Source organism: Pelophylax lessonae (genome assembly GCF_965119305.1).
Source record: "Pelophylax lessonae genome assembly, chromosome: 4".
Classification (NCBI taxonomy): Eukaryota; Metazoa; Chordata; class Amphibia; order Anura; family Ranidae; genus Pelophylax; species Pelophylax lessonae.
The window spans coordinates 667,454,055-667,526,143 of NC_138771.1; the positions used below are offsets into that span (position 1 = coordinate 667,454,055).

Sequence of the window (72,089 nt, forward strand, 5' to 3'; positions counted from 1 at the left end):
TGTGTATGCAGGGCTCGTGAGCCTCTCTCCCATTCTCTGCTTTGAACAGTTCCTCCCTCTCTGCTCTCCTCCTCATAAGGTAAGGGGGGGACAATTGTATTGTAAAGACAGTCGGGGGGGGGGGGAGGGGGTCTGCATTGTAGAGGGGTTTTATTGGAAGGGGGGGAGGGGTTGCCTGCACTGTAAAGGGGTTTTATTGGGGGGGGGGGTGTCTGCATTGTAGAGGGATTTTATTGGGGGTGTGTGTCTGTATTGTGGAGGGGTTTTATTGGGGGGGGGGGGGTCTGCATTGCATAGGGGTTTTATTGGGGGGGGGGGGGGTCTGCATTGTAGAGGGGTTTTATTGGGGGTGTGTGTCTGCATTGTAGAGGGGTTTTATTGGGGGGGGGTGTGTCTGCATTGTAGAGGGGTTTTATTGGGGGGGGGGTCTGCATTGTAGAGGGGTTTTATTGGGGGGGGGGTCTGCATTGTAAAGGGGTTTTATTGGAGGGGTTTGTATTGTAAAGGGTTCTATTGGGGGGGTTTGTATTGTAAAGGGGTACTATTGGGGGGTTTGTATTGTAAAGGGGTTCTATTGGGGGGTCTACATTGTAAAGGGGTACTATTGGGGGTGTTTTTATGTAAAGGGGTTCTATTGGGGGTTTGCATTGTAGAGGGGTTCTATTGGGGGGGGGGGGTTGTATTGTAAAGGGGTTCTATTGGCAGTGGCTTTGTATTGTTAAGGGGTTCTATTGGGGGGCTGTATAATTTAAAGGGTTCTATTGAGGGGGGGGCGAGGGCTATGTCATGTAAAGGGTTCTATTGGGGGGGTGCGGAAACTGTGTAATGTAAAAGGTTCTATGGGGGGGTGGGGGCTGTGTAATGTAAGGGGTTCTTTTGGGGGGCAGGGGCTGTATAATGGAAAAGGTTCTATGGGGGGCGGGAGCTGTGTAACATAAAGGTTTCCATGAGGGGGGTGTGGGCTGTGTAATGTAAAGGGTTCCAATGGGGGGGCTGTGTAATGTAAAGGGGTCCAGGGGTATGGGGGCTGTGTACTGCAAAGGGTTCCTATGGGGGGGCTGTGTAATGTAAAGGGGTCCAGGGGTACGGGGGCTGTGTAATGTAAAGGGTTCCAATGGGGGGGCTGTGTAATGTAAAGGGGTCCAGGGGTACGGGGGCTGTGTAATGTAAAGGGTTCCAATGGGGGGGCTGTGTAATGTAAAGGGGTCCAGGGGTACGGGGGCTGTGTAATGTAAAGGGTTCCAATGGGGGGGCTGTGTAATGTAAAGGGGTACGGGGGCTGTGTAATGTAAAGGGTTCCAATGGGGGGGCTGTGTAATGTAAAGGGGTCCAGGGGTACGGGGGCTGTGTAATGTAAAGGGGGTCTTCCTACATTTTACTCGCAGTTATTACTGCAGTCCTATAGATTTTTTTTCTGCATTTTCTGAAAGCGCACCAAAAGTCTTGCATGCTGCATCTTTGGCGCGCTTTCAGAAAACAGGAAAATAATTTTTTGGGGGGGGGAGTGACACCATGGTTTACTGCACCAGATGACACCAACCCTAGTGACACCACTGGCAGTAGCACACAGTAAGTATGCCACTGCCAGTTACATGTATTTCTGTCTGGCGCCTCAAGTCAATCGGCGCCGTTTTTGCAGAGGAGGAGGGGCCTGGTCGCCGGATCAATGTGCGGTTCGTCGCCTGCACGCCGGTGGGGGGGGGGGGTGCCAGATATAGGATCCGCCCCGGGTGCCAAATGCTCTAGGTACGCCCCTGCCTAACACATTACCCAGTCCATACCAGTACAGATATAAAGCATAATATTTTCCCCATTGAGATCTGATGTGTTTTCAAAGTGTCCTTTTAATTATTTTGAGCAGTGTATTTGTTCTGATAGGATGTACTAACTCTGCTTTGTTCTAGGTGAAGACTGTGTAACTTCAGCTGCAGTACTAGCCTGTGACTGTAAATATTTGTGTGCCTAAATAGCTATAGGGATTTATTTAGGATAAGCAGTAAATATTAGTATAAGATTTCTGGATGAGAAAAGTATATATTTGCTATGCCACCCCACTGCTTCATTTAATTTTGGTGGTGGGGGGGGGGGGGGGATGCAGTTGTTAGTGATTTGTAGGTTTATAGAGTTATTTGCTCGTACTTTGAATATTGGTAGGGCTCTACCAGGTAGGTTATATATACTGCTCAAAAAAATTAAAGGAACACCTTTTATTCAGAGTACAGCATCAAGTCAATAAAATTTATGGGATATTAATCTGGCCAGTTAAGTAGCAGAGGGGGTTGTTAATCAGTTTCAGCTGCTTTGGTGTTAATGAAATTAACAACAGGGGCACTAGATGGACAACAATGGGGCAACCTCCAAAACAGAATGGTTTTACAGGTGGAGGCCACTGACATTTTTTTCCCTACTCATTTTTCTGACTGGTTTTTCACTAGTTTTGCATTTGGCTAGGGTCAGTGTCACTACTGGTAGCATGAGGCCATACCTGGACTCTATAGAGGTTGCACAGGCAGTCCAACTCCTCCAGGATGGCACATCAATACTTGCCATTGCCAGAAGGTTTTCTGTGTCTTCCAGCACAGTTTCAAGAGCATGGAGGAGATTCCAGGAGACAGGCAGTTACTCTAGCAGAGCTGGACAAGGCCATAGAAGATCCTTAATCCATCAGCAGGACCGGTATCTGCTCCTTTGTGCAAAGAGGAACAGGATGAGCACTGCAAGAGCCCTGCAAAATGACCTCCAGTAGGCCACTGATGTGAATGTCTCTGACCAAAAAATCCGAAACAGACTTTATGAGGGTGGCCAGAGGGCCCAACATCCTCCTTGAACACGAGAATTGGCAGCTTTTCACAGATGAAAGCAGGTGTACTTTGAGCACATGTGTGAGATGTGAAAAGGTCTGAAAAAGCTATTGAGAATGTTATGCTGACTGTAACATCATTCAGCATGACAGGTTTGGTGGTGGGTGAGTGATGGTCTGGAGAGGCATATCCATGGAGGGATGCACAGACCTCTACAGGCTAGACAATGGCATCCTGAATGCCATTAGGTACAGGGGCAGACTGGCAAGTTTTGGCCCAGAGGGAAAGTACAAAGCAGAGGCCTGTGTTGCAGCGACTCGGCCCTCTCCCACTCTTCCTCTTCCCGTCCTCCTCCTGACCCCCCCCCCCTATTCCAGGCTGAAGACCTGCTCCAGGTACTCTCTACTCACCGGCTGAATCCGGGTTCCCAACCTGGCCAGCAGGGGGCAGTTGGGGGGAACTGGGACAGCTCAGTTGGGGCTGGCCAGGGGAGGAGAGTCTCCAGTGGGGCATAGAACCGGCCTCTGCTCAGACAGTTTAAACCATCTAAAGGCCTGCGCTCTGTCCTTGTCTTCAACCTGCACTCAGTAGGTCATTGATGGGGACTTTTTTCTTCTCTTCACCAGGAATCCTTTAGGCATGTCTGTGGCAGAAACGGTGCAGCCTTTTTACAGGACATCAGAGCGGCCCAGGGGGCGATTGCCCCACTGCCCCCTGGCCCAGTCCTCCCCTGATTAGGTATCAGGATGAAATCTTTGAACTCACTGTCAGTGGTGCACGACAATGCCCGGCCTCATGTGGTGAGAGTATGCAGCCAGTTACCGGAGGGTGAAGAAGTTGATACCAGTAAATAGCCCCCACGCTCGTCTGACTTAAATCCAATAGAACACCTCTGGGACATTATGTTTTGGTCCATCTGACACCACCAGGTTGCATCTCAGTCTGTTCAGGAGCTCAGTAATATCCTGGGAAACAACAACAAAAAGAAAAGGGGCGCAACAACCTAATGCATTGAGTTGAGCAGCAACTTTTTGGCTCGGAGGAAGGGGGCCTGCCCCTGAAACGCGTCAGCCTAGCCACAGCAGTGTCATGCGGTACACTGCATGCCATTCGGCATTGCGCAGTACCTTGGCTACCTTGGAGATTTTATGTACGTATATCATGTTGATGTGTGTATATTCACACCTGCTTTGTGAGTACAATGTATACTTTTTAATATTTTAATAAATGTTTTTAGTGGTAATGCACTAGGTCGGTGCACCCCTTTTCTTTTTGTTGTTGTTTCCGGATACCCTTGATCCTGAGGGGGCAGCAAGACCCTAAGCTTTATCTACTCAAGTCTGAAGTATCCCTCTTCCCTCTGTCATATTTCACTCGAGCGCAGGAGAATTGTTCTACAACTCAGTAATATCCTGGTCCAGATCTGGGAGGAAATACCCCAGGACACCATCCATCGTATCATTAGGAGCATGCCCCCGACGTTGTCAGACATGCATACAAGCAAGTGGGGGCCATACAAACTACTGAGGACCATTCTGAGTTGCTGCAAATAAATTTCAACAAAATGGACTAGCCTGCTGCATCATTTTTTCACTTTGATTTTTGGGGTGTCTTTGAATTCAGCCCTTTGTAGGGCGATAATTTTCATTTCCATCAAATGCTGTGACTTCCTTTCCTCCCTACCACATTATCCAGCCCATACCAGTATAGATCCTAACACATTACACAGTCCATACCAGTATAGATCCTAACCATTACCCAGTCCATATCAGTATAGATCCTAACATATTACCCAGTCCATACCGGTATAGATCCTAACACATTACCCAGTCCATACCAGTATAGATCCTAACCATTACCCAGTCCATATCAGTATAGATCCTAACACATTACCCAGTCCATACCGGTATAGATCCTAACACATTACCCAGCCCATACCGGTATAGATCCTAACACATTACACAGTCCATACCAGTATATATCCTAACACATTACCTAGCCCATACCAGTATAGATCCTAACACATTACACAGTCCATATCAGTATAGATCCTAACACATTACCCAGTCCATACCAGTATAGATCCTAATACATTACCCAGTCCATACCAGTATAGATCCTCACACATTACCCAGCCCATACCAGTGTAGATCCTAACACATTACCTAGTCCATACCAGTATATATCCTAACACATTACCTAGCCCATACCAGTATAGATCCTAACACATTACACAGTCCATATCAGTATAGATCCTAACACATTACCTAGCCCATACCAGTATATATCCTAACACATTACCTAGCCCATATCAGTATAGATCCTAACACATTACCCAGTCCATACCAGTATAGATCCTATTACATTACCCAGCCCATACCAGTATACATATCCAGCATGATATTTTTCCCAATTGAGATCTGATGTGTATTTAAAGTGTTCCTTTAATTTTTTTTTTTCTTTTTTGAGCAGTGTATATTGTGTATATATTTCGTACTAACAGAATTTTTTTACTGCTAATTTATATTGTAAATACATTCTTTGTTGTTAATTGTTAACCTCCCTTTTCCACTCCAACTTTGTTGGATATACTGTGTTATTTTTCTAAGTAGTTTTTGTTTGGAGCTTTAAGCTCAGGCCAATGAGGACATGGCCACTTTTAGTTGGGGGTGAATGTAGCCAGACAAGACAACCTCTCCACACTGTGCACATGTATCTCTCGCCGGGAACCTTTCTGTCTTGGCTCTGTGTGCTACCCAGACACTTTTCCGTGAGCCTCGCGTGACGTTTATGGCACTTGTAGACAGATAAGACAACCTCTCCACACTGCGCACACGTATCCCTCGCGGGAACCTTTCTGTCTCGGCTCTGTGTGCCACCTGGACACTATTCTGTGAGCCTCACGAAAAGTGTCCAGGCAGTGCACAGAGCCCAGACAAAAAGGTTCCCCGCGAGGGATACGTGTGCGCAGCGTGGAGAGGTTGTCTTGTCTGTCTACAAGTGCCATAAACCTCTACATGAACTGCTTCAGAGAAGGATTCTGGGAATTTTTGTGCTTCACAGAAATAGAGAGAGGACCCTTAGGAGTATCCTAGAGTACTTGCTTCCATCATAGAGAGCAGTGGACTGGGAATGAACACAGAGTACCCCTAGAGGCAAGCTGAATATGCAGCATTACCATCGGGGAGTTATTACTTCATTCTTATTTAAAGCAACCTTCAGAGGCCAGAGAGCACAGCGGTGTCACTAGGAAGAAGGGAAAGATACACTATTATATGAATATGCACAATCAAATGGTGAAGAGATACACCTTGAATACATAATGAGGACTTTGTACATCTGAGCTGTTATACTCATTGAATTCTTTTACTTATACATACCATGGTATCTATTAATACAGGGCTCAAAATTTCAAGTCATGAGCTACTAGCCAGGCCTTAAGAGTTACTCGCCACTTGTTGCCCAACCCAAACCCTACCCTGCTCCGCCCCTAAACACGCCCTCATAAAATATCTCATAAAATTACTCTGTTAAATGCTTTAGCATGTCCCCTTTCATTGCAGAGCGATCACAGCATGTCCCCTTTCATTGCAGAGCGCCCACAGCATGTCCCCTTTCATTGCAGAGCACCCAGAGCATGTCCCCTTTCATTGCAGAGCGCCCAGAGCATGTCCCCTTTCATTGCAGAGCGCCCAGAGCATGTCCCCTTTCATTGCAGAGCGCCCAGAGCATGTCCCCTTTCATTGCAGAGCGCCCAGAGCATGTCCCCTTTCATTGCAGAGCGCCCAGAGCATGTCCCCTTTCATTGCAGAGCGCCCAGAGCATGTCCCCTTTCATTGCAGAGCGATCACAGCATGTCCCCTTAAATTGCAGAGTGCCCACAGCATGTCCCCTTTCATTGCAGAGCGATAACAGCATGTCCCCATTTACTGTAGAGCGCCCACAGCATATCCCTCTTCATTGCAGAGCGCCCACAGCATGTCCCCTTTCATTGCAGAGCGATCACAGCATGTCCCCTTTCATTGCAGAGCGCCCACAGCATGTCCCCTTTCATTGCAGAGCACCCAGAGCATGTCCCCTTTCATTGCAGAGCGCCCACAGCATGTCCCCTTTCATTGCAGAGCGATCACAGCATGTCCCCTTAAATTGCAGAGCGCCCACAGCATGTCCCCTTAAATTGCAGAGCGCCCACAGCATGTCCCCTTAAATTGCAGAGCGCCCACAGCATGTCCCCTCTCATTGCAGTGCGCCCACAGCATGTCCCCTTTCATTGCAGAGCGCCCACAGCATGTCCCCTTAAATTGCAGAGCGCCCACAGCATGTCCCCTCTCATTGCAGAGCGCACACAGCATGTCCCCTCTCATTGCAGAGCGATCACAGCGTGCCCCCTTACATTGCAGAGCGATCACAGGGTGCCCCCTTACATTGCAGAGCGATCACAGCGTGCCCCCTTACATTGCAGAGCGATCACAGGGTGCCCCCTTACATTGCAGAGCGATCACAGGGTGCCCCCTTACATTGCAGAGCGATCACAGAGTGCCCCCTTACATTGCAGAGCGATCACAGTGTGCCCCCTTGAATTGTAGAGCAATTAGTGTGCCCCCTTGAATTGTAGAGCAATTAGTGTGCCCCCTTACATTGTAGAGCGATTTTCTGTTGTGTGAACCAGCCCAGTTTGCAGAGAGCAGCGTGTACTTACCTGCAGCGGGCGGCTCCTCATCAATCCTGCGCGTCCTCTGTGTCTCCCGAGTCCTCCTGCTCCTCAGCCAGTTACAATCGTTCACCTTTTGGCCAATCAGGAAACACCTGCCTCCTGATTGGCCAGAAGGAGGATCAGGAGGAGGATCCCTGTGACAATAGCGAATACTCATTCGCTATTGTCACAGAATGGGTGGGCTCTGGGCGCAATGCTCTGCTCCTAGAGCCCATCCTTTTCAAAAGTAATAGCAAGCTGCTCTATATGTTAATGGCGGCGGGGGCGGGCACAGCTCGCCATCCTCAATCGCAAGCTGCTTTTAATGTTAATGGCGGCGGCAGCGGCGGGCACAGCTCGCCAGCCTCAAAATTCCACTCGCAAATTGCGAGTGGGCTAGTGGAATTTTTGAGGGCTGTATTAATATTTGTATGTACATGTAGCACGACCCCCTCGAGGGCTGCTGGTTAGTGCAATCTCCTCTGCACTCACCTGACCCTGAGAAGTATCCAACCCACTAGGCACTATAGGTTCAGACATTTTAAAGAGGAGTTCCAAAGATATACTGACACAGTAGGATACAAGTTTAACTGTTTACTGAGATAAGAATAAATCAAATAACTTAAAAGACATGAATAGGATTCTGTAACGTCCGATGCTGCAGTGTTACTCCATTAAACCCCCAAATGTATGAAGAAGCTCAAGAGACCAACACTGCAAGCACAAATGCATAAGCAACAAGTATTGTATCTAATGAGTGAGAGTGACTGAGAGAACTATCAGCGCTAACTATAAAGACTACTACTGAATGTATTAACTGTAAATCTGGCTACACTCTCCTTGTATCAGAACTGACAGTACCTCATGTGTATTTGGTAAACATCTATCATTATGCCAATGAATTCCTTTTAAGGATTATGAATAGTGCAGTCCCTACACTAACAAGGCCTTGCAGAATCTTTGCCGGCAGTTGGAGCTCTTTATCACTTTTAATATGATATTTGTAATCCAATATGGTGGTGTATGAGTAATCCTATCTGCTGTCAGTATATAAGGGATGCGGGATTATACTTGCGGTTAATGGATGTCACCAGGCACTCTTTCACAGCAGCAGCGTCCACATGTGACTATCTGATCCCCCAGGTAGATTATCTCCTCAAGATGCAGCATCACTGGGAATGTCCGGCTCTCGCTGTTCCGGTCAGTCAATTCGGCTCTACCCGTACTCCACTCAGGTCAACTGGATTCGTCACCTCCATGTGCCTCCAAGCCTACGCACCGCTGAGGATGGGCTCCGCTCTCTCTAGGCCGCACACTCAGGCCTCCGCCACTGACTGTCCTCTCGCACCACTCAGACTGATCCGTCCTTCACGAGTCCCGGAAGCAAGAGAGCTGCACACTGCCCGGCAGATAGGTATATCAGCCCTCCCATGATCCTTTGCTCTCCCATGGCTCCCTGGGAGTATAGTTCCTCCTACCATCCACACAATAACCTGCTCCCTATCCTTGACTATATCTCCCACAATCCATTCTCCATCCATTTCCGGGGAAAGCCAATTCTCTCGTGCAAAACCTTAGAAGAGCACTGTAACTGCTTTAAAACGGTAACGCAGTTATATATATTCATGGTGTACATACGTATATAATAGTCCCAGCTTGGCTACATACAGATAATAGGTAGACATTGGCTCTATTTGTTGATTTGCACATTGCACGTTTTGTATTTGCGATTCTATGTGCCTTTTATTTTATCTAAGTCGCATGATTTTAAATTTGTGGATTTGAACAGATATTTATTCACTTACATTTTATTTTCACCCTTTTTGCTTGATCATTATATAAAATACACACAGGATATTGCACAATCTAATTGGCAGTGCAGCACTGCACTATTTGACTTTTGTGATTGATCCTGCTTGTCCTGACCACGCTTGACTGCTACCTGCCCTGACCTTGGCTTGTCTCTGGATTCTGCTGTGTCTCCTGCTCGTCTGCCTGCTCCAATGTTGCTGACATCTGCTTGTACCTTGACCATTCTTCTGCCTGTTGTTCATGCTTAAAACCAACCGTCTGTCGCTGACCTGGCTCACCTGTCCATGCATTCAGTTATCCGTCTGTTTAGCTCTGCATGCTACTTATCTTGTCCCTGCTGGTCCTTCACCTGCCACGTGCAGCCAGCCTTTTCTGCGCCTGTGACCAGTCATCTGCCCGCCTGCTGTCTGCCAAGTGCGGGGTCTGAAGCCTCTGCTGCCACCTGCTGTTTGGGCCATCTGACCTATCTCTGGCAAAGCACCTGCTACTTATCTATACAGTCGGCTAGACACCTTACAAGCAATTGCACCTTGCCATGTTCTTGCAGCCACTGTCTCATCACCAGTGGCCCATGAGTTGGGGCTGTAAGAGAGCCCTCCCTCTATACATTAGGCTCTGCTATAAGGTACAATACATGACAGTTTCACTGTAACTAGTGTGGCTGCAATTTCTGGGTTAGGCTGAATGTAGTTCTAGCTCACTGTAATCAGTGCAGCTGCATGTGATTAGTTAGGTCTGTTCAGTGTTTCACCTGCTGCAGTTTTGATTGCTTCCTCTGCTTTCAAGAAAACTGTGGATCTCTCTATATTATGGGTGTGGAGTAAGGCAAATGAGCTGCATGAATATTTATACAGCCCTGGCCAATCCCAGGGAGGGTGGCCCTAAAGGCTGCTGTGAGTCTTTATAAATACTGTGAAACACAGAGCTTCCAGGTCTTGTCCTGGAGAGAAGAAGTCCAGCCTGGAGGGCTTGCTGCCCTCTGGGCAGCTCTACCATGTGTTTGCTGTTTGTGAGGCATCAACTGGACTAGCTGAGGGGGCCTGGATGCTGAAGTTGCAGAAAGCTGACTGAGGGGCTGTCATCTGTAGATCTAGTCTGGAATCACTGGAGAATTCAGTCGCATGGATGTTGCAAAGAGGCAACCAACTTCCAAGGACTTTTGTGAGTACAGACAATGAGAGACATCTTATAGATTTTTGGGCTGCTGCCACCCCTCTTGTGCTACAGAGTCAGCTGTGTGTTTGTCTAAAGGGGACATCGGCTGGTGTCCTGAAGACCTTTGTCCAATCGAATTCTATATGAAGGGACTCTGCTCTGATTGCTCAAAGAAAGAAGCTTTTGTGCTTTTACCTGCTTCTACTACAAGCCCAGATCACAGTTCTCTATGTAGCACCGTCCCCTTGAGGGCTGCTGGTTAACGGATGTTCCTCTGCACTCACCTGACCCTGAGAATTATCCAACCCACTAGACACTTTAGGTTCCAACATTTCAACTGTGATCTTCAAAGACACACTGACACCATGAAAATACGAATTCTGTGTCAGTACAGTCAATCGATGCTTCTCCAGCAAGAACAATTGTTGAACTCCATCTGCTTCTTCTGCAGAGCACACTCTATAGCCAATTCCATCCTCCCAGTCCCTTGTCCCAGTCCTTATAGATCACTCTAGCCCCTCCATTTGGACTGTTCAATAAGGTCTTAGGATCTCCTGAAATGAATGCTGCTTTCATTAATGCACGCAGAGGGTCTTCCTTCTGATCCTTCCTCATATCTGCTTTTGTTAATTGAGGAAGCTCCAGACTTCGTACTTGAGTTCACAGTAACAACGGGGCACTCCCGCCGGGGAGACTCCCACAGCTTCAGCTCCAATAGCTCCTTTATGCCGATATTCCACTCCTTGACACACAGCTTGAACCCCCTCTGAGGTCAGGTGCACCCAGTCACTCTCTTCTACATTTAAGGGATGAGGCCTTCTGGACAGGTTGCAGGCCTTCTTTGTCACTTTTTATAACAATTAATTTAGAGGTTTTGCTATCTGGCCAAAATTCTTCACAAATTTTCGGTAATATGAGCAGAATCCCAGAAAAGAGCGTAATTCAGTGTAGCCCTGCTCCCAGGGGAGTGGCTTAATGCAGGAATATCCTCTTCACTTCGATTGCCCTGAGCCTGCTCCAACCGAACTGACACTATTGGTTCGGTCATGTTAAATGATCAAGACCACAAGGGATTGCAATAAAAGATCAAATTTAATGCTCTTTGATTTGAAGTTATAGAATGTACAAACAGAGTCAACTATAATGCAAGAATGTTAATAGGATTCAGCACTCAGGATCTGGAATACAAGCCACACATATATAATGCATATACATACATATATATGGTAGAGGATTGTATTCTGTAAAAATATAAACACTGGGTTTTTAAATAGATGGAGAGTGACCACAACTGAAGGTTAATCGTACTTGGAGAATAACTGTAGAATAAACAGTATAACAGTACTAACCAAATATCAGAGTGCACTCTGTGTACTAACGGGGGCCCGCTTTACACTAGATTGCAAGAGTCTCCTGGAGAGTGAGGCCTCATTAGTCTTCGGCAAGAAATCCTCAGTCAATCCAAGGAAAGTAATTGTAATCCAAGTAAAGGTGATCAATAACTGTAATCCCCAAGGTAGTTAGTAATTGTAATCCACAAAGATGAATGAGAAAAATATCTTGATGCTTTCCAATAGGCACACAACCTGGTACTGTAAAAGGGCTTAAGGCCTTGTTCACTCACCATGCATGTATAACTGCAGTGTCCAGTGGAGATTTTAGAACTCAGTATGGCCTGCTACTCAAACGGTTCGGCAGTTCTGCCCTGACTCAGTCTAGGTATGTGATAAATGCAGATGTAGATGCTGGATGTCTCTCACCCAATACCGAGAGCTCTGTTCCGCGCTGCAACCTGGCCCCGCTCTGCTCAGCCACTCTCTCTCGGCCTGTCAGGCGTCCTTCCGCTCAGTCACACTACCCAGAATCTTCTACACACACCGCTCGTCTCCACTCAGGTGTCCACTACTAGGCCTCCGGCCTACTCCTCTGTGATCCGCAGCAGCTCTTCCCCTTCTTCAGAGCACGCTGTCCTCGAGGCAAGAGAGTGAAAGTTGATCCTGCCCCCCTTTATAAAGACACCCCCAACAGGCTCCGCAAGTCATATTGCTCCCTGGGAGAAGAGTCCTTTCGCATAGCAGTCTATGGTCCGGGCTCCTCCTTGAACTACATCTCCCATAATTCAAAGGCCACTGTCTTTGAAGAACTTTAATAACAAACAACAGTCTTAACACACAATAGTAGTCGTGCGACCAGGCTACATCAGTTACAGTCCCTGGTCGGGCCAAGTAGTAACAGCCTCCAACTTCTGAGGGTCAGTAGCCACCCCATCTGCTGAGAGCAAATGCCCCAGATAGGTGACAGAAGTCTGGTAGAACTGGCACTTTTCCAAGGACAACTTTAATCCCTCTTCATAGAGCCTCTGAAAAACCTTTTCAAGACGAACTTCGTGTTCCTCCAATGTCTTGCCAAACACAATGATATCGTCCAGGTATACAAGAACTTTGATCAAATTCATGTCACCCACAGTATTCTCCATTAACCTCTGAAAAGTGGTGGGAGCACCTGCCAGTCCTTGTGGCATCCGGTCAAATTCAAAAAACCCAATGGGCTGATGAAAGCAGTCTTCTCTTTATCTTCAGGGTGCATAGGTATCTGATAATAGCCACTCTTCAGATCCAATACACTGAACCACTTAGCTCCTGACAACCATTGCAGGGCATCTTTAATTCTAGGAGTGGTGTATTGGTCAGGGATGGTTCGTCGATTCAAGGATAGTCAATGCACATCCTAATAGTCCCATTCTTCTTTCGAACTACTACAATAGGAGAAGCATATGGACTGCGGGACTCTAATGGCTGCAGACTTTTTTTAGCTCAGCCAGCTGTTCTCAAAGATCCTCCAAATCACTTAGAGGGATCCGCCAAGCTCTCTCATGGAAAGGTTTGTCCTCACTCAGCCGAATTTGATCCTGAGCGCTTTTCGCACACCCCACATTGAAATCATTCTTCAAGAAAAAAGTCTCTCCCATCTGGCCAGCTGGGCCTTCACCCACTCCCCCCACTTGAATGGGACAGCAGGGCATTGAATCTCAGAGCCTTCTTTTGGCCCACTCCCCTCTTCCTCCTGGACCAGATCCTTCAGGGTCACCGGAGTGGCAACACTCAGCCGCCCCAACGCCATGCGGGGCTTCGAACTGACTGGCTACCCAGTGATGTTCCGAATGCTGACAGAAACCTTCCCTCCTGTTCTCCATAAAGTCTTCGTGGGTGCTATTTCTGGAACCAGTTCCAGCTCAGTGTCTTTTCCCAGTGGATCGCCTTCCAACATCACAAAAGGACCCGGCTGGTCCCAAGACAGCTTGACTATAGCTTTCATATATGTCCTTTCACCTGGCTGTAACACTCGCTCCCGAGTGTCCAGTCGCCACAGCTTTCCTACCCCTTCAACTAGGGCCTTCTGCTCTTGTATCACTCGCTGAAAAGCCTTCCTTAATTGGGGATGTACTTCCTCAATGGCAGAGCCCCTTAGAGCCAATGGGGTAAGCATTCTTCTCACCAGGTACATATTGGTGCCCTCCTCCCCCTGTTTTGCTCCAGGGGGAGGAGGGCACACTACTGCCAGAGCATCAAAGACCTCCATCTTCTTCTCTGTGGATGGATTAAAACCAATCTTTATGGGAATATACCCATCATATGGAAACTTCTGGCGTCATAGCCCCCAAATCTCCAGCTCTTCTAACTTGCATAATGGAATATGTTTCAGGTACTTGTCGTAGAAGTCTCTATACAACAGTGTTACTTGAGCCCCCGTGTCTAATAGGGCCTTTGTATAGATTCCTTCCACCTGCAACGAGACCAACAGGGAGGGCCCCATCAGCTTCTTTGGCATTCTTCCCTCTGCTGCTGTAAATAATTCTCGCTGCGTGGCCAGGGCAGGTCTTTCCAGTCTTCTGGGTGTATTAATTACAGGTGTCACCCAGCTTGAACTGGGGGGAGAAACCGTTCCCATCTTCCTCCTTCCAAGGGAACTCAGCAGTCTGTACTTCTACTGATTTTCATGATGGGAGACCAGATCCTCTTTTTCTTCCTTGGGGGAGAAGATACACTGACTCCCTGTGTCTTTTCACCCAACCCAGATGGCCCCCTTTGTAAACTAAGCATAGAGGGGGAGGATCAGGCAGAGGACCCCATCCCGTGCCGTTTACCAGTTTTACTCGTGCTGGAGCTCTGTTTAATATCGGGACGCTCAATTGGCTCCTTCTCTAAGGTCCCCTGAAGTTTTCCACCTTCTTTGCGAAAAATAATTTCTGTAAAGCCTTTAGCAGCTCCTCCAGCAAATCAGGGCTAAGTCCCTGCTTGGGGCATTTGGCCCAAAAGTGTCTGATTTCTCCACACTCAAAACACCCTCTGTCATTAAAGGGTGGAAGATTCAGTCTCTTAAAATTTTTTCTTTGGTTCTTGAACTCTCCCCTGAGCCTCCATCACCTGCATCAGGGTCTGGCACATCTGGGTTTGGACCTGTGCTGTCTGGATCATTAATTCAGCTTGAACTCTCCTCCAGGTTTTTTTTTTAATCCTGAACTTTCACAACGGCCCAAATCGATATCGGCTTCACTTTCTTCATCCGAGAAACGGTTCTCCACTCGAGCTAGGCGGGCAGATGCTCTCTCTTTCTGCCCTTCACTGCTTAACAGTTCTCTGACACCTTGGCTCTTCTCTTCCAACAGGGCCTCTTCCTCTCTCACCTCCCTCCATCAACTCAGGATAAAAGTAGGAGTGGTTCAGACTCCCTTTAATAACAGATTCAGGACTATGGGATGATTGGGCCGAGCCCCTTGCAACACTTTTTCAGCCGCACTTGATCAGCATTTTTAGGGTCTATGCCCTTTTTTAACAGAATCTGGTGCAACACCTTGTCCACACGGAAAACATAGCCAGATAATCTCTCTCCTTGTTGTTGGTGTGTATGATTGAACTTGTACAACAGGTCCGTAGTCTTTTCCACTCGTTCAAAGACAGCAAACAAGGCATCTATATAGTCCATAACCACACAATCCTTGTTGCCCATCCTCAAGTTTCTGATCACCTCAGCAGCTGGACCTCTCAAATTCTCACTTAGTCGTTGCCTCTTCACCGCCTCTGGCACACTCCATTCTTCCACTGCCTGAGTGGCCTGGCTCATCCAACTCTCAAAGACCTCCTCTCCTGTGGGAGTTGGTATCTGGCCAGAGAAGAACCGCAGCTGTCTGTAGCTCTGCCCAGTACAATTAGACCAGTTCTTGACCAGGCCCTCAACTAAACGGCTCGTATCTGCATAGAAAGAGGCAAGGGGAGCTCCGAGTCCATTGGCGTCCATGTTTGCAGGGCCAGCGAGGGTGGTAAACCCTTCTTCTAACATCACTTTATTTTCCAACTGAGAGAATACTTGGGCCTGAATCCCTGCTTCTAGTGTCACCTCCTCTACCTGAAAGCATTTAGGTTAGAGTTGAGCGGACACCTGGATGTCCGGGTTCAGCCGAACTTGAAAAAAAAGTCCGGGTTCGTGACTTAACCCGAACTTGACCCCGATCCCGAACCCCATTGAAGTCAATGGTGACCGAACTTTTGAGCACTAAAATGGCTCTAAAAAAAACATGGAAAGGGCTAGAGGACTGCAAATGGCAGAACAATCTTGTTAAGAGCATGGCAAGTGCTCTGCAAACAAATGTGGATAGGGAAATAACTTAAAATAACATAAAAAACCTAAAAATAAAAAATAATCATCTTGATCTAGGAGGACGAGGCCCATATGGAGTAGGAGGTTGAGGTTGTGGTGGATGTGGCGGTGTAGGTGGAAGCGGCGGTGGAGGAGGACGAGGTAGCCAACACTGATTTTTGTTTTTAATTGTGTTTCTTTTTAAATTAGGGTACACCCCAAAAGAGTGAGAAAGATCAAAATTACAACAATGGCTGGGTAAGGCCGTTATACATGTCTATTCTGCACAAGCTACAGACAAGTCCTGTGGGATCCATGCCTGGTTCATTTTAATGAATGTGAGCTTGTCCACGTTGGCTCTGGACAGGCGGCTGTGCTTGTCTGTGATAACGCCCCCAGCCGTGCTAAATACACGTTCAGATAATACACTGGCTGCAGGGCAGGCCAGCACTTTCAAGGCGTAAAGGGCAAGCTCAGGCCATGTGCCCAATTTGGAGACCCAGAAGTTGAAGGGGGCAGACCCATCATTCAGTACGTGTATAGTACATAAGGAACGGTAAGGAACTGTATGGTAAGGAATGGTGATGGCGGCGGGGGGCTTTTTTCCCCCTTCTGGGTTGAGTCTGGCCTTGCAAAAGGTATGTGTCCCTGGTTGTGGGCCGAGCTCTCCCAAAGCTGTCTAAGTTCTGAGGCCTTCTGGTAGGGACGGGGCTGCGCTGGTCTTGCCAGGGACCAGGATTCTGAAAAGCCTGTGGTGTATGTGCCCCTGGAGTGGCAGTCCAGGAGTGCCATAATTCACGGTGGATGGCAACACTATGAGTATGGCACCAAGGACACTGCACTTCCTACACATGTTTTTCACACCTGCCTCTAGGGCCGGGCCTTTTGGTCAGGAGTGAGGACCAGAGGAATTTTTTATTCCTGGCCGAAGGGCCTGCCATAGTATTGCAACGTGACACTAACCTTGCACTTCTCCACTATCCCTTTCCCCACTTTTATGTGTTGTGTGTCTCACGTTTTGGGTTTTTTATTGTACACTTTATTTTGCACAGCGTGATTAGTGGGGTGTAGGTCCTTTGGCCTGTCCCTGAAAGTCTTGGGAGGGGGTGGATATGGCCTTCTGGCTTGGTTCGCCCTCTCTCATGGAGTTTCTCTTCGGGAGAGCCCCACCTAGTACTTGGGTTGGTCTGTTTCAGCAGACCTCCTAAAGAAGGGGGCTGCCTGGTTTCGGTAGGTTAGCCAGTGTAAGTACCCCAGTCCCTGTCAGGAGCCTTGCGCCCCGGGGGATCAGGGTCAGGGACCATGTGTACACCCTGTGCACTTTTTGTGTTTCACTTTTTTGGTGTGCACTTTTTTATGCACCCACCGGGTGATAGTCTGTGTGTGTGTTCACACACCACAGGCTTAAAAAAAAAAAAAAAAAAAAAAAACAGCTGGTGGTCCTGGTTGTTGTGGCGTGCCGACAAAGATTTTCCACATTTCATACATGCTAACCCTGCCTTCTGAGGTGCTGGCGGTGCCCTGGCTGCGTTGGCGACCTCCTCCTCCTCTGCCTTCGCCTTGTGCTTCCACTGTGCCCCCGCTGTCAGGTTGGAATGCCACCAGCATCGCTTCTCGACATTTTGGCTAAGATCAAGTGTAGTATCTGTTGTTATCAGTTAAATCAGTAAAACTGCCTGCTGTTGTTTACCCCTGGCTGTGCTGAAGTTGGTGGTGAAGGTGTTACGTTGACTGGATGAGGAGGCGGTAGAGGATGAGAATAAGAATGAGGAAGCGGAGTAGGAGGAGTTAGCAACAGGAGGCAAACTATAGCGCCCTGCAATCCTCGGTGGTGGAAGGAGATGCACCAAACAAATTTAAAGGGTGTATCTCACAGTAACATAATCAGCAAACATTGCAAAATTATAAATTTTCCCCTAAATGGGTGTTTATTGAATAGCAGAATAGAACAACAGTATCCAAAGGGTGTATCTCACACATACAGATACAGACTAAGCCGCAATTTAATATCTTTCTTTCCTCTAAATGGGTGTTTATTGAATAGCGGAATAGAACAACAGTATCCAAAGGGTGTATCTCACAGTAACGTATGAATGAATAATTAAAATTTTTCCTTTTAATTGGTGATTTTTGAAGAGTAGATTAGAACACAGCAGCGTCTAAAGGCTTTATCTCACAGTAACATATAAAAGGAAAAACTGAAAAAAAATGTTTTCCCTTTAAATTGGTAATTTTTGAATAGCAGATTAGAACAGCACTGTGTGTAAAGGCTGTATGTCACAGTAACGTATGAATGAAAAATAATTATTTTTCCCTTAAATTGGTGATTTTTGAATAGCAGATTAGAACAGCAGTATCTAAACGCTGTATGTCACAGTAAAATATGAAGGAAAAAACGTTTTTGTTTTTTTTAAAATCCAGATTAAGCAGACACATATGCACTGAGCTTGCATTAAATGGCAGCTGCACGCCACACGCCACCCACCTGATTTTTTTTTTTTTTTCTCCCTCCTCCTCACTGGGCTCAGGTCAGGGCAAAAAGATTGTGCACTGCACCCCCCACACAATAAAATTGATGTAGATCGCTGTCTGATTAAAGAAGATTCTTCTGTCCTGTGTCCTATTCTTTCCCTGAAAGCAATCTCCAGCCTGCCCCTACAATAATCTCCTATCTCTCCCTCAAATCAGCAGCAGCAGGAACCTGACCCTACAGTAGTTAGAGCAGAGTGATGTGCGGCGCTACATGACTCCAGCTTATATAGAGGCTGGGTCACATGCTGCACTGGCCAATCACAGCCATGCCATTAGTAGGCTGTGCTGAAGTTTCCTTCCTAGAGAGGACTTGCTATATCTTCCTCGGCAGTTGGAGCTTTTATCACTCTTCAGCATGATATTTGTAATCCTAGGGTGTATGCGTGATCCTATCTGCAGTCAGTGTATCATACATGAAGATTTATACTTGCGATTCAGGATTTCACCAGGCACTCTTCCGTGTCAACTTGAGTTTATCCTGCTACCCAGGCGAGGTGTTCCCCCACGCCTCTGTATTGCTAGGGTTGATCGGCACTCTGCTGTCCTGGTCAGTCAGTTCAGCTTCACCCGATATCTTACTCAGCTCCACTGGATCTATCACCGCTGCGTGATTTCCTGCACCGCTGAGAATGGGCTCCTCTCTCCCTAGGCTGCACGCTCTGGCCTCCGTCACCAACAGTGTCCTCTCACACCTCTCCGACAGGTCTGTCCTGCACAAGTCCCGAAAGCAAGAGAGCGCGCACTGCCCAGCAGACCAGTATATCAGTTCTCCCATGGTCCTCTTCTCTCCTGTGGCTCCCTGGGAGTATAGTTCCACACAACAGTCTACCTTCAGTTCTAGTTCGACCTCCAGAGCAAGTCGATCATCCCACGTACAACCTTAAAGGGGCATTCTGGTTGCATTATTAATAACGGTAACCTTAATGTGTATGTGTGTGTGTATATGTGTATATATATATATATATATATATATATATATATATATATATATATATATATATATATATATATATATATATAATATATAATATGTATATGGTAGTCCAGGCTTGGCTACATCTATATGCAAGGACTTGTGCTCAGTGACATAATGTGGGTTGTCATCTCTTGGGGCAAGGCAAGTAATTTGCACCCCCTAACCTATGGACTTTTATGGCGCTTTTCCACTGCAAGTACCGGCTAGTACCGGCTCGGCTCTACTCGGCCCTGCTTGGCCCTGTTTGCTTTTCCACTGCGGTACCGCATGGTATAGGGTCGGAACGGTTCGGTACGGTACGGTATAGGTTTGCTTTTCCACTAAAGAAGTACTAAAGTTAAGTGGGTGGGATAACAACGGGGTGGGTGTGATTCTCTGACCAATCAGTGGCTAGTAGTGACTGCATGCAAAGGATTGTGGGATATGGTACCAGTTTGGTACCTGTTGGAACCACAATCGAGTAGGTACTGTTTTTTCAGAGCCGTACCGTACCGTACCGTTCGGTTCCATGCAGTGGAAAAGCAAACCTATACCGTACCGTACCGAACCGTTCCGACCCTATACCATGCGGTACCGCAGTGGAAAAGCACAAAAGCGTGCCGAGCCGGTACGGTTCTATGCAGTGGAAAAGCGCCATTAGATACCCCCACCCTGATCACACACTCAGATACCCTCCCCCACTCTGATCGTACCCCCACTATAATCACACCCCCCAGATACCCCCCACTCTGATCACACCCCCCAGATACCCCTCACTCTGATCACATCCCCCAGATACCCCTCACTCTGATCACATCCCCCAGATACCCCTACTCTGATCACACTCCCCAGATATCCCTACTCTGATCACACTCCCCAGATATCCCTACTCTGATCACACTCCCCAGATATCCCTACTCTGATCACACTCCCCAGATATCCCTACTCTGATCACACTCCCCAGATTCCCCTTCTCTGATCACACCCTCCAGATACCCCCACTCTGATCACACCCTCCAGATACCCCCACTCTGATCACACCCTCCAGATACCCCCACTCTGATCACACCCTCCAGATACCCCCACTCTGATCACACCCTCCAGATACCCCCACTCTGATCACACTCCCCAGATATCCCCCCCCATTCTGATTACACACCCCAGATACCCCCACACACTTTAATCACACCCCCCCCCCCAGAATCCTCCACTCTGATCACACCCCCAGATCCCCCCCAGATTCCTCAACTGTGATCACACCCCCAAATTCCCTCCACTCTGATCCCACTCCCGGATCCCCCCCCATCCCTCCACTCTGATCACAGCCCAAGATCCCCCCCCCCATTCCCCACTATGATCCCACTTCCAGATGCCATTGCTTCAGCTTCAGTTCTACAAAAGAAGGTTTACTGTCCTCAATCTGTACATAGTTATTTCTGGAGTATCCCACTCAAATTCTCCAACCCTATCCAAGTTACCCCAAAAATAAAAAAACAAAAACAAAGAGCACACCCCTGGACTTGTCATTGAGCCAAAGAGTGACTGTGACTGCGTACCTGGCTGCAGGACAATTACTGAGAAAGAACCTAGGCAGTTTCTAGCGGTTTCTACATGGATAGTGCTGTACTTAACTATGAAAAAATAAACTAAAAATAATGGGTCAAGGTTCCCACCATGAGGTTATTAATAAAAACGACCACCAAAAGCAGATCAACAACCAACTCACCCCTAGTGGGGGGATCCCTCAACAACTATTACTAAATATCCAAAAAGCAACAGATGGTCAACAGATGACCACCCAAAAAGTAGTTATAAATAAGGACCAACTGTGGTTTTGTAGAAATGCAGAAAAAGACCTTTAATAATCTACAAAAACGGAAATTAGGTTACCAGCCAAATGGCCGACAAGCCTCCAAAGTGCCATATAATAAAACAATTTCAAGTAACAACGTTGTCGCAAACAATAAAATTACACACAATCGGGCCCAGATCAGCACACATGCATAACAACATTCTTACACAAGGCTGAACGGAATCAATGGATGGCCTTGGCTAAACCATCCCAGCAGATGGATTAATGCATTTGTCCGTGCCGCACTTTGGTTTTTCACTACTCCTATGTATAGTCAGCTAGATACATTGATCCACATGAACATAGGCGTGCGCACAGGGTGTGCCTGGGCACACCCTAATCACCCTGTGTGTTACATATTTCCCATGTTTAGACCCCTAATATTTCACCAAATACAGAAAAAGTCTCCTTTTCTGCTAAAAAAAAAAAAAGTAAAAAAATAATAAAAAGAAAAATAAAATTGTAAAAAATATCCCACTGACACCTATCCTTGCTCTTGTGATACCATCCACTGCTCTTCTGACACTGCCAGTATATAAACACATGCACACACATGAATACAGTATAAGTTTGAGTTTTGGGGTGCACACCCTAATGCAAATGGCTGCGCACACCTATGCACATGAACAAGGATGGGTAGCCGGGGGGCAGACTGATGTTAACCTAATCTGGCCTGTAAATTGGTAATAAGGAGGCACTGATCTTCATAGGATTACTGGAACACCACTGCTCAGTGGCCAGGAGTGATGTAAGCATACCCGTCACTAGATAATGGAAATGTGCTGGGCCTGCCGCCTGGCAAGAAATAAAGTCCAGTATCGGAACCACATTAGACTGACTTAATGAAGAAATGAACTATTGAGCTAGCTCCACCGCAGCGTTCCTTCACTTTTTGCAGATACCACTGCGCTGTTCACATACAGCCAAGTAAGATCAGTTACTGTGGTGAAGCTGTGGTGAATGGTATAAAGCAGTGGTCACCAAACTGTGGCCCTTTGCTTGCTTTATCTGGCCCTTGGGGTACTGTTTTATTCACTGACACCAACAATGGGGCATAATTCCTGTTGCTGACACCAATAGAGGGGCATTATTTCTCACTCCGATACCAACTATGTGGCAGTATTCCTTCCAATGACGGGCCACTATTCCTCCCATGGACACCAACAATGGGGCACTATTCCTTCCACTGACACCAACAATGGGGCACTATTCCTCCCACTGACACCAACAATGGGGCACTATTCCTTCCACTGACACCAACAATGGGGCACTATTCCTCCCACTGACACCAACAATGGGGCACTATTCCTCTCACTGATACCAACAACGGGGCACTATTCCTTCCACTGACACCAACAATGGGGCACTATTCCTTCCACTGACATCAGCAATGAGGCACTATTCCTCCCACTGACACCAACAATGGGGCACTATTCCTCCCACTGACACCAACAATGGGGCACTATTCCTCCCACTGACACCAACAATGGGGCACTATTCCTCCCACTGACACCAACAATGGGGCACTATTCCTTGCACCGATACCAAAGATAGGGCACTGTGAACTCCCACTGGATGCCAGGACATTTTCTTCTCCTACTGGCCACAGTGTGGCCCCCCCTAAGGTCTAAAGGACAGTAAACTGGCCCTTTGTTTAGGAAAGTTTGGAGACCCCTGGTATAGAGCATTGAATTGGAGTTGACAGGCTATAAGTTCCGTTACCGCATCTGCAATAGACCAATATCATAATGCAGTCCAATTGAATAAGAGTGTAGTGCTGCACTTACCTAGACTGCCAGGCTGCATGCTCAGATAAGGGTCTGGTATGATTTTTGGGGGGGAAACCCCACACCATTATTTTTTTTTTGGGGGGGAGGTCCAGCATCAACATCTGAATCAGATATCGGACTGGAATAGATGATTGGAATTCCAGGCTGCTTTATTCGCAGTAGACTTGTTAGCAGTAAATTGCAGACAAGAGGTTAAATTCTCCATGGGGGGGAGGGGCTATGTTCAGGTTGTTGAATACATGGGTTTCCTCTTTCACACTTGCTCTCTGATCAGGTGGCTACTAACAAGCTGTTACATCTCAATGTGGTCATTAGACACAGGAATGTGACAGGAGGAGTGAGACTCTCCTGCAGTCTGGATGGATTCTGGACTTAGATGGCGGTGGGGCTTGGTTGACAGTGAAGGGGATCAGCATGGGTACGGCATGTGTGAGCAACGCGATGGCCGGATACAGGGTGCGAGCAGCGGAGCCGGGAGACTGCGAGGAGATCATGCGGATGATCCAGGTAGGATGATGGGATTTCTATTCCTATAGAAAGGTAGCAGATGACCCCCAACAGTCATGGATGCCCCCAAATCACTTTAAAACTGAACACATATTAGTTATACGGATTCTGAGAGTAATATAAGGCACATATGGCACTAAGTGAGTTTAATTACCATATTAATCAGCCACAGAACCTGTGTAATTAATACGTGTCTGGGTTTAAAGGGATGAGGTGGTAACTTTGCCTCCCCAGGCATGGCTGGAAGTGTGAGTGGAATACCAACAAGAGCTAATGCCGGACTCCCAAAGACTGTCTGCCCCTGAAAATGTGATATGATTATTAGAGTCTATGGATCTTCTATAGGGGGGGCTCCACTCCTCCTAAAACTGATATTCCACTGTATGTTCATGAGATCCCTGTGCTGAGTTCCCAGGTCTGTACACACACTGTGCCCATTATGAGGGGTTTCCACCATCCCTGTGCTGAGTTCCTGGGTCTGTACACCTGCTGTGTCCATTATGAGGGGTTCCCACCATCCCTGTGCTGAGTTCCTGGGTCTGTACACACACGGTGCCCATTACGAGGGGTTCCCACCATCCCTGTGCTGAGTTCCCGGGTCTGTACACCTTCTGTGCCCATTATGAGGGGTTCCAACTATCCCTGGGCTGAGTTCCCGGTTCTGTACAACTGCTGTGCCCATTATGAGGTGTTCCCACCATCCCCGTGCTGAGTTCCTGGCTCTGTACACCTGCTGTGCCCATTATGAGGGGTTCCCACCATCCCCGTGCTGAGTTCCCGGCTATGTACACCTGCTGTGCCCATTATGAGGGATTCCTCCCATCCCTGTGCTGAGATCCCGGGTCTGTACACCCGCTGTGCCCATTATGAGGGGTTCCAACCATCCCTGGGCTGAGTTCCCGGGTCTGTACACCTGCTGTGCCCATTATGAGGGATTCCTCCCATCCCTGTGCTGAGTTCCCGGGGTCTGTACGCCTTCTGTGTCCATTATGAGGGGTTCCAACCATCCCTGTGCGGAGTTCCCGGGTCTGTACACCCGCTGTTCCCATTATGAGGGGTTCCTCCCATCCTTTTGCTGAGTTCCCCATAAAAAGTCAGGCTTAGTAGATATACAATGTGTACAATCAGTAGGTGGCCAGAGTTTTGCTTCCTTGAGCATATTTGCATGTGACCGGCTGAGGGGAATGCTGCACTGTCACTGTACTGTGTGCAGCCTCCCTCCAGACCGGTACGCTGATTACATGCAGAGAAGTCCTTCTTACCATTACTGGGTACAAACAGGAGGTATCTGGGAAGTCCCCAGACTTTGCTATCTCCGTTGTGCCTAGTCTTAGCCTATCTCTCCCCATAAGCCTGTGTCTGTACCTACCTTTCCTGCATTGCAGGGCTGACCAAAATGGCATCGCAAGGGGCTTTATAAGACCACTTTGGCTGCCCAGTTCTCAAGAGAACTCTGCCCAATCAGACACAAGCTCACCCAAGTCCGTGGCTCACTGGTGGCTACCTGATGTCTCCCTAGAGGACTGAACAAAGAGGAAGTCCTTCTCTAGAACATGATTCCAATAAAAACGGTAGTTAAAAAAGAAAAAAGTCCCCTGCTAGGCAATGGCATAATGTGCTAACATGCTTGAATGGCTGAGCCCCGATGACGTCACTCTAGCGCATGCACATGGGAGGCACGGCCATGGCATTGCACTCTGAAGGAACAGCACCGGTATGCCCCGGTGAAGTTACCGGCTGCCAAAAGAGTGAATATCTCCTAAATGGTGCACGCTTCCCCATAAATGGTGGGTATGGGGAAAAATCAAAAGAGCAGCCTAAAAACATCAAAAGAGGATAAATGTAACCGATCAAAATGAAGAGGTTTGTATACCAATGCCAGAAGCCTGGCTAACAAGATGGGAGAGCTGGAGCTGCTGATGTTTGAGGAGGACTTAGATTTTGTGGGGATAACTGAGACTTGGTTTGACAGCTCTCATGACTGGATGGCGACCATTCAGGGGTATTCCCTTTATCGCAGGGATAGAGAAGGTAAAAAAGGGGGAGGGGTATGTTTGTATATGAAGAACAGTATACAGGTAAATATGAGGTATGATATTAATAATGGAGCTAAGGACGAGGCAGAATCCCTATGGGTAGAGCTACAAAGGGAAGGCACAGTGGGGAAGGTAATATTGGGCGTATGCTATAGGCCCCCCAACCAGAGGGAGGAGGGGGAGGCGGACCTCATGTTACAGATAGGACTGGCAGCAAGGATGGGAAATGTCATTATAATGGGGGACTTTAATTATCCAGATATAGACTGGGCAGAAGGAACCACGCACTCAGCCAAGGCTAGGCAGTTCCTAAATATTTTGCAGGACAATTTCATGGGTCAGATGGTGAATGCACCGACAAGAAACAATGCGGTACTTGACCTACTGATTACCAACAAAACAGACCTGCTCACGGATATAGAAATACGGGACAACTTAGGGAACAGTGACCATAGGTCAATTGGTTTCAGTATTAATTACAGTAATAGGAAACACAAGGGTAATATAAGGACACTGAATTTCAAAAGAGCCAATTTCCCAAAACTGCACTCGCTGCTAGGAAATATCAAATGGGATAGAACCCTGGGAACAAAGAACACGGAGGAAAAATGGGAGTGCTTCAAGAGCATACTTAACAAGGGGATTGGCCAGTGCATTCCAAAGGGAAATAAATTTAAAAGAGCAAAACTTAACCCTGGGTGGCTAAACTCCAACATAAAAATGTATATTAGTGCTAAAAAAAAGGCCTTCAAAAAATACAAGACTGAGGGGTCAGTGGCAGCATTTAAGCATTACAAAGAGTGTAATAAGAAATGTAAAGATGAAATCAGGGCGGCTAAAATAGAACACGAGAGACATATAGTGGAGGAGAGTAAAAAGAACCCCAAGAAGTTCTTTAAGTATATAAACAGTAGGAAAGCGAGGCCAGAACACATTGGTCCCATAAAAGACGATAAAGGAAAAATGGCCACTGAGGACAGAGAAAAGGCGGAAGTGTTAAATAATTTCTTCTCTTCAGTCTTCACAAAAGAATCGGGGTGCTACACTAACCCAGCTTGTAAGGCCGAACTAAATAATTCACCTCAGGAAATACCGCCATGGCTAACAGAAGATAGACTTAGAGCTAAACTAGAGAAACTTAACATAAATAAATCCCCGGGACCGGATGGCTTGCACCCGAGGGTTCTCAATGAGCTCAGCCAGGTGATTGCCAGACCATTATTCTTGATCTTTAAGGATAGTTTACAGACGGGTATGGTGCCAGCTGATTGGAAAAAAGCCAACGTGGTACCGATATTTAAAAAGGGGCCGAGATATATCCCAGGTAACTATAGGCCGGTCAGCCTAACATCAGTAGTCTGCAAGATTTTGGAGGGGATGTTAAGGGACCACATACAAGACTTTAGTAATGAAAACGGTATTATAAGTAGTAATCAGCATGGATTCATGAAAAATCGTTCGTGCCAAACCAATCTATTAACCTTCTACGATAAAGTGAGCTGCCATCTAGATAAAGGTAAGCCTGTGGATGTGGTTTATCTGGACTTTGCAAAGGCCTTTGACACCGTTCCCCACAAACGCTTACTGTACAAACTAAGGAAGGTAGGTATGGACCATAAGGTGAGTACCTGGATAGAGAACTGGCTCCAGGGGAGAGTACAGAGGGTGGTGATTAATGGGGAGTACTCGGATTGGGCGGGTGTGGAAAGTGGGGTCCCCCAGGGTTCTGTCCTGGGACCAATCCTGTTTAATTTATTCATAAATGATCTAGAGGAGGGGATATCTAGTACAATATCAGTATTTGCAGATGATACTAAACTAGGCATGCCAATATCTTCTATGCAGGATGTGGAAACCTTGCAAGCAGACCTGAACAAAATAACGGGGTGGGCAACTACATGGCAGATGAGATTTAATGTTGAAAAATGTAAAGTAATGCACTTGGGGGCCACAAACCAGAAAGCAAGCTACTCACTAGGGGGGGAACCTCTGGGTGAGTCTAGGATGGAAAAGGACTTGGGGGTACTGATAGACAACAAGCTTGGCAGTGGCATGCAATGCCAAGCCGCCGCAAGCAAAGCCAACAGAATACTGGGATGTATAAAAAAGGGGATTCACTCCAGAAATAAAGAGATTATTCTCCCACTCTACAAGACTCTGGTCCGGCCACATCTGGAGTATGCTGTCCAGTTCTGGGCACCGGTCCTCAGGAAGGATGTGCTGGAACTGGAGAGAAAGTCCAGAGAAGGGCAACAAAAATGATTAGGGGAATGGAGGACATCAGCTATGAGGAAAGACTACAAGAACTGAACCTATTCTCTCTGGAGAAGAGACGATTGAGGGGGGATATGATATCAATGTACAAATACTGTACTGGCAGACTTGTATAAAGTACTCGAAATTTCTACTTGAGTAAAAGTACAAGTGCTCGATCAAAAAGTGACTTGAGTAGAAGTGGAAGTGCTCGCAGAAAAAGTTACTTAAGTAGAAGTACTAAAGTATTCAACATTTTTTTTACTTAAGTATTGCAAGTAGTTTTTTTAAAAAATTTGCTACTTAAGTACTAAAAGTAAAAAGTACCAGTAGTTTTGAAAAAAAAATTCTACTCAAGTACTGAAAGTAGAAGTACAAGTACTGTGTTATGTAGTTATTAAAGAAAGAAGTCAAAAGTTTGAACATCATATTGTTTTTTATTATTTCAAATGATTTATTCAAATGATTAACCCGTGTTAGTAGTTTCTTGATGCACTTTAAGCGCTGTAGCGCCATTTATTTGTTTGTTTCATATTTTCTTTTTATTGGAAAGATTTGGTATAGCAGCTTTTATTATACACAGCCTTTATTTTCGTATGCGCTGATTTACAAATGACATTATACACATTTTTTTGAGCTTTATGAAACCTGCCATCTACTGTTCTGGCAGTGGTAATTTTTTTAAAAGTAACGAGTAACTATGCAGCACAAAAAAAAAATACTTGAGTAGAAGTATCGAAATCATCGAAAAAATGTAGTGAAGTAAAAGTAGAAGTAGGAGAAAAAAATTCTACTCTAGGAAAGTACAGATACCGCATTTCGGTACTTAAGTACAGTACTTAAGTAGTTCTACTTCGTTACAATACATCTCTGTGTACTGGTGACCCGAGCATAAGGAACAAACTATTCAGAGAAAGGGAATACAATAAGACACGTGGCCACTCACTAAAACTAGAGGAAAGGCGGTTTAACCTTAAAGAGCGTAAGGGGTTCTTCACTGTAAGAGCGGTAAGGATGTGGAATTCTCTTCCACAAGCAGTCGTATCAGCAGGGAGCATTGATAGTTTCAAAAAACTATTAGATGGACACCTTAAAGACCACAACATACAGGGGTATACAATGTACAACATACAGGGGTATACAATGTACGGTTAAAAGCAAACACACACACACATCATGGGTTGAACTGGATGGACTGATGTCTTTTTTTCAACCTCACTAACTATGTAACTATGTAACCACAAAGCAGAATCTGCGATGGCTTTAACGCCTTCGCAGATATAAGTTTTCCGCGAATAGCCGTACCCGTACGGCGCTTTGCAGGAGCGATCATGGGGGCACGCGCGCCCATTCGTCAGCAGGGAAGCTGATCTGCAGGGCCGGCAGCTGCGATTGTCACCGGGCACTCGCGATCGCTCCCCGTGGAGACAGAACGGCGGTCTGCTGTTGTAAACACGGCAGACCGCTGTTCTGTCAGCAATCAACACAGGGATCCTCCTATTTAGGAACACCGGTCCATGTGTTGATTCCATAAGCCCATTCCCCCCCCCCACAGTTAGAAAACACCCCCTAGGGACAAATTTAACCCTTTGGTCGACCCTGGTGTTAACCACTTCCCTGCCAGTGTCAGTACAGTAACAGTGCATATTGATAGCACTGATTACTGTAGTAATGTCACTGGTCCCCCCAAAAGTGTCAAATGTCAGTTAGGGGTCCGATCTGTCCGCCGCAATGTCGCAGTCCCGCAAAAACTCGCAGATCGCCGCCATTACTAGTAAAAAATAAATAAATAAGAGTGACCTAAATCTTACTCCTAGTTTGTAGACGTGATAACTTTTCCACAAACCAGTCAAAATACGCTTATTGGGATTTTTTTTTTCTTTTACCAAAAACATGTAGCAGAATGCAAATTAGCCTAAAATGATGGGGGAAAAAAATGTGATTTTTATTTTTTTTATTGGGAATGTTATATAGAAGAAAGAGGGGGAAAAAATATTGTTTTGTTTTTTGTTTCTTTTCAGAATTGTCGATCTTCTTTTTTTCTTTAGAACGCAAAAAATAAAAGTTAAAATAACACCATGCCGTATTGCAAAAAATGGCCCTATCATTAAGGGGGAAAATCTTCCAGTCCAGAAGTAGTAATGAACTAAGGACAGGCAAGGACATCTAGTGGTAGCAAAAGAGAACTACACCAAAAATCTCAGTAGAGGAAAAGGTGTGAAACTACAGAATGTGTTCTTATTCTGTATGTATGGACTCTGCACAGTACTACTTCTCTTGTCCTGTATGCCGGGTGTAATTCTCAGTATCTGTTCTTATTCTGTATGTATGGACTCTGCACAGTACTACTTCTCTTGTCCTGTATGCCGGGTGTAATTCTTGGTATCTGTTCTTATTCTGTATGTATGGACTCTGCACAGTACCACTTCTCTTGTCCTGTATGCCGGGTGTAATTCTCGGTATCTGTTCTTGTTCTGTATGTATGGACTCTGCACAGTACTACTTCTCCTGTCCTGTATGAGGGGTGTAATTCTCAGTATCTGTTCTTATTCTGTATGTATGGACTCTGCACAGTACTACTTCTCTTGTCCTGAATGTCGGGTGTAATTCTCAGTATCTGTTCTTATTCTGTATGTATGGACTCTGCACAGTACCACTTCTCCTGTCCTGTATACCGGGTGTAATTCTCGGTATCTGTTCTTATTCTGTATGTATGGACTCTGCACAGTACCACTTCCCTTGTCCTGTATGCCGGGTGTAATTCTCGGTATCTGTTCTTATTCTGTATGTATGGACTCTGCACAGTACTACTTCTCTTTTCCTGTATGCCGGGTGTAATTCTCAGTATCTATTCTTATTCTGTATGTATGGACTCTGCACTAGTGATGAGCTGAACACCCCCCTGTTCGGTTCGCACCAGAACATCTCGAACAGGGGAAATGTTCTAGAGAACATACGAACTCCATTACAGTCTATGGGACACGAACATGAAAAATCAAAAGTCCTCATTTTAAAAGCTTAAATACAAGTTATTAGCCCAAAAAAGTGTATGGGGACCCAGGTGGTGCCCTGGGGGACATGAATCAATGCATTTTTTTTTTTTTTTTTTAAACAATCATTTTTACAGGAGCAGTGATTTTAATAATGCTTAAAATGAAACCATAAAATAAAAAATTCCTTTAAATATCGTGCCTGGGGAGTCCCCTTAATGTGCCTGTAAAATGGTGCATTTGTGCCATGTTTGTAGCCTGGTGCAGAAATACTGGCATTTCTAAAGGGAAAAAAATGTCATTTAAACTTGCTCGCAGCTGTAATGTATTGTCGGCTCCCGGCAATACAGATCAAAAAATGAAAAAAAAACTGCGTGGGGTCCTCCCCAAAATCCATGCCAGACCCCCTCGGGTCTGGTATGGATTTTAAGGGGAACCCCACGCCAAAATGGAAAAAAAAAAAAACGGATAAGAGTCTGGTATAGATTTTAGGGGGAACCCCACGTCGTTTTTAATTGTGCCGTTTTTTTCAGCAATACTGATAAAAAAACTGCAGTGTGTGTGTGTGTGTGTGTGTGTGTGTGTGTGTGTGTACTATATATTAGTGTATCTCTCCCTGCCAGCAATGTATTAACTATAGAATTCCACTTGTAAACCACCCGCTGGCCAAGGGATTCAAACCTACAACTTTGCAATTGCAAGCCTGGTGTTCTACCAGCTATTCCACCGTCAAGCATGCTTAGGTTGAACACCCTTTCCCTGCCTAACTAACTAACTCCTATCTCACCCTACACATAGTGGATGAGATAAAAGTTAGGGAGAGTGTTTTCAGCTTCAGCAGGTTTAACGGTGGCAGAATACCAGGCTTGCAATGAGATGGCTGAAGTTTTGAATCCCCCGGCCAGCAGGTGATTTATTGAAGTCCGAGTCCATGATAATGCAGGAACTCGAAGTTCCCGCGAAGAAGCCCATTTGTTCGTCATTCGACGAACGAGCAAACATCCAATGTAACGTAAGTTCGACTCGGAAGCTCATCCCTACTCTGCACACTACCACTTCTCTTGTCCTGTATTCCGTGTGTAATTCTCAGTATCTGTTCTTGTATATTTATGGACTCTGCACAGTACCACTTCTCTTGTCCTGTGTTCTGGGTGTACTGGGTGTAATTCTTAGCAGCCAGTAGGAGGTGCTGTGTTGTGCTTATTGTGTTTTTTGTATTTTCAGGAATTGGCAGAATATGAGAAGATGTCGGATCGTGTGAATAATACAGCAGAAGGTATCTCTCCCTGCCAGCAATGTATTAACTATAGAATCTCAGAATACTGTAATCTCAGTATTCATGCTCAGTATTCGTGCCTGGTGACACCCTGTTTGGGGTACTTGCAGAGGGAAGAATCTTTTCCTCAGATATAGAGTAAATTAAATATAATATGGGGGATTTCCTGCAGATATTTGGGATAATCGGATCATCCAATGAGCCCATCAGTTGGACAATTTCATGAAAATTGCGAAAGGGGGTTGGGTAGAATTTTACCCTGGATGCATTTTTGCATGCAATTAATACCTTCTATCCCTGTGCCATCCTGTCCCTGTACAATTATACCCCTGTATGATCCCGACACATCCCACCATATCCCTCTTACCACCCTATTCCTTATACCACCCTTTCCCCTGTTCTACCCTGCACCCCCCCCCCCCCCACCTTACCATAACACGATGTTCAATATTTTGCCTTAATGGTAGATTTTATATACAACTGGCACTCCTTTGTACTTTGCATGGAGTCAAAGCAGTCCTGGCCATAACCATTTTTTTTCATCCACAGGACTGCGCCGTGATGGCTTTGAGGAACCCTCGCCTCTATTCCGCTGCCTGGTGGCCGAGGAGGAAGATGAACAGAAAAGAGCAGAAGGTATCGGAGGAGCTAATCTCATCACTAATGTAGGAGACACAACCTACTGCAGGAAAATCTAACCATTGTCTGAGGATCTCTGTATTAGGGATCGACCGATTATCAGCAAGGCCGATATGTACTTTCCCCGATATATCGGTAACATAGAAACATAGAATGTGTCGGCAGATAAGAACCATTTGGCCCATCTAGTCTGCCCAATATATCTGAATCCTATGAATAGTCCCTGGCCCTATCTTATATGAAGGATAGCCTTATGCCTATCCCATGCATGCTTAAACTCCTTCACTGTATTTGCAGCTACCACTTCTGCAGGAAGGTTATTCCATGCATCCACTACTCTCTCAGTAAAGTAATACTTCCTCATATTACTTTTAAACCTTTGCCCCTCTAATTTAAAACTGTGTCCTCTTGTGGTAGTTTTTCTTCTTTTAAATATGCTCTCCTCCTTTAACGAGTTGATTCCCTTTATGTATTTAAAAGTTTCTATCATATCCCCTCTGTCTCTTCTTTCTTCCAAGCTATACATGTTAAGGTCCTTTAACCTTTCCTGGTAAGTTTTTTCCTGCAATCCATGTACTAGTTTAGTAGCTCTTCTCTGAACTCTCTCTAGAGTATCTATATCCTTCTGGAGATATGGCCTCCAGTACTGCGCACAATACTCCAAGTGAGGTCTCACCAGTGTTCTGTACAGCGGCATAAGCACTTCTCTCTTTCTACTGCTTATACCTCTCCCTATACATCCAAGCATTCTGCTGGCATTTCGTGCTGCTCTATTACATTATCTTCCCACCTTTAAGTCTTCTGAAATAATTACTCCTAAATCCCTTTCCTCAGATACTGAGGTCAGGACTGTGTCAAATATTCTATATTCTGCCCTTGGGTTTTTACGCCCCAGGTGCATTATCTTGCACTTATCCACATTAAATTTCAGTTGCCAGAGTTCTGACCATTCTTCTAGTTTTCCTAAATCCTTTTCCATTTGGCGTTTCCCTCCAGGAACATCAACCCTGTTGCATATCTTTGTGTCATCAGCAAAAAGACAAACCTTACCTTCGAGGCCTTTTGTAATATCACTTATGAAGATATTAAACAAAATTGGTCCCAGTACAGATCCCTGAGGTACCCCACTGGTAACATGACCTTGTTCTGAATGTTCTCCATTGACTACAACCCTCTGTTGTCTGTCACTCAGCCACTGCCTAATCCACTCAACAATATGGGAGTCCATTCTCAATGACTGCAGTTTATTGATAAGTCTTCTATATGGGACAGTGTCAAAAGCCTTACTAAAATTTAGATATGCAATGTCTACTGCACCTCCACCGTCTATTATTTTAGTCACCCAGTCAAAAAAATCTATAAGATTTGTTTGACATGATCTCCCTGAAGTAAACCCATGTTGTTTTTCATCTTGCAATCCATGGGATTTAAGATGTTCCACAATCCTATCCTTTAATAGGGTTTCCATTAATTTGCCTACTATTGATGTCAGACTCACTGGTCTATAGTTGCTCGATTCCTCCCTACTACCTTTCTTGTGAATGGGCACGACATTTGCCAATTTCCAATCTTCCGGGACGACTCCTGTTACTAATGATTGGTTAAATAAATCAGTTTAATGGTTTTGCCAGCTCACCACTAAGCTCTTTTAATAATTTTGGGTGTATCTCATCAGGACCCTGTGACTTATTTGTCTTCACTTTAGACAGCAATCTTAGAACGTCTTCCTCTTTAAAGACACATGCATCAAACGATTCATTAGTCATCCTTTCAAGTGGAGGTCCTTCTCCTTCTTTTTCTTCTGTAAAAACTGAACAGAAGTATTCATTAAGGCAGTCGGCTAGCCCTTTATTCTCTTCTACATACCTTCCGTCCTTTGTTTTTAATTTAGTTATTCCTTGTTTTAATTTCCTTTTTTCATTTATATATCTGAAGAATGTCTTATCCCCCTTTTTCATAGACTGAGCTAGTTTTTCTTCTGCCTGCACTTTAGAAGTTCTTATAACTTGCTTGGCCTCTTTCTGCCTAATCTTGTAGATTTCCTTTTCATTGCTCTGGGTTTTTTTATAATTACAAAATGCTAGCTTCTTATTTTTAATGATTTGGGCCACTTCTGCTGAGTACCACAGTGGTCTCTTCCTTTTTTTGCTTTTACTGACAAGTCTAATGCAATTTTCTGTTGCCTTCAATAATGCACCTTTTAAGTAGTCCCATTTCTCCTGGACTCCATGTAATCCGTTCCAGTCTGATAAGGACTCATTTATGTCTAATTTCATTTTTTGAAAAGTCTGTTTTTCTAAAATCTAAAAACAGACTTTTCAAAAATGAAATTAGTCATAAATGAGTCCTTATCAGACTGGAACGGATTACATGAAGTCCAGGAGAAATGGGACTACTTAAAAGGTGCATTATTGAAGGCAACAGAATCGGCCCCCGGAGGTTATCAATATTGCTGATATTGTGAAATGTTATGCTTTCTGCACTATAATATTGTTCTACTTAACTGGGAGTATTGAAAGTGTAGTGTCCAGTCCACTCCAATCCATTCCACTGTCTAGCTTTTTTTCCTAGCAGTTTTGCACTGACTGCAGCTAGAAAAAAAGCTAGACAGTGGATTGGAGTCAATGGACTACTGCTGCAGTAGTGTGCCACTCACCGCTGCAATAATTTTAAATCCCTACTGCAGTGCAGTCACTGCAGTAGTGATTTAAAATGATTGCAGTGAGTGTACTACTGCAGCAGTAGTCCACTGACTCCCCACTGTCTAGCTTTATTTCTAGCAGTTTTGCACTGACTGCAGTTAGTGATTTACAATCATTGCAGTGAGTTCACTACTGCAGCAGTAGTCCCCTGACTCCCCAATACACTGTGTAGCTGTTGTCTAGCTTTTTTTTTTTTCTAGCAGTTTTGCACTGATTGCACTGCAGTAGTGATATAAAATGATTGCAGTGAGTGAATGCACTACTGCAGCAGTTTATGCATCATTCACAATCATATGATGTGAAACTGATGTCCCTGCAAGTGCGGTTTTCCTATCAGTTTTCATGCAGTTAAAGCGGAGTTCCACCCTCGGAAAGTTTGTTTTTTTTTTTTTTTTTTTTTTTTTTTATAAAAATACCCCCTGGACAGTTAGGGCTAGTGCATTCCACAATGGATAGCCTCTGAACAGTCCCAGGTCGCACTTACCTTTTTAGAAGAAACACTTGCCTTTTTAAAATGTCTTGTCCAGCGCTGCCATCTCAGGTGTGGGCAGCTGAAGCCAGCGCGTCCTCTTCGGCGTCCTCTTCTTCCCAGAATGCCCTGCAACGGCCCCCGCTTGTCATGTCTGGTGCATGCACGTCATTCCTGCACAGCTTCTGGGCATGCCCATAAGCTGTTTAGCAGTGAATGATGTGCCTGCAACGGAAGTGACGAGCGGGGCCGGTGCAGGCGCATTGATTCCTAGTAGCAATGGAATCAATGCAAGCAGGAAGTGAAAGCGCGGGCCGCGGCCGAAGAGAGAGGTAGTAAGGTGAGTATATTTTCTTCTAAAACAAGGTAAGTAAAGAAAAAGAAATCGTGATTATCCATTTATTTTTCAGGTAACAGAGAGCAAGCAGATGGGGAAAAATTACTTTAAGGGTGGAACTCCACTTTAAGGTGTGAAGAACGAGCCTTTGATGTTAAAAATGTTAATAAACCTTAACATGCTCAGTAATGGATTTGTCGAAAATAGAGTTTATATTGCAAAACTTTAAATGTTCAAAATATTGGCCGATACTGATATGCAATGGCCAAAATATCGGTATCGGCAAACGAAAAATCGATATTGGTAAATCACTACTCTGTATTACTGTAATAATATAATATATAATATATAATAATTTACCATACAAATCTGGGGAAGAACAGCACACATCTCAGTCCAGTGGAGGGCAGCTTCCTCTCATTTCTGCATCCATAAGAATAATTTTTCGTAACTGGTAGAAAGTTGCACTCACACAAAAATAATAAATAAGGTAAAACGTCAACATTGAAACAAATGGGAATCTGCCTAGAGAGCAACTTAGTATCGGTTATAAAAAATACAGCATTATTCTCATCCCACAGCTCCCACCGCACATTCTGTTCTAAAACAGGCAGCACAATATAGATTTTTATTCATATAAGAATGATCTGTGTCAACTCTGTTCTCCATCCCATAGCTCCTAAGCTTGGTTCGCCATCCCATAGCTCTCCACCTCACCTCTGTTCTCCATCCCATAGCTCCTCACCTCACCTCTGTTCTCCATCCCATAGCTCCTCACCTCACCTCTGTTCTCCATCCCATAGCTCCCCACCTCACCTCTGTTCTCCATCCCATAGCTCCCCACCTCACCTCTGTTCTCCATCCCATAGCTCCCCACCTCACCTCTGTTCTCCCTTCCATAGTTCCTCGCCTCTGTTCTCCATCCCATAGCTCCCCACCTCACCTCTGTTCTCCATCCCATAGCTCCCCACCTCACCTCTGTTCTCCATCCCATAGCTCTGAGTCTTCACCTCACTGCTGTCCTCCATCCCATAGCTCCTCACCTCTGTTCTCCTTCCCATAGCTCCCCACCTCACCTCTGTTCTCCATCCCATAGCTCCTCACCTCACCTCTGTTCTCCATCCCATAGCTCCCCACCTCACCTCTGTTCTCCATCCCATAGCTCCTCACCTCACCTCTGTTCTCCATCCCATAGCTCCCCACCTCACCTCTGTTCTCCATCCCATAGCTCCTCTCCTCACCTCTGTTCTCCATCCCATAGCTCCTCACCTCACCTCTGTTCTCCATCCCATAGCTCCTCTCCTCACCTCTGTTCTCCATCCCATAGCTCCTCACCTCACCTCTGTTCTCCATCCCATAGCTCCCTACCTCACCTCTGTTCTCCATCCCATAGCTCCCCACCTCACCTCTGTTCTCCATCCCATAGCTCCTCACCTCACCTCTGTTCTCCTTCCCATAGCTCCTCACCTCTATTCTCCATCCCATAGCTCCCCACCTCACCTCTGTTCTCCTTCCCATAGCTCCTCACCTCACCTCTATTCTCCATCCCATAGCTCCTCACCTCAGTTCTCCATTCCATGGCTCCTCACCTCTGTCCTCCATTCCATGGCTCCTCACCTCTGTCCTCCATTCCATGGCTCCTCACCTCTGTCCTCCATTTCATGGCTCCTCACCTCTGTCCTCCATCCCACGGCACCCCACCTTACCTCTATTTAGAAAATAATTGGAAAACAATTAATATAGAATATAACCGTTATATTCTTTCTATTTATTTTATTCTGTTCTTTCGATTTTCTATTCTAATCTTTTCTATTTAAAATCAAATGTATTCTATTTGAATTTCAGAAGATCGTTCTATACTTTTTGTTCTAATTCCCAAATTGTCAGACAGTCCGTATCAACAGCCTAATGCAACAGCTCTATTTAAATGGAAAGAAAATCAAATATGAATGCGTTTTCATATACCGATTTTGATAAATCTTTTAGAACTTGGTTGAGTTTTGCGAATTCGAAACTGATGAAACAAATTCCAATAATGAGTAAAACTAATGTAACAGATTTAATTAAACAAACAATGCAGAATCAAAACAAAACTTTTTTTTCTTTTGTCCTGCACATGTCTAATCCCACATTTCCACTCCTCGGCTCTGTCCTCCGTCCCGCAGCTCCTCGGCTCTGTCCTCCGTCCCGCAGCTCCTCGGCTCTGTCCTCCGTCCCGCAGCTCCTCGGCTCTGTCCTCCGTCCCGCAGCTCCTCGGCTCTGTCCTCCGTCCCGCAGCTCCTCGGCTCTGTCCTCCGTCCCGCAGCTCCTTGGCTCTGTCCTCCGTCCCGCAGCTCCTCGGCTCTGTCCTCCGTCCCGCAGCTCCTCGGCTCTGTCCTCCGTCCCGCAGCTCCTCGGCTCTGTCCTCCGTCCCGCAGCTCCTCGGCTCTGTCCTCCGTCCCGCAGCTCCTCGGCTCTGTCCTCCGTCCCGCAGCTCCTCGGCTCTGTCCTCTGTCCCGCAGCTCCTCGGCTCTGTCCCGCAGCTCCTCGGCTCTGTCCTCTGTCCCAAGAAAAGGGAATCCTTTGGTTTCTTCTCCACATGTAATCAAGTAAATTCCTTTTCAGTAAGACTACAGAAGTAGGTAATTAATATGACCTCATCAGCTGACTTACCCCCCCCCCCCCACAAGGTAAAACACTTTACTACTTAGTAAAAACAGGTTCCTGATTGGTTAATTTACTTGGCCTTCAGAAAGACACGTAACATTCAGCATCTCGACAATGACTATCATTGATGATGATTATGTCTGGTGCTGGTATCTTAAAAATTCTCAGACAAAAAAAGGTAATCTTTTTGGTGGGATCCATCGACAAGATATCTGGCTGGATTATTCGATCAGATGGTAAAAACTGAACAGATGAGCTGTCTAGAGTAGCTTTAAAAATGGGACATTTTGGTTTAAATTTCTTTCCTGTAAATAATATTGTAATTAAAACCTAAATTTCCTGTGAAATGAACGGTGAGCTATGGAATGTAAAGTGTGTCTAGGGTGGTGTTACCATTAGGCATCCACCACATACTTAGCTCTCGGTACTCCAATCCCTGGCTCTGATCTGGCTTATATATTGTATATGCACGCAAAGTCTTGTCTAGCAAAGATAAAAAAGTAATCGGAATAATACCATTTTTTTTAAATATATTTTTATATTCTTCTGCCAAAAATACTCAACCTGTCAACTTTTTTTTTTTTTTTTTTTTTTTTTTATTCCCAGTTCCACATTCACAGGTCATGAAATATAAACTGGGTCTATTCATATTCTTTATGTTTTCAGGCCCGCGGCTGGTGGGTTACGCCCTGTCTCATTACATCTACAACACATTTAAAGGGCGAGCGCTGTACCTGGAGGACCTCTTTGTTATGTCACAGTACAGAGGTGGAGTATACCAGATCTTTGGGGGGGGGATGGGAGGAAAACGAACCAGATCACATGCCCAGATTTACCCCCCTCCCCCCACCCATCACAATATTTGATGTCGTAGTGTAATGTAAAAATGGTAGACAGACAGGCCCTCTTCAAGTTCCCATAGATTCTATATTTTACTCCACCAGGACGTAGTTGTCGTCATATGTTTGCATCTGAGGTCAGAAGGAACACTTGAAAGTGTGTGAAGGTTTTTTTTAAGTGTGGCCAGAAAATGGTCATGGAATTGTAGAAAAAGTGTGTGGAACAATATATATGATCACACGATGTGTCCCTCTTCTCTCCAGGGCCCCTGTGTGCAGTTCTGATAGCTGTATCCCTATAGGTGCCTTCTTCTCCTATAGATAAATACAAACACGGCATGTCTCCTCCTTATTCTTACCCTTCTAGTCTTATGCAGGTAAAGGAATCGGCTCCAAGCTGCTGAAGGCTACAGCAGAAGTGAGTACACTCTATCTTTACTTCGACCTTTATACACACAAAGGAGTATTTAGTGTTCCAATATAGAACTAGCTGCGCACACAGTTGTTTGCTCCTAGTCCTAACCCCTCTGTTACTTACAGCCAAGGGTTGCATATAGTCGGGTGATGTTTATAATACCGCACCTACTATGACCTACAAGAGGCCTCTATAAAATATCATTCTCAGGTACTGTGCCCCATTCTAAGAGACCATTGATATATATTAAAGAATCTGATTATAGAATCAGCTGTGCCCGCAGGTGTTCACTCCTAGTCTTAGGAGGGATTGATACTTACAGAGTGTATCCTGGAGGCTGGGGCACAGATACTGGTAGCACATTGCAGGTTGTAATTACCGAGAGTTCCTATTGTGTTCTACCAGTCAGCCACTTCTGGGTGGTGGTGGTTGGTGTGGGTGTTGTTGTTGGGTGGGTGTAGGTGATGTGGTTGGTGGTATTCATGTTGTTGGTGGTATGTGTGGGTCTTCTTGATGTTGAGTGGGTGGTGGTGTTGGGAGGGAGTGGTGGTGGTTGTTGAACGGTGGTGGTGGTTGTTGAACGGTGGTGGTGGTTGTTGAACGGTGGTGGTGGTTGTTGAACGGTGGTGGTGGTTGTTGAACGGTGGTGGTGGTTGTTGAACGGTGGTGGTGGTTGTTGAACGGTGGTGGTGGTGGTTGTTGAACGGTGGTGGTGGTGGTTGTTGAACGGTGGTGGTGGTGGTTGTTGAATGGTGGTGGTGGTTGTTGAACGGTGGTGGTGGTTGTTGTTGAACGGTGGTGGTTGTTGTTGTTGAACGGTGGTGGTGGTGGTTGTTGTTGAACGGTGGTGGTGGTTGTTGTTGAACGGTGGTGGTGGTGGTTGTTGTTGAACGGTGGTGGTGGTGGTTGTTGTTGAACGGTGGTGGTGGTGGTTGTTGTTGAACGGTGGTGGTGGTGGTTGTTGTTGAACGGTGGTGGTGGTGGTTGTTGTTGAACGGTGGTGGTGGTGGTTGTTGTTGTTGAACGGTGGTGGTGGTGGTTGTTGTTGTTGAACGGTGGTGGTGGTGGTTGAGTGGTGTTGTTAATGTGGTGTTACTGGTGTGGGTGGGTGTTAGTGTGGGGGGGGGTGTGGTGGTTGTTGTTGGTGGGTGGATGTTCTTGGGTGGCTGTTGGGGGGGGAGTGTTGTTGGGGTTGTGGTGTTATGGGTGTTGGTGGGTGGATGTTGTTGTGGGTGGTGTTTGTTGGTGTTGTTGTTGTGGGTGGTGGTGTTGTGTTGGTGGTGGTTATTTCCCAGTACTGAAAATTTTTATATCAACCTCGTGTCAAATATATCTAAATTTGTTTCAGATTTTTATTATACTCACAATGTCTTTTTCATAGCAATTTTTGAGATTTTCAGCTGCCAGAGGGTGTAACAACTGGTGTGTTGGTCACTGAAATCTGCATCTTTGTTAAACAAGTAGTACATAATGGGTCACATAAGTGTACTGCACCACAGACAGTGGCCAGACTGACCTGAGAAGAATGGTGTCATGGACACACCTACTTTTCATATGTGTTAGGCCCACCCACATTATAAGTGGAAACCCTAACTCTTCAGGATCCTAGAACATAGTGGGGTTTATACACAAACCGCACAGCTGAGACTGTCCTATGAGTGATACACTTGATGGAGATGAGGCCCATACTTAGTGTGGTGGTGTTGTAACAGGATGATCCCTTAAACGGGGGAGGGTGGAGGAGGGTTCTATTTTCTGGCCGCTGTGAATGCATTCATCTGATGTTATAATATAATGGCGGCTGTGCCCGTTCTCACTGTGTCTATCCTCTCTCCTCAGCTGTGCCTGACTCTGGGATGCGCCCGTCTCCAGCTCTCTGTCCTGAACTGGAACCAGCCGGCCATCTCCTTCTACCAGTCCCGTGGTGGGCGCAACATGTCTGAGGAGGACGGGTGGCGCATGATCTGGTTCTTCCCGGATGACCTACAGCGGATGGTTTCTAAGAATGATGAGCGGGCTGGAGACTCTCTGGACTGTTACGATACAGCTGCACCTCTTGTTTCCCCACATGGAATTTTAATGGGTGCTTCACCCAAAACTGACGGGGAGTTGATTCACTCGCTGTCTTCTTAATCTGTTCAGTGTTCACATCTCCACTTACCTGACGCCACTACAATGGGAGCTGATCAGAAGCTACTGGGGGAGTCCACTGAAGACTACCTTATCAAACATAGGTGGAGCGCTCCTTCATAATCTCAAACTGGCTGTGATAGGCAGAGGTAGTAGGTCCCCCCCCCCCCCCCCCCCACACACACACACACACAAGGAAAACTTTATAAACATTTTTGATAAAATTGCTCTTTTATTAAAATATAAATTTTTTTTCTCTATGCACTTTTTTTTTTTTAATGGTCTTAAAAGAGTTCACTCCAGTAAACCGTGAAAATTAAGCCTTGAAAGGCATCTGGTGTCCTGGGAATGCATATTAAAGGGGAAGTGAACTGTACAGGTGTTCATAACACCACCCACTGTGCTATCACTGCTTTGGCAGGTTAAAGGATGTCTCATTATGCTGTTGATGTCCCCTTTCAACCCCCATTATCCTTCTGGATTCCTTACTGCCCCCTCTGCTGGCCATATCCTGGATGCTATAGAGGGGGGGTTTCTATGTACTGCCCCCTCTGCTGGTCATCATCTAGATCAGTGATGGCGAACCTTGGCACCTCATATTTTGGAATTACATTTCCCATGATGCTCAATCACATGGCAGCGTGCTTGAGCATCATAGAAAATGTAGTTTCAAAAACATATGGAGTGCTAAGGTTCACCATCAATGCCCTAGATGTTGTGGAGGAGACAGTCTATATATACTTATCTACTGCACCCTATGCTGGCCATCTCCTGGATGGTATGGAGAAAGTGGGGTTTATATCTACTGCTCCCTCTGCTGGCAATCCTCTGGATGTTGTGGAGGAGATGGGGGTCTATATCTACTATACCCTTTTCTGGCCATTTCCTGGATAGTATAGAGGAGGCGGGGGTTATATATACTGCTGGCCATCCTCTAGATGTTACAGAGGATGTGGGATTTATATCTATTGCCCCCTGTTGCAGTCCTGCCCATGGGCTAAAGGAACTAATTAGTACCTTGTTTGTTTCAAGGTGGTGGGGGGTCCCAGGGGTCTATATACAAGGCACACTACTGTGAAATAAGGTAATACACCTGAAATCTGTCTCCATGCGATCTTCTCACAGTATCCCATACATCTAAAATCAGGCTGAGAATGGGCATTGTGGACTGGAGCGGGAGTGTTTCAGGCACTAGAGGCAATAAATAAAGCATAAGTAAACCCTTTCATTTACCAGTTTCCATATAGTTAAATTGTACAGGGATGTAACACTCCCATTGGGTGTTCTCTCAACCAAACTGTCAAATCATCCAATGGCTGGTGTCATAACTGATCACATGTGCAGCATCATGGCAGTTATAGATTAAACAAGATGGCAGCTTCCTTGGCTGAAACCGATGGGGGGGGGGGTTTGCTTTCGCTTTAATATCAGTATTCAGTAGAGGTATAGTCTTCAATCAGTAGATGGCAGTGTTTATAAGTTTTTTTTTTTTTTTTTTTTTTTTTTAGCTGCATCTATGGTATGCTCTTTGTCTTTTCCCTGAATAAAGTTCCTGTTTCCTGTCTGCAGTTAAGCAGCATAGCCCATATGGTCTGTTCTGTAGGGCTATATACAGCATTTCTAACAGGTTATGGGTTTAGGCCTAGCATAGACACTGAGGCATAGCCCAGTATTGACTACAGCAGATAAGTGCAAATTGCAGCAACATAAAGGCTACAACAAAATAAAAGAAAATGGCCAGTAACAAAGCTGCATCATCGCTTTCATCTTGCAAACCATGACTACCAGTGTTGGTAATTTGGGATGAAAATGCTGTTAATAAGAGAAGGTGTGTGGAAATGTATAAATGAAGTCAGGCCACAACACCCTTCAGATGAGTGAATGGAGACCACAAAGCTCAGAGCACAATCTCTCTTGCATAGAAGATGATCAGATGATAAATATACTGTATGGAAGTGTGAAAGTGCTAAAGAAATGTGGGAAGGATTACAAAAGGTGCATGAAATAGCTAATCTCAGCATTATATTGTATTTAACCACTTTCCGACCGGCCGCCGCATATATACTGCGGCAAAGTGGCGCTATTGCGCAAAATGATGTACCTGTACGTTGTTTCATTCAATAGCCACTAGGTGGCGCCATCCTGCCACCCGAGGGCACGGTCGCGCCGTGATTGGCTAGCGGGGATGTCAATCAACGGGTCCGGCTGGCCCAACGTCTGTTGGCCCCCGGTGATCATCCCAGAAGAGGCAGAACGGCGATCTGCCCATGTAAACAAGGCAGATCGTCTTTCTGGAAGAGGAGAAGATGGAGATCTTGTGTTCCTGTTAAGCACTCCCCAATCAGTGTAACCCCCCCTCACAGTTAGTAAGCACCCCCTATGGACACACTTAACCCTTTGATCACCCCTGATATTAACTCTTCCCTGCAAGTGTCATTACAGTGCATTTTTTTTAGCACTGACCACTGTATTGATGTCACTGGTCCCCAAAAAAAGTGTCAGATGTCTGATTGTCGCCATTACTAGTAAAAAAAAAAAAAAAATAATAAAAATATTGTATCACTTATAGAGGCTATAACATTTGTGCAAACCAATCAATCTACGCTTATGGGATTTTTTTTTTTACCAAAAATATGTAGCAGAATACAAATTGACCCAAAATGATGAAAAAATCAGATTTTTCAAAAAAAAATTTATTGGCTGTGATTTAAAGCAGAAAAAAAGTGTTTTTTCTTTTTTTTGTTTCAATCTGTATTTTATTAAAGTACAAAGAAAACAATACAAGTAAGAATGTACATTGTTATAGTGAATGCAGCCACTTTAAACATTTTATATCATAACAATCAACTTATGAATTTAAACAATATATTCAAATAAAATCTTTTTTCCGGTGTATCTGATTTATTTTTAAATTTTAATTCCGTTCAATTCTATTCTTTTCTCAACTGTTACTTTGCTGTGATATCATCACAAATAAAATAGAAAAAAGTAAAAACGAAATATAATTAAAGTCAATTATGTGAGGGTGGTTCCGGCCCTACAAAAATATGGGCTTGGCGAGAGAGAGAGGAAAGCTCACGACCAATTTTATAATAATTTTTAAGTCTTTTTATTCAGCAATAAAAGAGGAAAGGGGAATACATTTCCCCTGGTACCTATCTAATGAGAAAGGGGAAGAAAAAAAAAAAGGAAAACCACCGCACACCCCTCCCCTCCCACCTCCCCCTCACCCATATAGTGATAATTATCCACTTTAGCCCCGGAGGATTTGGCTGCTGAAAGACCAGGGGGTATTTTGCGATTCGGCACTGCGTGACTTTAACGGACAATTGCGCGGTCGTGCGACGCTGTACCTATATGAATTTGACGTCCTTTTTTTTCCCACAAACAGAGCTTTCTTTTGGTGGTATTTGATCACCTGTGCGAATTTTACTTTTTGCGCTATAAACAAAAAAAGAGCATCAATTTTGCAAAAATAACAATATTTATAACATTTTTTTTATGAAATTCCCCCAAAAAAATGTAAAAATCAAAATTTTTTAACATTTTCGCCCAATTTGTTTTATGCTACATATGTTTGGTAAAAAAAATTGCAAAAAGCGTATTTTGATTGGTTTGCGCAAAAGTTATCGCGTTTACTAACAAAGGGAAAGATTTTTGTCATTTTTGATGTTTTTTTTTTTTTTAACGCGTAATGGCGGCGATCTGCGATTTTTTTTTTTTTTTTTTGCGGTACTGGGACATTGCGGCGGACAAATCGGACCCTTGACTGACATTTTTGACACTTTTAGGGTTACCAGTGACATTTCTACAGTAATCAGTGCTATACATATGCACTGTTACTGTAAACTTACACTGGCAGTGAAGGGGTTAACTTTATTTGAGAGGGAGGGGCTGTGTGTGTCCCTAGGGGCGTGATTCTAACTGTGATTGGCTGTGGCTTGAGCTGTAGGAACAATGATCAACGGTCCTACATAGTAGAACCGTATGATCATTGTTTCTACACAGGGGAGAATGACAGGCGGCTTGTTTACACAGCCTGCCTGCCTTTCTCCCGCTGTACCGACGATCGCTGAGTGACACGCGCGGGGGGGCCGTGACCGCGCCGCCAGCTCGCTCCCCAGAGCCTCACAGGCTAGTGACGTACCAATACGTCACTCTGCCTGTGAGGGGCTGACCGCCGCAGTATATGTACTTGCGGCGGTCGGCAAGCGGTTAATAGCGGAATAATTCCTTATAAGCATGTCTCGTGTATATCCATATCTCAAAAAGAAAAGGAAAAAAATAAAAAAACCCGGGAATTCCCCCACCTATATAGTGTTAATTATATTCCATTGATCTTTTAAGAGAGGAATACATTTTTTAGAAACGTACCTTGTGAGAAAAAAAGAAAAAAAAAAGGGCCCCCCCCGAGAAAACCATCCCTCCTACAAGTCCCCTCCCACCCATTCAGTGAAGGATGTGAAGATTTTATTCTATTTTCATTAAATTTCTTTGTGAGCATATCTAGTGTGGGAAAAAAAAAAAAGAAACACCCCCCCCCCCCCTACCAAAATGTATATTTTCACCCAGATTCTTGTGAATTCAATACATACAAAAATTATTCACAAACCCTCCTCCATCATGTGTATAAACTTCACCATTTCAATAAAACTGCATTACTTTAGTGCCACTCAAAAAAAAAAAAAAGGGGGAGTTTGATTTTACATTCTTGGTTTGTTATAAACAATTAAGTTTAAAGACATTAGATGAAAAGAAAAAGAAAAAAGCATCAAATCTAATATATGTCATATCCTATATACTAATGTGTCAAACGCCTATATTTTAACGTACAAAAAAGAAAGATAAGTAAAATATAAAGTTTCACATGTGAGGCACCGAGTCAGGTCAAGCGTCTACAAGGCGGGCAAACCTATCAGAACATCGATAAACGTGCCAAGGTCTCCACACTAATTGTAGTTCCTTTGTTTTATCTGAGGCTATAGCTATAGTCTCCTCTATATTCTAAATATCATTAACTGTAAACACCCACTGTCTAATTGATGGGGGGGGGGGGGGGGGGGGTGGTAGACTTCCAATATTTCGGTATTAATAGTTTTGCCGCATTCAAAAGGTGACATACTATTGATTTTTTGTACTTATGGTATGGGATATCTGTGATGTGTAATAAGCAGCATTCGGGGGTTCATGGAATAGATGTACCAGCAATTTCCTCAATCAACTCCCGTATTTGAGTCCGGTATTCAGAGATTTTTGTGCACTGCCACCATATATGGTGTAATGTTCCCGTTGATTGACCACATCTCCAACACATTTCAGATGTATTTGGGAACCACTTATTAATCTTCATTGGGGTCGCATGCCATTGAGTAAGAAGCTTATAAGCAAGATTGCTAATAAGCTGTGGTCCATTTTTTATCTGAGATTGAGGCCTCATGCACACTGGACGTTTTTGGAGCTGCTGTTAGCAGTGTCAGACATATTTTTTTTTGCAGCTGCAGAACGCCCATCCATGTTATTCTATGGCCTCATGCACACATAGAGCTTTAGGAGCTCCAAGTGGCATAGGCGTTTTACAGCTCCAAAAAAAACCCCAGGAACTGTGCGTTCTGGAGCTGCAGCGTCAAGCTGTAAAAACGTCTGACGCTGCTAAAGGCTGAATAACGTTGCTTAACGTGCGTTAATCCACGTTCTACATTTTTTTTTCTTCCATTCAAAATCAATGGTTCCCTATGATGATCTGACTTGCGGCGCGACTTGCGCTGTGAGAATCTTGAGGGGGAACTCCACGCCAAAATGGGGAAAAAAAACGGCGTGGGGTTCCCCCCCCAGGTTCCAAACCAGGCCCTTATCCAAGCATGCAGCCCGGCATACCAGGAAAGGGGAGGGGACGAGCGAGCAGCCCCACCCCCCCCCCTGGATCATACCAGGCCACACGCCCTCAACATGGGGGGTGTGGGTGCTTTGGAGCAGGGGGAGCTCTGCACCCCCCACCTCAAAGCACCTTGCCCCCATGTTGATGAGGACAAGGGCCTCATCCCCACAACCCTGGCCGGTGGTTGTGGGGGTCTGCGGGCAGGGGGCTCATCGGAATCTGGAAGCCCCCTTTAAGAATGGGGCCCCCCAGATCCCGGACCCCCTCCCTATGTGAATGGGTATGGGGTACACTGTACCCCATACAGGGCAATGTGGCTCGTTATCGTCCAGTGATGTAGTACTACGTCGCTGGAATCCTCCCCTTGTAGGCGGCGCGCGCGCACCGCCAGAGGCTCGCTGAGGAGTCGGGCCAGGGGAAGAGCGGCGGCGATCGCCGCCGCTCTTTCCCGATCGTCGGGGAATCGAGTGTGGAGATCTCCTAAGTGACAGGCAGGGACAGATTGCAGGATTCAGCATAGCTGAACCTGCGATCTGTGCCTGTGTCACACAGTCCCCTCCCCCCACACACGTTAGTAAGCACCAGGCATACATTAACCCCTCCCTCTCCAATAAAATTAACCCCTTCCCTGCCAGTGTAATTTTTACAGTAACAGAGCATATTTATAGCACTGATTACTGTAGTAATGTCACTGGTAACCCCAAAAGTGTCAAAAATATCAGTCAAGGATCCGATCTGTCCGCCGCAATGTCGCAGTCCCGCAAAAAAAATCGCAGATCGCCGCCATTACTCGTTAAAAAAAAAAACACCAAAAATGACAGAAATCTTTCCCTTAGTTAGAAAACGCAATAACTTTTGCGCAAACCAATCAAAATACACTTATTACGATTTTTTTTTTTTACCAAAAATATGTAGCAGAAAACAAATTGGCCAAACATTTAAAAATAATTAGATTTTTACATTTTGTTTTGGGGGAATTTCATATAAAAAAACTTGAAAAATATTGTTATTTTTTCAAAATTTACGCTATTTTTTTGCTATTTTTTTGTAGCGCAAAAAGTAAAAATCGCACAGGTGATCAAATACCACCAAAAGAAAGCTCTGTTTGTGGGAAAAAAAGGACGTAAATTTCGTTTGGGTATGGCGTCGCACGACTGCGCAATTGTCAGTTAAAGTTGCACAGTACCGAATCGCAAAAAGTGGCCTGGACGTAAGACAGCAAAATCCTCCGGTGGTAAAGTGGTTAAGTTGGTCCCGCCTAATAAGGGATCCCTCTTTAAAAAATTGTGTGGCTACTTTGTATATATTCTTCTTAACCACCATCCCATGTATTGATTCATCTGCTCGCACTTGCCTCAAAAAAGGTTCCATAGTTAAAATAAATAATACGTGAAAAAATGAAAGTGCGCTGATTAGGTATTGAGAAGCTATTACCTTACAGCTTAATAGTGAACTTGATAGGGATGGGTGTATCAGGTGCGCTAATCAATAAGGTGATGATTAAAATAAATCTTTTGCAAGGTGCGAACAAGGGAAGGATTTTAAACAAACCAACCGTGTACTGAAAACATCAAAAATAAAGGTGTACAACAAAATGTGCTAATGACATTAGAAGGGTTGCATAAAACACAAACATTAAACCACAGCAATCACAGTGAAAACATCAATGTGTGTCTCAGGTGTGCATGGTGATGTATAAAGTCCCAAGTGATATATAAAAATAGTCCAATCAAATTTGTTGTGATGAAGCCTTAAACAGAAGAGGTGAAGATCACGTGACTAAATTCAATGTCCCACCACCAGCGTAGCTTCTTACCAAAAAGATGAGAATTTAGGGCATATATATAAGTGATTCCGCTCCAGAGATCAAACACCAAAAAGGTTGGGAAGATGTGACCCCTAACACCATCCAAGAGGAGTGGGGATGTTGAGCCTCTTACCAAATCAATGAATGGGTAGAGCTGTAAATCAACAGACACTTCTCCCTTCCAACACGGTAGGTGATGGGTCGGTCTCTGGTGGGTATTCACTGTTCTTAACCTCAATATAAGTGGGGAAAGAAAGGAACCGCCAATGGTGCATTATCTTTTAACATTTTATTATATGTAAAGAATCACACTTACATTTAGATGAGAAAATGCTCGCATTGAAATCACTGTATGCGGAACACAGATGACGGCGGCTGCCTGCAGTGCAAACCGCCGTGTGACGTTGTGTGTGATGACGCGGCGCCTCCTCTCTGACGCGTTTCCTCCCGATTGGGCATCAACGGAGATAGGAGGGGTTCTCAGTTGATGCCCAATCAGGAGGAAACGCGTCAGAGAGGAGGCGCTGCGTCATCACACACAACGTCACACGGCGGTTTGCACTGCAGGCAGCCGCCGTCATCTGTGTTCCGCATAGGGTGATTTCAATGCGAGCATTTTCTCATCTAAATGTAAGTGTGATTTCTGTCATTTTTGCTGTTTTTTTTTAACGCATAATGGCGGCGATCTGCGACTTTTTTTGCGGGACTGCGACATTGCGGCAGACAGATCGGACCCTTGACTGACATTTTTGACACTTTTGGGGGTACCAGTGACATTACTGCAGTAATCAGTGCTATACATATGCACTGTTACTGTAAAAATACACTGGCAGGGAAGGGGTTAATTTTATTGGAGAAGGAGGGGTTAATGCATGCCTGGTGCTTACTAACGTGTGTGGGGGGAGGTGACTGTGTGACACAAGGACAGATCGAGGGTTCAACTATGCTGAACCCTGCAATCTGACCCTGCCTGTCACTTAGGAGATCCGCCCACTTGTGTTTACACAAGCAGGCGGATCTCCACACTCGATTCCCCGACGATCGGGATCGCCGCTGCTCCTCCCCTGGCCCGACTCCTGCTGTGACTGAATACAGCGGGAGCGAGCCTCCGGCGGCGCGCGCGCGGCGCCGAGAGAAGGGAGTGTCTGGCAACGTAGGTCTAAGTCGCCAGATGATAACGAACCACTTTGCCCCAGTAGGCTCAACGTGAGCAGACAGCAAGTGGTTAAAAAATCCCATGCTACTCTGTCGAAGGCCTTCTCTGCGTCAGTTGGCACGAGAAGGCCCTTGACATTTCGCTGCCGGGTGTGATATATCAGGTTTAGCGTCTTAATTACATTATCCCATCATAAAGCCCACCTGGTCGTCCGCTATTATAGTCGACAAAATTGGTTTGATTCTGTTGGCCAGTACTTTAGAGAAAAGTTTTAAGTCTGTATTTAAGAGGGAAATGGGTCTGTAATTAGCACATTCATTTGTCGGTTTCCTTGGTTTAGGTATGACTGAAATATGCGCATGTAGAAATGCAGATTAAGATTGTAATGGGTCTGTCAGGGAGTTCAATGCCGGTCTTAACTGTGGTAGGAGAAGGTCAGCATATTGTTTGTAATAAAGGGAACTAAATCCGTCAGGTCCCGGGCTCTTATTTGGTTTAATGTCTTTTAAAGCTAGACGAAGTTCGGTCTCAGTAATGGGTGGGTCTAAGTCCTTAGCTTCCTCTGCTGTAAGTGTTGGAAGTCCTCTATTCATCAGATAGGATGTAATGTTAGTAGATCTATCCCCAGAAAAATCCGGGGTTCTATGTTGTGGGGAGATATTACACAAAGATGAATAAAAGGTATGAAATTGTGCCGCAATTTTCTCTGCTGCTAATTCTATTTTTCCCAATTAATTCCTAATGCCCGTTATAATGTTGGTATTCTGGGCCACTCTGAGCGCTCTTGTTCGTAGTATATCCCTTTACGTAAAAAAAATAAACATTTAGCTTTAACCTCAACAGTTTGTTGGAGTTCTTTACATTTCTGTAAAAGCTCTGTTGCCACATTAATTGAAAGAGATTCTTTATGTGTTTTTTCTAAATTGGAGATTGATTGCATAAGATTTTGAATCACTTTTTCTCTCTTTTTTTTCCGCTGTGATCCCAACTTGATGAGTTCCCCCCGTATAACACTTTTATGTGCCTCCCATCTAACCTTGGGGGTAGTCTCCTCTGCAGTATTCAACCTAAAATAGGATTGAATGTGCTGTACAGAGGAGTAACTAGAACCTTCAGGGCCCCGTTGCAAGAAACCATGAAGGGCCCCCCGAACCCCTGGCCGGGGCGTTTCCCTTCAAGCCTGGGGCTCTTCCCACTGATCCTGGGGCCCTTTACTCTCGTTGCGGGACCCTTTCACAAGTTCTGCAGTGGTCTCTCTTCCTGCCATCTTAGGGCCTCCCCACGGTGGTGGAATGCCAGTTTCCGGTAACAAGTGTGACCTTTGCGATCCTGGAAGTTCACCCACTGGTGTCAGTAGTTTTTATTTTTTGGTACTTTAATTGTATTTGTTATCATTTTATTTTTTTACAATGATACTGACTATGACTCTGTCCATTCAGAAAAGGAAGGAGCTGGTAAATTACATATTTACCGACCCCTTCCTGGTTCTCTATTGTGACACATCCCCTGCAGCAGCCAGCAGTAGAGGGGAGGGACCAGGGGAGCACACAGGGGCCCAGAGACAGCAGAACACAAGTGAACTGGATAAGAGGAGTGGCGGGGCAGCATACAAAGGAACCAATCTCCTCCATTTTCCTCCTGCAGCTACAGGAGGAAAAAGGAGGACAGTGATTTCTCTACATGCTGCCCCCGCCACCCCTCCTATCCAGGTGTACAGGGGAGCCGCACAGGCCCTCTGGAGCATGGGGCCCGGTTGCAATTGAAACCCCTGCAACCCCTGTAGTTACACCCCTGGTGCTGTATTATCTGAGCATTATTAGTTGGATCCATAATTAAGTCTGCATTCAAACTCCAATTGAAGACTCTGGGTGTATTGTTTGTTTTTAAGGTCATGGATATTGGTGCGTGATCCGAAAAAACCTGTGTCTCTATCGTTGCTCGTAATATGTTATTTATATCACGTTGCGAAACGAAGAGATAATCGATACGTGCGTATCTATCATGTATTGCCGAATAGTGGGTAAAATCTCTGCCTTCCGGATGTAAAGTTCTTCAAGAGTCTACTAAGGTTACTGATTGTATTAACTCTTTAATACGAGCAAGTATCTTATAGCGTACAGAGGAGCTTTTATTTGAGGTGTCCTGCAAAGGTTGAAGAGATATATTCAAATCTCCTCCCATTATCACACATCCCTTGGAAAATCCCGATAGTATATATATCATTTTTTGACAAAACTCTAATTGTGATTTATTTGGGAAATATACATTTGCGGGTGTAGTAGGTATTCCAGCATATTTTCCTTTCACGAATGCATACCTCCCATTCGGGTCTGTCAGGGACGCATCTACTTGAAAACCTGCTATCTTACTAATCAGTATGGATACACCTTTTGTTTTGTCTATTGGATTCGATGCATTACAGACCGTAGGAAAATATGCAGAAGTCAAATTAGGAATGTGCGTTTGTTTAAAGTGAGTCTCTTGCAAAAATACAATGTGTGGTTTAAACTTTTTCAGCTCCCTGAGCAAAAAATGTCTTTTCTCTGATATATTTAGACCTTGCAGGTTATGAGATATTACCGTAGCATGTTTGCCCACCGAATTGTAAGTCATAATTAATACCTTATATGTACCATCTATTTCCGCCCTCGGTGCCTCACTGTGACAACTTGCAACTCCTGCAGAATAAAGGAAAACGTTAAAGATAAAGAAAAAAGACAATATTTAGGCAAAGTTAATAGTGAGTAAAACTCTGCCCCAAAAAGAAAAGATTATTGGGTTCAAAATCACAGACAGAGTTAATTGCCTGTGTTCAGCTACTAAAAAAGGGGGTTATACATAGCCCTACTTTAGGGCCATGTAGGACCCCATGTGGGGGTTAGTGGGAGGCACACCCGGGTAAGAAGGCACCCAACTTGGTACCAATTTATGTCTAGAGAGACAGCTATATAATAACACTATACCATAAAATATTTTATGTATAATTATCATAGCACCTGGGGAACGGCTCCTTAAAATGTACTCATCTAATGAGCATCATAGTGGGGGATCGGAAAGGGGGGGCAGGGGGGTTCTCTTCCTCCTCTTCCTGGGGGTTAGGGTATATATTCTATTACTAGTATTGGGGTTGGTTAAGACACTCCACCAATTCCCCTTGTGTATTACCGCCCCTTTCTTATTTTTAAACGCGAGCGGGAAAAAAAAAAGGGAGAGGAGGAGGGGGGTGGGGAAGTAGTTATCCCATCCTCTGCTATACATATCTTGTTATTTCGTCCACTTATAGCTACTTTTCATGTTTTAACTTAAACCTTCTATTTAATTTAAGTTTTAGTTTGTTTAATAAAGGTTTTCTCAATTTTGTTCTCAACCTAATCTGTTGAATGGTTTATTTCTGGATTTTTTGTTTTGCCTAAGTAGCATCACTTAATTGGAGAAGTGTTTCTAGCCCTACAGGTATATAGCAGAAGGCGATGGCCCAAGAGAAAAAAAAAAAAAGACAAAAATATAACCACTCCTCTTAAATAATAAAAATGGTAGAAAACCTTTCCCCTCCCCACCACTCCTTCCCACCTCCCCTCGAACTTGGCTATATTACATATTATTATTATTATATTACATATTATTTTCCATCTAGGTAGGCATTCTTATTTTTTATTTCCCCCCTCTTCCCCTACTTCAATGTTCTTGCTACAAGCTGCGCCCGCAGTCTACTTTAATTTTGGTTTCCATATCTAGTGCTTCTGCTCTTCTTGTTATGTGGTCGTTTTTCCAGTGAGTGTACAGGCGAGCGTATTAGACCCTCAGATAGTATGGATAACTTATACTCCTGGTACCACTCCGGGAGGTCCACCATTGGTATCTGTAGTCCCTTACAGAAGTCTCTCAGATTATTAGTTGACTTAAGAATATGTAATCTGCATTGTACAGTCACTGTTAAAGCAAAAGGAAACCGCCATTGATATTTAAATTTGCGTTCCCGCAGTAGGGTTAAGAGGGGACGCAAAGCTCTTCTATTTCTCAAAGTAATCTGAGAAGGATCTTGGAATATTTGAATCCGGGCATCTTTAATTATAATTTCTTCTTTTTGTCTTGCTTTAATCATAACTTCTTCTTTGAGCTGAAAGCTCTGAAAACAGCATATGATATCTCTAGGCGGCCCGTTATCTGATCCCCTAGCTCGTAGTGCTCTATGAGCACACACCAGATTGAGGGTTGCATCCTCATGTCGCCCCAAAAGGGAATTAAACACCTTTTGTAAGACCTGGGGTATTTGGTCATGTAAAGTATCTTCCAAGATGCCTCTGATTCTTAGGTTATTACGCCACCCTCTGTTATCTAGGTCCTCCAAATGTTTATTGATCTCAATTAACCACTTTAGCCCTGCTCACTGTGCCTCTACTGCGGCACAGTGGCTCGTTCCCGTCCAGCGACGTAGACCTACGTCGCTGGACTCCTCCCCTTGTGGGCGGCGCTCGCACGCCGCCGGAGGCTCGCTCCCGCTGTATTCATTCACAGCGGGAGTCAGGCCAGGGGAGGAGCAGCGGCGATCGCCGCTGCTCTTCCCCGATCATCAGGGAATCGAGTGTGGAGATCCGCCCGCTTGTGTAAACAAAGTGGGCGGATCTCCTAAGTGACAGATTGCAGGGTTCAGCATAGCTGAACATGCGATCTGTCCCTGACTCACTCAGTCACCTCCCCCCACACACGTCAGTAAGCACCAGGCATACATTAACCCCTCCCTCTCCAATAAAATTAACCCCTTCCCTGCCAGTGTCATTTTTACAGTAACAGTGCATATTTATAGCACTGATTACTGTAGTAATGTCACTGGTACCCCCAAAAGTGTCAAAAATGTCAGTCAAGGGTCCGATCTGTCCGCCGCAATGTCGCAGCCCCGCAAAAAAAATTGCAGATCGCCGCCATTACTCGTTAAAGAAAAAACACCAAAAATGACAGAAATCTTTCCCTTAGTTAGTAAATGCAATAACGTTTGCGCAAACCAATCGAAATACGCTTATTGTGATTTTTTTTACCAAACATAGGTAGCAGAAAACAAATTGGCCAAAAATTCAAAAAAATTTTGATCTTTACATTTTTTTTTTTTTTGGGGGGGGGGGGGTTCATATAAAAAAATGTGAAAAATATTGTTATTTTTTCAAAATTTACGCTGTTTTTTTGTTTATAGCACAAAAAGTAAAAATCGCACAGGTGATCAAATACCGCCAAAAGAAAGCTCTGTTTGTGGGAAAAAAAGGAGGTAAATTTAGTTTGGGTACGGCATCGCACGACCGCGCAATTGTCAGTTAAAGTCGCACAGTGCCGAATCGCAAAAAGTGGCCCAGACGTAAGACAGCAAAATCCTCCGGTGGTAAAGTGGTTAAGTGTGTAGCATGTGAAACAGCTATATGTTCCAGCCTCCCAATAGATCTATCTCTTTGGACTCCCGCCTGCTCCACAGTCAAAAGCTGTTCAGACAGTTTTAGAAAATCTGATGTTAAATCAGTGATGGCTGCTGAAAGTGTTGTTTTAATGTCTGCAGCGATGTTATTCATAGCCACCAATGTCAGGGGGGGGGGGGGGTCATGCACAAGCTCTTTGCTGCCCTTCCTCCGGTGATAGTTGGGAGCTCTCACTGCACTCATCCTCTCTGTCTGTCAGCGCCATCTTGTCCAGCCTCGTGCCGCTCCTGGTGGCCGTTTGTGTTTTAAACAGCTCCGATATGTTTCTGCTTGCCATTGAGGAGGATGTTCGGTACTGCTTGCTACTGTGTGCATTGTGGTAGGTGTAGCGGGTCACCCTGCCCATCATCCGCCGCTTATGGAAGCCAAGCCTCGAGCCTATGCTGTGGAGCTGTTCACATCCCGCAGCTCCTCAGTGTGCCGCCTTCCTCATCGCGTGCCAAGCCACGCCCAAAAGTGTTTTTCTTTTTCAAAATTGTTGCTCATTTTTTGTTTATAGCGCAAAAAATAAAAATGGCAGAGGTGATCAAATACCACCAAAAGAAAGCTCTATATGTGGGGAAAAAGGACATCAATTTTATTTGGGTACAGCGTCGCACGACCGCGCAATTGTCCGTTAAAGTAACGCAGTGCCGAATCGCAAAATATGGCCTGATCATTAAGGGGGCAAATCCTTCCGGTCCAGAAGTGGTTAACCACTTCCAGACCGCCCACCGCGTATTTTCATCGCTACTTTGATGTTAGATACTAGGTTATGGCAGCAGATAGCTGCCATAACCCTGGTATTTTTAATTTTTTTTTTAAATGGGGGGGGGGGCGATCCGCTTTGATATAAAAGTGGTCCCAGAGGCAGATTCGTCACGGGATCCCTTTTATGGGTGGCGGGAGATGGTGCCCCCCTCCCGCCTCTTCCCAGTAATTTTACCGGACCCGCCGGTAGCGGGGAAAATGGTCCGGTCTTTTACCCTCCTAGGCAGGAAGTGGAGTGAGGGCAAGCTGGCCTCCCACTACAGTCTATGGCCTTGGAGGACCAGAGCGACGTCATACGTCACTTCCTCCCACCGACCTTAAAGGGCCCATTTTTTTCATGATGAAAAGAAGCCTTTTTTTTTGCTTTTTAGTGTAAATGTGAGATGTGAGGTGTTTTTGACCCCCAGATCTCACAATAAAGAGGACCTGTCCTGATTATTTCTATTACAAGGGATGTTTACATTCCTTCTAATAGGAATAAAAGTGATCCATTTTTTTTTTAAAGGGACAGTGTAAAAATAAACAATAAAAGGTAAAATAAAGAGGAAAAGAAAGAAAAAAATTAAAGTGCCTCCCTCCGAGCTCGCGCGCAGAAGCGAATGCATACGCAAGTCGCACCCACATGTGTAAACGGTGTTCAAACCACACATGTGAGGTATCGCCGCGATCGTTAGAGCGAGAGCAATAATTCTATCCCTAGACCTCCTCTGTAACTCTAAACTGGTAACCTGTAGAAATCTTTTAATTGTCGCCTATGGAGATTTTTAAGAACCAAAGTTTGTCGCCATTGTGAGCGTGCTCAATTTTGAAGCATGACATGTTGGGTATCTATTTACTCAGCGTAAAAAAAATGATCTTTCACATTATAGAGAAAAATTGGGCTAACTTTACTGTTTTCTTATTTTTTTTAATTCAAAAAAGGTATTTTTTTCCCCCAAAAAATTGGACTGCTGTGCAAATACGGTGTGATATACAGTATTACAACGATCTCCATTTTATTCTCTAGGGTCTCTGCTAAATATATATATATATATATATATAATGTTTGGGTTTTCAAAGTAATTTTCTAGCAAAAAAAAAAAGATTTTTAACTTGTGAACAACAAGTGTCAGAAAGCTAGTTCAATTATGCCAGACAGACCGCTTATACAGAGAGGTGATGCTTCCTTGTAATTGCTGTAAACTAGGGATGCACCGATCCGATATTAGGATCGGATATCGGCCACGATAATGCCAAAATAGCTGGATTGGGGGATCGGTACAAGTGACAGATCCACGGGCCAATCCGGTTTCAACCCCCCCCCAACAGCCAATCCGGGCAACAGCTTGTTTGTAAAAGTAAAAAAGGGAGGGGTTTCTGTAGGTGACAAGCCAATCAATGTCCCTGACCATACCTACCTCAGCCTCTACATGCAGTAAGGGCGTCCCCCACTTTGCCAGTGATGCGTGTGACGTCAAGTCCAACATGACGCCACATCACTTCTGGTGCAGCAAACTGCACACGTCCACGCACGTTTCGGCATGGCAAGCCAAGCGGCGCACACATCTGTGCAACCTAGAAAAAGTGCCAACACGTGCACAGGGAATCTCCTGGGTCCTAAACCTGGAGGAACCGGGGAAAGATGGAAAAAAAACATCACTGGTGGATGGTAGGTGTCCTTGATTAGAAAGCTATACCAAATCAAGCTGATGATAGACCAGGATATGCAGGATTATATAAAGCACACCTTGGAAATCCCGTTATTAATCCTTTTGCTGTCATTAACTCCTCACTGGAGACTTACAGGTAACAACCAGGTTTGGGTTCAAAATTTGTGGTCTTGGGGAATTAATGTGGACACTGCCTGGCTCAAAAAGGCCAAGAATGGGGTTTTTGTTATGTGCCACCCCCCTCACTATACAAGGGGGGTCCCCAGCAGCCATTGGTGAGTGTGTGTTGGGGTAGTTTAGGGAGTGCGGACAATATGTTTAGGAGACTTCGCTGTTCAGAGAACCAACAGCCCCTCCTGGACTTTCATGATCGTTTAGTGTGTGTGTGTCGGCAACAACTGTAGTTTATTTAGCTGCTGGACCTTTCCTGCAGTATTTCTTTTTCTTTTTTTTCTTTCACATTTATTCATATTTTTTATTTTTCTGCTAGGTTAGCCACTTCATCCCTGGAAGGATTTATCCCCTTAATGACCCAGCCATTTTTCTTCTTTTTTTTTGCGATATGGCACTGCGTTACTTTAACTGACAATTGCGCAGACCTGTGACGTTGCACCCAAATAGCATAAACAGAGCTTTCTTTTGGTGGTATTTGATCACCTCTGCGGTTTTTATTTTTTGCGCTATAAACAAAAAAAGAGCGACAATATTGAGGAAAAAAAAAAAACTATATTTTTTACTTTCTGCTATAAAACATCCATCCAAAAATAAATAAATAAATAAATAAAAAAATCAAATTTCTTCATAAAGTTAGGCGCCACTATGTATTCTGCTGCATGTTTTTGGTAAAAAAAAATCCCATTAAAGGAGACGTAAAGTCAGAAGGTGTATTCTATGCATTAAGATAAAAAGCCTTATGTGTGTCGCAGCCTCCCCAGCACCCCTAATACTTACCTGAGCCAGCGATGTCCATGAGTCCCTCGGCCGGCGGGGACTCTCCTTCCTGATTGACTGTGACACAGCCGCGCCACCATTGGCTGCCATTATAAATACCTTTTTGCCCTTTTTTATAAGTATTCCCTCTGGTCTCAACTGCATAATAGTTGGGGAAGGAGAAGCAGCAGCACACTGAACTTTCCAGTGAATGGCTGTGCAGGGGGTGTGTGTCAGGACAAGTCTGATCATTGGAGGAGAGCAGGCTGAGTTCCCAGCACAGCTAGAGAACTGACCACTGTGTGCTCTCCTGCTTAGTGTGGTCAGTTTCTATAGGAAAGCAGAGGAACTGGCAGGAACACCAGAGATTTCACACAAAGGAAGCATACAAATAGAAGAGGATAGTTTTCATACAACCACATGGCACAGCAGCCACATATCAGCAATATGAAATACTGGGGTAACAAACACTTTAACCCTTCATGCTCCATGATCACATGGTTAACTAAAACTGCCACTGACCACCAACTGGGAGGGGTGTTTTAAGTACCCCTTCTGCTAACCACCAAAGATGAAAGTTCAGGGGCTATTAATGAAGGCGGGGGGGGGGGGTTAATAGCAAAACGCCGTTGACCACCAATGTAGATATTATCAGGCACCAATGTTGAAGTTTTTTTATTGTGTAAACTGGCACCAATGCTGGGGGTTATTACTACAGAAACTGGCACTAATGCTGAGAGTGCTTATTGCAGAAACTAGCACCAATGCTGGGGGGTTATTGCAGAAGCTGACTCCAATGCTGGGAGTTATTGTAGAAGCTGACTCCAATGCTGGGGGGTTATTGCAGAAGCTGACACCAATGCTGGGGGTTATTGCAGAAGCTGACACCAATTCTGCAGGGTTATTGCAATAGCTGACACCAATGCTGGGGGGGTTATTGCAGAAGCTGACACCAATGCTGCGGGGTTATTGCAGTAGCTGACACCAATGCTGGGGGGTATTTCAGAAGCTAACACCAATGCTGGGAGGGTTATTGCAGAAGCAGACACCAATGCTGGGGGGGGGGGGTTATTGCAGAAGCAGACACCAATGCTGGGGGGGTTATTGCAGAAGCTGACACCAATGCTGGGGGGTTATTGCAGAAGCTGACACCAATGCTGGAGGGTATTGCAGAAGCTGCCACACCAATGCTTGGGGATTACTGGCAACGTGATCTGGCACCAGTGCCTGGGATTATTCTTGTGTCAGCTGGTTAAGGAAGGGTACAGTTTGGCATTTTTGCCCTGAATGACCCTGTCCTGGAACTGAGCCAGTATGCTATCTGAGAGGGTGTTCTGCTCAACCAGAGGTTTTGTTAGAGAGAGATAAATCTATCTGTCCTCTGAAAATGTGGTCCAACTTACATTCATTAACCTCCCTAGCGGTATTTCCGAGTGCGGCTCGGGGTTAATATTCAGTACCAAAAGCGGTAACCCCGAGCCACACTCGGGATTATCCCATAATCAAACTCACCTTCCCCTGCGATCCCCCACCATCCTTCCCAGCCATCCTCCCGCTCTCCTCCCACTGTGTGCTCGGCAGATGCCGGCACCTGTCTTCCAGTTCCCTTCCCTGTGAGTGTCGCAACGCAGAGGGATGGAACCGGCAGCAATTTAAAAAAAGTAAATAAAACAAATGAGATGATACAAAGTTGTTATCCTAACGGATTACACTGTATCATCCCATTTCACCACAGGATTGCACCTGGTGACTTTTCCAGTTCTTTGTGCCTGGAAAATTGAGAAAGACCATGGCGTCCAAAAAGCGTTCTTTTTGCACAAAAGCGATTTTAGACAAACTGGAAAACAGCGATGGTGAATCAGAATTATTTGAAGAACTGAGCGATAGCAATTTGTGGGAAAAATCGTCATCGGGTACTAAAAGTGACGACAGCGACGATTCTGTGACTGAGATCAGTGATGTGCGGACTTGGTGCTCTATTGAATGCGGTACGAATCAGGCAGCGCCCCCAAGATTCCCATTTACAGGAGCGCCCAGTATGAAAGTTGACGTTGACCATGAAAACACCTTGGCATACCTCCAATTATTTTTGACTGATGAGGTCATTGAAAAAATTGTTACAGAGACCAACCGGTACAAAGACCAACAATTGGCTATGCATCGGAGGTTTGCAAGATGCAGAAAGTGGGAACCACTGACCAAAGAGGACCTTTGGAAATTTCTGGGCCTAATAATTATTCAGGGAGTGGTGGGAAAACCCCTGAAGAAGTGGTCTTGGACAACCAATACATTACTTGCCATTCCATTCTTTGGCACGATCATGTCAGAGTACAGATTTTCCCTCATAATGAAATATCTCCACTTTGAAAATAATGAAGAATTTGATGAAACTACTCATCCTGCACAAAAACTAAAAAAAAATTTGGGAAGTACAGTGCCTTGCGAAAGTATTCGGCCCCCTTGAACTTTCGACCTTTTGCGAGGAGGAATGGGCAAAAATTTCAGTTTCTGCAAAACTGATAGAGACATACCCCAAGTGACTTACAGCTGTAATCGCAGCAAAAGTTGGTGCTACAAAGTATTAACTTAAGGGTGCTGAATAATTTTGCACGCCCAATTTTTCAGTTTTTTATTTGTTAAAAAGTTTGAAATATCCAATAAATTTCGTTCCACTTCATGATTGTGTCCCACTTGTTGTTGATTCTTCACCAAAGTTTACAGTTTTATATCTTTGAATTTGAAGCCTAAAATGTGGCAAAAGGTTGAAAAGTTCAAGGGGGCCGAATACTTTCACAAGGCACTGTATATCAAATGATTCTTTAGAATTTCCAACGGAACTATGTGCCAGAAAGAGACATCAGCACAGATGAAAGTCTAATGGCCTACAAGGGAAGGCATTAAAGAGGGCACGATAAAATCATACATGCTGTGTCGAATCGTCAACTGGCTACATTTGGAATTCAGTGATATACACTGGAAAAGGAACAAAATTTGATAAAAAATACAGTAATTATGGAATGGCAACATCTTCTGTTCTGTCACTTATTGAGACATTGCTAAATCAGTGCTATTGTGTAACAGACAACTTTTATACATCTCCTGAATAGAGTTGAGCGGACACCTGGATGTCCGTGTTCGGCGGGTTCGGCCAAACTTGAAAAAAAAGTCCGGGTCCGGACTTTTGCCGAACTTTTCCGAACCGAACCCCATTGAAGTCAATGGGGATCCGAACTTTCAGGCACTAAAATGGCTCTAAAACACCAATGGAAAGGGCTAGAGTGCTGCAAATGGCAGCAAAACGTAGTTAAGAACATGGCAAGTGCTCTGCAAACAAATGTGGATAGGGAAATAACTTAAAACAACAAAAAAAACAGAAAAATAAAACAATGTACTTCATCTATGAAGGACGAGGCCCATATGGAGTAGGAGGGAGGTTGAGGTGGTGGTGGATGTGGTGGTCTCATAGGCGTGCGCACAGGGTGTGCCGGATGTGCCTGGGCACACCCTAATCACCTAGGGCACATAGCATTATCGCTCTGTTTGCCAGTGAGGAGATGGGAAAGATCTCGCTCGGACCTGCTCTGCTCTATTTCACTTTGCCAGCAGGGAGAGTAATGTATCGGGCCATGTACATGTAGGCAAACACATGCATGTGTATTTAAACTTTGGGGTGCACACCCTAATGCAATAGGCTGCGCACACCTATGGGCGGTGTAGGTTGAAGCGACGGTGGAGGAGGACCAGGGCGGGATTAAGAGCATCATGGGCTTGTTGCTGAGGATTTTGAAGGGCCTTAAGGGCCGTGCCTTGGCATGCACCCAGAGGAGGAAGGGTGCAGCCATGCATGCCTAATTCAACATGGGATGCTGTCTCTGAAGCCCATAAACACATCCATGCATTGGCAACTGTCCCTCCTTGTCCGGCCTTCGTGCTGTGTGGGGAGGTTCTGAGGGAGCTGCCTGGGGAAGCGGGCATAGAAGCCAGACTTCTGTGTTTACAAGTGACAGAAGAGCGGTAACAGTGAATATGGCCAACCTGGGGCCTATATAAAGGTAGGGGCCTGGAGCTGCAGCTCCAATAGCCCCTACGTTAATCTGGCCCTGAGGAGGACGAGGTAGCCAACACTGCTTCTTTTCACAAATTTTAAATGAGGGTACACCCCAAAAGAGTGAGAAAGAGCAAAAATGGAACAATGGCTGGGTAAGGTTGGTATCCATCGCTATTCTGCACAAGGTAGGGAAAAGTCCAGCGGGATCCATGCCTGGTTCATTTTAATGAACGTGAGCTTGTCCACATTGTCTCTGGACAGGCGGCTGCGCTTGTCTGTGATAACGCCCCCAGCCGTGCTAAATACCCGTTCAGATAATACACTGGCTGCAGGGCACGCCAGCACCTCCAAGGCGTAAAGGGCAAGCTCAGGCCATGTGCCCAACTTGGAAATCCAGAAGTTGAAGGGGGCAGACCCCTCATTCAGTACGTCTAGGCGTGTGCACACATACTGCTCCACCATGTTGGTGAAATGCTGCCTCCTGCTAAGACGTTCCATATGAGCTGCTGGTGCTGCTGTTTGTTGTGGCGTGCTGACAAAGCTTTTCCACATTTCGGCCATGCTAACCCTGCCTTCTGAGGTGCTGGCGGTGCCCTGGTTGCGTTGGCGACCTCTTCCTCCTCCTCCTCCTCTGCCTTGTGCTTCCACTGTGGCCCCGCTGTCAGGTGGGAATGCCAGCAGCATCGCATCTACCAGCGTGCGCTTGTACTCGCGCATCTTGCGATCGCGCTCCAGTGAGTGAATTAAGGACGGTACGTTGTCCTTGTAACGGGGATCCAGCAGCGTGGCCACCCAGTAATCAGCACAAGTTAGAATGTGGGCAACTCGGCGGTCGTTGTGGAGACACTGCAGCATGTAATCGCTCATGTGTGCCAGGCTGCCCAGAGGCAATGAAAGGCTGTCCTCTGTGGGAGGTGTATTGTCCGTGTCCTCTGTATCACCCCAGCCACGCACCAGTGATGGCCATGAGCTGGCCTGGGTGCCACCCTGCTGTGAACATGCTTCCATCTCCTCCTCCAGCTCCTCCTCCTCATCCTCCTCATCCTCCAGAACTGTGCCCCTGCTGGACAATTGTGTCCCTGGCGTTTGTGTGTGCAGGAACCCACCCTCGGAGCCCCTTGCAAATGACTGCCCTGAAAGCCTTGGAAATGTTACCTCTTCATCCTCCTCCTCATCCTGTGCCACATCCTCTTCCATCATCGCCCAAATTGTTTTTTAAAGGAGGCATAGAAGTGGGATAGTTAAGCTGAGAATGGCGTCATCGGCACTGGCCATGTTGGTGGAGTACTCAAAACAGCGCAACAAGGCACACAGGTCTCGCATGGAGGCCCAGTTATTGGTGGTGAAGTGGTGCTGTTCCACAGAGCGACTCACGCGTGCGTGCTGCAGCTGAAGCTCCACTATGGCCTGCTGCTGCTCACACAGTCTTTGCGGCATGTGCAAGGTGGAGTTCCACCTTGTGGGCACGTCACATATGAGGCGGTGAGCGGGAAGGCCGAAGTTACGCTGCAGCGCTGACAGGCGAGTAGCAGCAGGGTGAGAACGCCAAAAGTGCGCACAGATGGCCCGCACTTTCTGCAGCAGCTCTGACATATCGGGGGTAGTTTTTAAGGAACCTCTGCACCACCAAATTCAGCACATGCGCCAGGCAAGGGATGTGGGTCAAACCGGCTAGGCCCAGAGCTGCTATGAGATTTTGCCCGTTATCGCACACCACCAGGCCGGGCTTGAGGCTCGCTGGCAGCAACCACTCATTTGTCTGCTGTTCCATGCTCCTCCACAACTCCTGCGCGGTGTGTGGTTTGTCCCCCAAACAGGCAAGTTTTAAAACTGCCTGCTGTCGTTTACCCCTGGCCGTGCTGAAGTTGGTGGTGAAGGTGTTACGCTGTCCGGATGAGGAGGCGGTAGAGGATGAGGAAGCGGAGTAGGAGGAGTTAGGAACAGGAGGCAAACTGAAGCGCCCTGCAATCCTCGGTGGTGGAAGGACATGCGCCAAATTGCTATCCGCCTCAGGCCCATCCGCCACTGCATTTACCCAGGGAGATATAACGCCCCTGACCGTGCTTACTGGTCCACGTATCGTTAGGTGGACCTTGCCACAGATGGCGTTGCGCAGTGCACACCTGATTTTTTCCCCCACTTGGTTGTGCAGGGAAGGGATGGCTTGCCTGGAAAAGTAGTGGCGGCTGGGCACGACGTACTGTGTTACAGCCACCGACATAAGGTTTTTAAAACTGTGCGTCTCCACCAGACGGAATTACAGCATTTCAAAGGCCAAGAATTTTGAAATGCTGGCATTCAGGGCCAGGGATCGCGGGTGGGTAGGGGGGTACTTCCTCTTCCTCTCAAGTGTTTGGGAGATGGAAAGCTGAACGCCTCCAAGGGACATTGTGGAGATGGTTGGTGACCCAGGTGGTGGTGTTGCTGACAGATCCTCTGTTTGCGGAGTGGCAGGTGCCGGTATCACTACAGATGTGGCTGGAGCGGCCGAGACTGCAGCAGAAGAGGAAGCAGGATGAGCCAGAGACGTTTCTTGGTTTTGAAGGTGTCTACTCCACTGCAGCTCGTGCTTTGCAGTTAGATGCCTGATCATGCAGGTTGTGCTCTGGTTGAGAAGGTTTATGCCTCGCTTCAGGCTCTGAATGCACAGGGTGCAAACCACTCGTGTCCTGTCATCAGCACATTTTCTAAAGAACTTCCACGCTAGAGAACTCCGTTGAGCTGACTTTGGTGCGCTCGTTCCCTTGCTGCTTTGGGCAGTAGCGGGCGTAGTGTCTAGGGCACGGCCGCTTTGCTTCTGCACCCTGCTCCCTCTTCTGCTGTGTTGGTGGCTCTGTGCGACCACCGCCTCTTCCTCCAAACTACTCAGGTCACCTGCATGACCTTCATTCCATGTGGGGTCGAGGACCTCATCGTCCTCCACATCATCTTCCACCCAGTCTTCACCCCTGCCCTCCTTGTCGGTCTCCACAATTCTGAGTCAGTTGGAACCTGCATTTCATCATCATCGGAGACGTGCTGCGATGGTCCTTGCATATACTCATCTTGAGAAATAAGTGGTTGGGCATTGCTGCACTCAATCTCTTCCACTTCTGGGGCAGGGCTAGGTGGATGGCCCTGGGAAACCTTGCTGACAGAGTCCTCATAAAGAACAAGAGACTGCTGTATGGATTGGGGCTCAGACTGCTTGCCTGATTTCCAAGGGGGTGAAATGAAAGACGGTTGGACATTGGCTGCAGGTGCCAACTCTGACCTTTCTGCAGTAGACTGGGTGGGAGACAATGTGAAGGAACTGGAGGCACTGTCAGCAACCCAATCTACTATCGCCTGTACTTCTTCAGGCCTCATCACGTCTAGAGGCGCATTATGCCCTACCAAATACTGCTGCAGGTTCTGTCGCCTACTCACACTTGTGGAAGGTGTTTCACTTGTGCGTGTAGCTGGCACAGATTGACCACGTCCTCTCCTTGCAACAGGAGCTCTACCAGCAGCACCACGACCCAGGCCACGGCCCCTATTTGACGGTCTCCTCATATTTCTGTAATTTATGATCTTGCACTAGAAAGGTGTTTATTGAATAGCGGAACAAAACAACAACAGTATCGCACGGGTGTATCTGACAGTCAAATATGCAAACTATGCCGCAATTTAATGTTTTTTACCCCAAAAGGGTGTATATTTAATAGCGGAATAGGAAAAAGGATAAAAAAACGGTGTATCTCACACGTACAAACACAGACTAGGCCCCGATTAAAATTTTTTGGACCCTAAAGGGAGGATGAGGAAGAGGAGTAGGAGGAATTGGGAACAGGAGGCAAACTGAAGCGCCCTGCAATCCTTGGCGGTGGAAGGAGATGCGCCAAACAAATTTAAAAGGTGTATCTCACACGTACCGATACAGACTATGCCGTAATTTAATTTTCTTACACTCCAAAAGGGTGTATATTGAATAGCGGAATAGGAAAAATGTTATAATACGGTGTATCTCACACATACAAACACAGACTAGGCCCCGATTAAAATTTTTTGTACCCTAAAGGCAGGATGAGGAAGAGGAGTAGGAGGAGTTGGGAACAGGAGGCAAACTGAAGCGCCCTGCAATCCTCGGCGATAGAAGGAGATGCGCCAAACAAATTTAAAAAGGTGTATCTCACATGTAACGGTACAGACTATCCCGCAATTTAATTTTTTACACTCAAACAGGGTGTATATTGAATAGCGGAATAGGACAAATTTTACAAAACGGTGTATCTCACACGTACAAACACAATCTAGGCCCCGATTACAATTTTTTGTACCCTAAAGGCAGGATGAGGAGTAGGAGGGGTTCGGAACAGGCAGACTGAAGCACCCTCAAATCCTTGGCAGTATGAGATGCGCCCCAAAAATTGGAAAGGTGCATCTCACACGTACCGACACAGACTATCCCGCAATTTAATTGTTTATACCCAAAGGTTTTTATTGAATAGCGGAATAGGAAATATAAAAGGGATTGTATACCAGCGCTATGGAGTTGTACTGAATCAGGCTCAAATGGTGGTGTAAGCTGCCTCCAACCTACCTCTGAGGTAGTAAAATAGAAAAAGTGCAAAAAAGTTGGACCCGGCGCTACCACTTTAAATCGTGCATGTGCAAATTAGAAAAGTGCATATAGTGCTAAAGTGCACCCAATAAGATATAAATTATAAAATATATGTATAGTATATAAAGTGCTACGTGCTATTTATGGGCTGTGCTTAGTGTGCCACATTGTAAACATCATATGTTGTACATATAAAGTGCCGAGTGCTGATAATTACAAGAACCACGTGTAGTGATTAAGGAGACAAATAAACAAGCAAAGATATGGCGTTGGTGGATGACCCACCAGAGACACCGCTGCTTACCACACTCCCTCGGCCAATGCCTCGACACTTCCTGGTCACTAAAATAAAGGATAAGCCTCCATTGCGTAGCATATGTTATGTCAACCAAAATAACGTAGCATCCACTCACAGTTAGGGAGTTCACTGTCAGCTTGAGAGGTGTTCGCCGGACCGCTTCCGCGTTCCACCGGCTCCAACCTCCCTATAGGCCCTCATTATGAGGTTTTTGGGGTTTTTTAGGTTTGTAAGGAATTTTTAAGGAATTCAGTCCTCTCTTACTTGTATCACAGCTCCTTGTTTTTAAAGAAACTTGATGTTTTTAGAGATACAATTTTTACATATTTTTATATATTTTTATATATATTTTTCCATATACTTGCATATTCTTTTTCACACAACTTTTAGGGAATATTTTTTTATCTACCTTGGAGCGTTCTAATTTATAATCTATATGGTTTCCCCGCATAACATTATTTGGGTCCTCTGGAAAAGCCTGGATGTATAATGGATTGGTATATTCACCTATTTTTATTTTTATTTATATATATATATATATATATAATTTTATTTTATTTTATATATATATATTTTAATTTTTATGGAAGTTCACAAAAAACATGGACCTACATTTCAGCGGATGGACTCATGGAAGAACCTGTTTTTGTTTTTGTTTTGTGTTGGTTTTAAAAAAAATAAAAAAAAAAAAAAAAAAAAACAACAGAAAAAGGAATTTTTTCCAGCACGAAAATTCTTTTTCAGCACGATTTCTATCTCACCGATTAGATTGGTACATATATGGGCACTTTCTTCTTTATAGTCTAGCACCATCTGCGCAGACACATCGGCCCACGTACTTACTAAGTGTAACCCACACACATTACTAGATCACATTGTCACTTAATAAAAATATTTAATGAGTATTCTTTTATTTATTCATATCACGGCACTACTGGACATCGGCTCACTACCGATTAAGCCAGGCACATCACCTTTAGTACATTTCTTCTATATTTTTCATTCCTATTTTTAATTACCAACAGGCATTTATGTTTAGTCGTACTTGTTGTTCTAATAAAGTTTATGGTTTTATATGTACGGCAAACACAGCATGAAGGGAGTTCACATGATGAATAAAGATTATTAGGCTACGGGATAGGTGAACCAAGATGGCCGCCGTGTTCGGCCTCAAACTTGGTACACCAAGATGGCGGCATCCCAGCCTATAAAAAGACCGGGAGTAGTGATGGATGGCACGCTCCAGATGACGTCGTATGACGAAACGCGTAGGGCGTGGTTTGTGTACGTCAATACGTCACTTCCGGGAACGGTGGTTTGAGCCGGTGGAACGCGGAAGCGGTCCGGCGAACACCTCTCAAGCTGACAGTAAACTCCCTAACTGTGAGTGGATGCTACGTTATTTTGGTTGACATAACATATGCTACGCAATGGAGGCTTATCCTTTATTTTAGTGACCAGGAAGTGTCGAGGCATTGGCCGAGGGAGTGTGGTAAGCAGCGGTGTCTCTGGTGGGTCATCCACCAACGCCATATCTTTGCTTGTTTATTTGTCTCCTTAATCACTACACGTGGTTCTTGGCATTATCAGCACTCGGCACTTTATATGTACAACATATGATGTTTACAATGTGGCACACTAAGCACAGCCCATAAATAGCACGTAGCACTTTATATACTATACATATATTTTATAATTTATATCTTATTGGGTGCACTTTAGGAATAGGAAATATGATCAAAAAAAGTGTATGTATCTCACACGTACAGAAGCACACTAGGCCCCAATTACTATTGTTTGTACCCCTAAAAGGCTGGATGAGGAGTAGGAGGAGTATGGAACAGGCAGCACCCTCAAATCTTCAGAAGTATGAGATGAACCCCAAAAACTTGGAAAGGTGGATCTCACACGTACCAACACAGACTATCCCGCAATTTAATTGATCCCCAAAGGTTTTTATTGAATAGCGGAATAGGAAATATGATCAAAAAAAGTGTATGTATCTCACACGTACAGAAGCACACTAGGCCCCAATTACTATTGTTTGTACCCCTAAAAGGCTGGATGAGGAGTAGGAGGAGTATGGAACAGGCAGCACCCTCAAATCTTCAGAAGTATGAGATGAACCCCAAAAACTTGGAAAGGTGGATCTCACACGTACCAACACAGACTATCCCGCAATTTAATTGATCCCCAAAGGTTTTTATTGAATAGCGGAATAGGAAATATGATCAAAAAAAGTGTATGTATCTCACACGTACAGAAGCACACTAGGCCCCAATTACTATTGTTTGTACCCCTAAAAGGCTGGATGAGGAGTAGGAGGAGTATGGAACAGGCAGCACCCTCAAATCTTCAGAAGTATGAGATGAACCCCAAAAACTTGGAAAGGTGGATCTCACACGTACAACACAGACTATCCCGCAATTTAATTGATCCCCAAAGGTTTTTATTGAATAGCGGAATAGGAAATATGATCAAAAAAAGTGTATGTATCTCACACGTATAGAAGCACACTAGGCCCCAATTACTATTGTTTGTACCCCTAAAAGGCTGGATGAGGAGTAGGAGGAGTATGGAACAGGCAGCACCCTCAAATCTTCAGAAGTATGAGATGAACCCCAAAAACTTGGAAAGGTGGATCTCACACGTACCAACACAGACTATCCCGCAATTTAATTGATCCCCAAAGGTTTTTATTGAATAGCGGAATAGGAAATATGATCAAAAAAAGTGTATGTATCTCACACGTACAGAAGCACACTAGGCCCCAATTACTATTGTTTGTACCCCTAAAGGCAGGATGAGGAGTAGGAGGAGTTTGGAACGGGCAGCACCCTCAAATCTTCAGAAGTATGAGATGAACCCCAAAAACTTAGAAAGGTGGATCTCACACGTACCAACACAGACTATCCCGCAATTTAATTGATCCCCAAAGGTTTTTATTGAATAGCGGAATAGGAAATATGATCAAAAAAAGTGTAGGTATCTCACACGTACAGAAGCACACTAGGCCCCAATTACTATTGTTTGTACCCCTAAAGGCAGGATGAGGAGTAGGAGGAGTTTGGA

General features: G+C 45.2%; 1 protein-coding gene across 1 annotated transcript; it reads left to right on the forward strand.

Annotated features, from left to right (window-relative positions):
* Positions 1-23,665: 23,665 nt before the first annotated feature.
* On the forward strand, positions 23,666-42,466 carry LOC309553081 (thialysine N-epsilon-acetyltransferase-like; the record flags this gene model as incomplete). Its single annotated transcript, XM_082253980.1, has 6 exons — positions 23,666-23,731; positions 32,235-32,286; positions 32,836-32,922; positions 39,746-39,847; positions 40,296-40,336; positions 42,173-42,466. The coding sequence occupies 6 exons, from the start codon at positions 23,666-23,668 to the stop codon at positions 42,464-42,466; spliced, it is 642 nt and encodes a 213-aa protein (XP_082110106.1).
* Positions 42,467-72,089: the final 29,623 nt, after the last annotated feature.